We start from the raw sequence: 72,089 nt of genomic DNA, 5'->3' as shown, positions 1-72,089 counted from the left end.
TATACCAGTCCTGAAAAGAACTTTTGTGTACCAAATAGCTAGCGTTTTCTCTGTCCCTACTCCACACAGGATCCTTTCCCTACAGTGACAGAAGAAAGAATGTAAAATGGCCACCGGATCGGGTGTATTTATAGGTTAGGGGGAATGTCCAAGTGTCCATGAGCTGTCATGTCTCAATTGGTTGTCCTGTAACACATGATAAACGTGTCACGAAAGGTTAAAGTTCTTGTATACATTAAACACGTAAGTCCGCCGGGGCGAACGACGGAAAAAGGCGTTCGAACCCGCGGACGGCGAAAGTCGGAAATTCGCCGCGAAACGACCGCCGGGCGAACCGTTCGGCCATCACTAGTGGGAATTGCTCCTCTGCCAGCACACACAAAAGCAGAATGCAGCATTTCTCGAAGCAAGGCCTGGAAGTGCTGCATTCTGACAGCCCTCTGTGACGGCGGTAACATTTCCGCCATTTTGTGTTTGTACCGGGGGTCTAAGTACGTTGCCACCCAGTACTGGTCCTTGACCCTTATGCTTTTTATACGGGGTCCCTATTAAAACATCGGAGCATGAAGGCCCCCATTTGCACTAAAGTGGAAGCGGTGTGGTGGCCTGGCTCCTGCTCATCATCCAGGATAATGTCGTCCTCTTCATTCTCCTCTCCCCATCCACGCACAACAGGGATCCCAGAAAGGTTTAAAGCATGCTCTTTTTGCTCCTCCTCATCCGCCCCGGCACCATCCTCCTCTGACTCCTCTTCAGACTCCTGTTGTTGACCTGTCTCAGATAGAGTAGCCCCCCTGGGAATTCATCCAGCATTGCGACTTCCTCATCTTCCCGCTCCTGCTCCTCCACAGCTTGATCAATGACACGACGCAATGCACGCTCCATAAAGAAGGCATAATGTACCATGTCACTGATGGCACCATGGCTGCGACTGACCAGTTTGGTGATCTCCTCAAATGGGCGCAGAAGTCTGCATGCGTCGCGCATGAGCAGCCACTGGCGCGGTGAAAAAAACCCCAGCTCCCCAGAACCGGTCCTGCCGCAGAGTTCATACAGGTAGACGTTAACTGCACGTTTCTGCTGGAGCAGCCTAGCAAGCATATAGAAGGTTGAGTTCCATCACGTGGGGCAATCGCAAATAAGACGTCTGACCGGCAGATTGTGTCACCACTGAATGTCAGCAAGGCGAGCCATGGCCGTGTAAGATCTTCTGAAATGGGCTGAGATTTTCCTTGCCTGCCGCAAGATGTCCTGGACCCCAGGGTATTTGACAAGGAATCGCTGCAAGACCAAGTTTAAGACGTGTGCCATGCATGGCACGTGCGTGATTTTGCCCTGTTTCAATATGCTAAGCAGATTGGCACCGTTGTCACACACCATTTTACCAACTGTCAAATTGAGCAGTGTTAGCCACTGATCTGCCTGTGAATGCAAAGCTGAAAGGAGTGCCGGGCCAGTGTGGCTCTTGGCTTCCAGGCACAACAGGCGCAGCACGGCATGGCAACGTCTCACCTGGCATGTCGAATAGGTTCTGGGGAGCTTGGGCGGCGCAGCGGAAGAGACGCTAGCAGCGGAAAAGGAGGAGTCAGCTGAGGAGGGAGGAGGATGGAGAAGGAGGAGGAGGAGAAGAAGAGTCAGGCCTGCATGCAATCCGTGGCGGTAAAACCAAATCTACACGGGTGCCACAGGTTACATGCTTGACGGCCATCAGAAGGTTCACCCAGTGGGCAGTAAAAGTGATATACCTTCCCTGCCCGTGTTTGCTAGACCACGTGTCTATGGTCAGATGTATCTTGGCACCGACACTGTGTGCCAGAGATACATTCACTTGCTGCTGAACATGGCCATATAGCTCTGGGATGCCCTTCTCTGAGAAATAATTCCTTCCTGGGACCTTCCATTGTGGTGTTCCAATGGCCACAAATTAGCGAAAGGCCTCCGAGTCCACCAGTTTATATGGCAGTAGTTGGCGGGCTATGAGTTCTGACAAGCCAGCCGTCAACCGTTGGGCAAGAGGGTTATCCGGCGTCATCATTTTTTTACGCTCGAACATTAGGCCCACGGAAGACTGCCTTTTTGCAGAAAAACGTGAGCTTGGTGTGATGGAAGGTGGAGTGGAGGACAATTGTGAGAAGAGAGGAGAAGGAGAAGTAGAAGACGAGGCTGGATGGTGAGAGCCTGCAGTGTGGCTTTGTGTGTTCCGTTGCTCCCACTCGGCTCGGTGATGGCTGCTCATGTGACTTCTTAAGGCGGTCGTCCCTAGGTGAGTGTTGGGCTTACCACGACTAATGCGTTGACTGCAAAGATTGCAGATGGCAACGCTATTGTCAGCAGCGGACACGTTAAAAAAAGCCCACACTGCGGAGCCATGTGCCGGTGTCCTGGGAATGCCAGATGTGACCGTACATGGTCGATGACTCGCTCCTGATACATTTGCAGTCTGCTTTGTCCCTCCTGTGCAATGTAAGTTATTCCTGCTTCTCCTCCCTATCTGCTGGTCCATATCTCCCTCTGAACTCCCCTCCTCTTCCTCTCTTGTGGGCACCCACGTGACATCACTAGACACATCATCATCAACGTCACCTTTCCCACCGCTATAAGTAGAGATTTTGGAGTAGGCAGCAACACGGGGACCAACCTCCTCCTTGGGCTGATCTGGGTACTGTTGTCAGACTGCTGAGTGGCGGTTGTTGCTACCTCCTCTTCCTGATCCAATACCAAGAGTGGCTGCGCATCAGAAATGTCTTGATATGGATCGGAAAATAATTCCTGTGACTCAAGCGGAAGGTATGTGGTGGTGGTGGTGGTGGTGTTGTTGGTGGTAGTGTCTTTGGGGGTGCACATAACAGAGAGTGAAGAAGAGGGTGCAGATCGAGAGGATGAGGAGGGTGCAGAAGAGTAAGGCTGTGCGAGCCACTCAACCAAGTCTGGTGCGTCCTTAAAAGTAATTGAACGCACCTTCTGCAACTTCCCACTTTGGCTCAAGCCTGTTGCTCCTGCCCTACCCCTACCACCCCTGCGGAAGGGCCTGCCTCTTCCTCTGCCTGTCATTTTTTAAATGACCCTGTGACAAAACTCTCAGTCCCTATACCGATGAAGGACTGCTGCAGTATAGGGGAGCGGTCAGCAGTAGTGCACCTCAACCCTATGTATTGTGGACCGATACCAGTCCTTATAGAATAGCAGACTGTACCTCACTCAACCCTATGTACTGTAGCACCCTAGACAGACCAAGTTACCAGTCCTTATAAGGAGCTTTGTGGAACAAGTAGGTTGTGTGTGAGTGATTAGCAGACTGTACGTCAGTCCCTATACCGATGAAGGAATGCTGCAGTATAGGTCAGCGGTCAGCAGTAGTGCACCTCAACCCTATGTATTGTGGACCGATACCAGTCCTTATAGAATAGCAGACTTTACCTCACTCAACCCTATGTACTGTAGTACCCTATACCTTACCAGTCCTTATAAGGAGCTTTGTGGACCAAGTAGGTTGTGTGTGAGTGATTAGCAGACTGTACGTCAGTCCCTATGCCGATGAAGGACTGCTGCAGTATAGGGCAGCGGTCAGCGGTAGTGCACCTCAACCCTATGTATTGTGGACCCATACCAGTCCTTATAGAATAGCAGACTGTACCTCACTCAACCCTATGTACTGTAGCACCCTAGACAGACCAAGTTACCAGTCCTGATAAAGAGCTTTGTGGAACAAGTGAGTTGTGAATGATTAGCAGACTGCAGCAGAAGGGCAGCAGTCAAGTATAATATTCTTTCTATATTTGGAAGAAAGAATATTATACGTGTACAAGCCTATTACCATACCACTGATACCAGTCCTGAAAAGAACCTTTGTGGAACTAATAGTAACAGCTACTGATTAAACTGACCCTCACTGCCTCACACACTGCTTCTTGCCTGTCCCTATATAAACTGACAAAACAGAGGCTACTGGAACAATAATTGAAATAGCACTTTTGTGAACCTGATAGTAACAGCTAATGACTAATCTGGCTGTCCCTGCAGCACACAGCGTCCTGTCCCTTTCTCTAAACTGACAAAAGACACTCAGACTGCTGCAACAATCACTAGCACAGCACTGCCTATCCTGAACTACACCTAACACCTATACCAGTCCTAAAAAGAACTTTTGTGTACCAAATAGTTAGTGGTTTATCTCTCCCTGCTCCACACAGCAACCTCTCCCTGTAGTGACAGAAGAAAGAATGTAAAATGGGTGTATTTCATAAGTTAGGGGGAATGTCCAAGTGTCCATGTGCTGTAATGTCTCAATTGGCTGTCCTGTACCCCATGATGGATGTGTCATCATAGGTCAAAGTTCTTTTACACAGTAAACGCGGAAGTCCGCCGGGCGAACGGCGCCAATAGTTCGCCGAACGGGCGGACTGCGAACAGCCAAAATTCGCAGCGAAACGACCGCCGGGCGAACCGTTCAGCCATCACTAGTCAGAATGTCCGACCGTGTGTACAAGGGCTAAGACCGTTTACTGATGAGAAGTTTGAATACACCTGACCTATGCGTCTATTGTTATTGGATAGGTTACCCCACCCTGAATCCAAGGGGGCTGTGTCCCTGAGTTGTATATCTGTTGTTACATGTGTTTGAATAAAGAGTCTGATGTTTTTCACCCTACACTGAGTTACGGCTGGTGACTGGGTGGGCTAAAGGGTCTTGGATAGTGCTGGTTCTGGACAAAGGAATCATTTACGGCGGACATAGTCCTGTTGAGGACAGGGATTCGTCACACCACACATCTGAAGTATCGTCGTGATCGTTACAGTGAGAGCAATAATTCTAGCCCTAGACCTCCTCTCTAAGCCCCTGTACACACGGTCGGAGATTCCGACAACCAAATCCGTCGGATTTTGTCCGTCGGATTTTGTCCGAAACTGTTGCATACACACGGTCGGACAAAGTTTTCGGAAAATCCGATCTTTCAGAATGTGATGACGTAATTTCGTTAAGATGGGACTACGTTCAGGCTAGTAGCCAATAGCTTTGATGTAGGAATTTGATCTGAGCATGCGTGTCAAATTCCGATCGGAATTCTCTACTCATGATCGGAGTATGTCCGATCGGAGCATTTTGTCGGGAAATATTTCCGGCAAGTTGGAAAATTTGGTCCGACGGATATTCCGATGGAAACAGTCCGATGCAGACCACACACAGTCGGAATATCCGACAAAGCGCTCCGATCGGACACATTCCGTCGGAATCTCCGACCGTGTGTACAAGGGCTTAGTCAAAACTGGTAACCTGTAGAAAGTTTTAAACATCGCCTATGGAGATTTTTAAGTGTCAAAGTTTGTTGCCATTCCACAACCAGGCGTGGCATGTTGGGTATCTATTTACTCGGCGTAACATTAATTTTCACAATATAGAAAAAAATTTACCTAACTTTACTGTTTTCTTTTTTTTCCAAAACAATTGCATTTGTACGACCGCTGTGCAAATATGGTGTGACATAACATATTGTAAAGATCTGCATTTTATTCTCTAGGGCGTCTGAAAAAAAAATATATAATGTTTGGGGGTTCTAAGTAATTTTCTTGCAAGAAGAAAAAAAAGATTTTAACTGGTCAACAGCAAGTGCGAAAATTAGGCTTGGTCCTTAAGTGGTGGAAGTAAACCCTTCTATCGTTTTCGGTCAAGGAAGCTGCCATCTTGGCCTCTAATGATTCTTCAACTGCCATAATGCTGCACATGTGATCAGTTATTAAACCAGCCATTGGATGGTTTGAAAGTTTGGTTGAGAGCACAACCAATGTGAAAGTTAGCATTTCCGGCATGCCGGGAATGTAAGTGTTTTTTTAAACTGGGTTTACTCCCGCTTTAAGTTTTTCCTGAAGGTTGTCTAACAAAAAATTCTCTTTGTCTAGATCCCGAGATCGCAGTGTTCTGAAGACTGTTTACCAGGAAACAGAGAAGTGCCGAGCTCAGATAGACATGAATGCTGTCATGGTTGTGTCCCGTGCTCAGAAGGAGAGATGTCCAATGAAACAGGTGGATATTACTACTACTTTCTAATGCCTCGTACACACGATCGGACATTTCGACGAAAAAAAAAAACATGGATTTTTTTTCCAAAGGATGTTGGCTCAAACTTGTCTTGCATACACACGATCACACAAATATTGTCAGAAATTCTGATTGCCAAGAATCCGGTGAAGTACAACACGTACAACGAGCCGATAAAAATTAAGTTCAATAGCCATTTCGGCTCTTCTGCTTGATTCCGAGCATTCGTGGAGTTTTGTGCATCGGAATTGTCTACACACGCTCAGATTCTCCGACAACAAATTTTGTTGATGGAAAATTTGAGATCCACCTCTCGAAATTCCAACAGCAAATGTCCAATGGAGCATGCACACGGTTGGAATTTCCGACAACAAGCTCACATCGAACATCTGTTGTCGGAAATTCCGATTGTGTGTTCTGGCCAAGCATGTCTCCTGTCCTAAACCCTATTGAGCATCTGTGGGACATCCTCAAACGGAGGGTGGAGGAACGCAAGGTCTCCAACATCCACCAGCCCCATGATGTCGTCATGGAGGAGTGCAAGAGGACTCCAGTGGCAACCTGTGAAGCTCTGGTGACCTCCATGCCCGAGAAGGTTAAGGCAGTGCTGGAAAATAATGGTGGCCACACAAAAAATTGACACTTTGGCCAAGTTTTTAGAGGTAATTAAATACCACCAAAAGAAAACTCTATTTGTGGGAAACAAAGGACATACATTTTATTTGGATACAGCTTTGCATGACCGCACAACTGTCAGTTAAAATAAAACAGTGTTGTATCCAAAAAATGGCCTCGTCATGAAAGGAGTTTTATAGTTTTTGTCCAAAATACTTTTTATTCTGTGTAAATTAAAAACTAAAATCAAACATGTTCTAAATTCCACAATTGGTTTTATTTTTCAGGAAGTGAGAACTGCATGAAGTGTCTGGACCACGAATGGCCAAATGAGAACAAAACGGAATGTAATCCCAAGCAGACAGAGTTTTTGTCTTATACTGATAATCTATCTTTAATTTTCATGGTTATCTCTTTATTCCTTTGCATTTTAACTTTTTTGACAATGATTGTATTTATCTCATATGGAGATACCCCCATTGTCAGAGCCAATAACAAGAGCCTCAGCTTTGTCCTCCTGGTCTCCATCATGTTGGGTTTCCTCTGTGTGTTCTTGTTCCTGGGTCGTCCCATGGATACAACCTGTTGGCTGCGCCAAACATCTTTTGGATTTCTTTTTACCATAGCGGTCTCCTCTGTGTTGGGCAAGACTGTGATGGTTTGGCTTGCTTTCAAAGCCACCAAACCGGGCAGTGTGTGGAAGAAATGGGTTGGAGTAAAGCTGCCCAATTCTGTTGTCTTCATCTGCTCATCAATCCAAGTTTTAATCTGTATTGCATGGTTGTCGATCTCTCACCCATTCCAGGAGTTGGACAAACGATCATATCAAACAAAGATCATCGTTCAGTGTAATGAAGGGTCAGTTATCGGGTTCTACTCTGTCCTGGGATATATGGGGATCCTGGCTGCTTTCAGTTTCAGTACAGCGTTTTTAGCAAGGACATTACCGGACAGTTTTAATGAAGCCAAATACATCACCTTCAGCATGCTGGTGTTCTGCAGTGTCTGGATTGCCATGATCCCGGCCTATCTGAGCACCAAAGGGAAATACATGGTGGCTGTGGAGATTTTCGCCATCCTGACCTCAAATGCTGGACTTCTACTTTGTATATTTTTTCCAAAATGTTACATAATTCTCTGTCATCCCGATTTAAATTCAAGGAAGCTTTTGCTTGACAACAGATGTAATTAAATTTTTAGGCTGGGTTCACACTATTGTGAATTGGTTCCGGTCTTCCCTGCTTCCAATACGCATGTCAAGAGATTGTGACCGGCTCTCTAGGGAGCGGCTCCGGTGTGAATTGCACAGGAGTCCTGTGCATCTTCTGGTCAGTTTCTGGTCTGAATTCAGCCAAAAATCGGATCTGAAGCTGTGAACAGGGATGCATCAGACCCCTGCTGTCAGACGCTCCGAGTGGCAGTGTGAGCCCAGCCTTATAGTGATAATAAAGAGTTGTACCTTCATATTAAACTTAATGTGGGGCTTCCAGGAGAATCTGCTTTACCGATGGCTAGCTAAAACCACTTGGATTGGTAGCTGTTTTTTTTGGGGGGGGTTAGGCAGCAGACAACCACTGTCGTTCAGATCACCTGCACCCCCCCGGGCAGGGTCTTGTGGTCCAGCCCCACACTTACCCCATCTAGGTTTCGGGCAGGCTGCACGCCTATGGGTGATGGGCAACAGGGCAGTTAGGTGGCGGCTTCTATCGCATCCCCTCCTCCTCTGCATCATGGCAGCTTACGCCCCGCGTCTCCTCCCAACTCCTCCTAGGCATCCAACAGGATCACCTGTCCTTTCAGCCAATCAAGTGTTGGCTTTCAGGGCCCACTTCCTGATTGGCTGGGAGGAGGATCAGTTTGACAATAGTGAATATTCATTCCCTATCATCACACAACTGGGTGGACTCGGGGCTCAGAGCTTTGCGCCCTGAGCCCATTCTTTTTTGAAGACTATAAGAGGCTCTGGCTCTAATCACAAGCTTTAAACCCCCCCCCCCCCATTGGAATCCATGCATCTGGCACCCTGCATATAGATTAGGGGTCACGCGCATGAAAGGGAGGTGGCGCCTGTTCGCCACTAATGTGAGGGCCGTGACTGACCACTTGTCAAAATCAAATTGCATTTTTCTGGCAAATAAGTGTTTGGGGGTCTGTCAGTAAAGTTGACCTTTTATTTTCATGGAAGCTTAACATTAAGGCTTGAACACAATGAATGATGCGCCAAGTAGAATATTTTCCTTTTGCGATGTTGCGCCACAGGCATGCATACCATTTGTAGTGTTTGTTTAAACTTTTTATGTTAATGAACTTGTTCACAGTTAAAAGATGTAAAACAGATCTCTTCATTGATTTTCTTGTTCAATATTTGTATTGAAGGATTTGCATACAAAGATGGGAAATATGCAACATGGAGCAAAAATAATTCTTGCCACCACGCAGGGAGGACCAGTAGGCAAGAATTACAGCTTATAACAGATATCGGTATATCGACTATTAAAATAGAAAAAATATTTTAGAAAATATTTGAATCAAAACATTTTTCCCATATTCATCAGCAGAATCATGCGGGTGAAACAAGATGCCTTCCCTGGAAAGGCCCAGGGTTAGCAGTAGAACCATGAAAAATCGGGAGAGGGGAGCGAGGCAAGAAACACAAAGAAGAGTAAAGAAGTAGTAAGATAGATTCTGTCAAAAAAAAACAATGGTAGTTGGAGCGCTATGGCTGATGAGAGGACACCTCTATTGGGGGGGGGGGGGGGGCATGTATATCACAATAGAAATAGGTAACAAATTGCGCTATACAAATCAAATTTAATTAAAGTCCATATGTGTACCAAACAAATGATACATGTGAAAAATATTCCAGATTAACGTGACAAAGTGATTAGTTCCATATCCGTGTCCATCACCTATCACATTATCCTTTAGGATTATTAGGGATCTCACTCACGGTAACACACCATGAGCTGACATCTAAAAGCCTTAAGTCTAGTGTGTCGACCAGCACACATCTAAACAAACTCAATTGTTCGAGGACGAGAAGAGAGGAGACGCACTCGACCGTCAGAGCCGGGACACGGAGGAGACTGAGGGGGAAAGCCGCAACCTGTCAGCACAGGGTGAATGGGCTGGTGACTGGAGGGGCGTGGGTATGGTGTGCGGTGAGGGCTGGAGTGATGGGGGTCGGGTGCATCTGCCGGCATCCCTACCGATGGAGCACCAGCCGCCACTGACAGGGATCCTTGTGCACACATTGGAAAGGCAGCCCGCTGAAGGGCAGAGGAAACTCTGTAGGTAATGAGACACAAGGAGAAAGGAGCAGCACCAATCGGGGGTGTGGCAATATCAGAAAACAAGTTTATATAAAGGTAATGCACTTATTAGACAATAGTGATTCTAGGCACAATGTAACTGTCAGCCAAGTAATAGCAGAGATACGGGGCGGCAGCTGGAGGGTGCGGTGTCCTCGTACGGGGCGGCAGCTGGAGGGTGCAGTGTCCTCGTACGGGGCGGCAGCTGGAGGGTGCGGTGTCCTCGTACGGGGCGGCAGCTGGAGGGTGCGGTGTCCTCGTACGGGGCGGCAGCTGGAGGGTGCGGTGTCCTCGTACGGGGCGGCAGCTGGAGGGTGCGGTGTCCTCGTACAGGGCGGCAGCTGGAGGGTGCGGTGTCCTCGTACAGGGCGGCAGCTGGAGGGTGCAGTGTCCTCGTACGGGGCGGCAGCGGGAGGGTGCGGTGTCCTCGTACGGGGCGGCAGCTGGAGGGTGCGGTCTCCTCGTACGGGGCGGCAGCTGGAGGGTGCGGTGTCCTCGTACGGGGGCGGCAACTAGAGGGTGCGGTGTCCTCGTACGGGGAGGCAGCTGGAGGGTGCGGTGTCCTTGTACAGGGCGATAGCTGGAGGGTGCGGTGTCCTCGTACGGGGCGGCAGCTAGAGGGTGCAGTGTCCTCGTACGGGGCGGCAGCTAGAGGGTGCGGTGTCCTCGTACGGGGCGGCAGCTGGAGGGTGCGGTGTCCTCGTACGGGGCGGCAGCTGGAGGGTGCGGTGTCCTCGTACGGGGCGGCAGCTGGAGGGTGCGGTGTCCTCGTACAGGGCGGCAGCTGGAGGGTGCAGTGTCCTCGTACGGGGCAGCAGCTGGAGGGTGCAGTGTCCTCGTACGGGGCGGCAGCTGGAGGGTGCGGTGTCCTCGTACGGGGCGGCAGCTGGAGGGTGTGGTCTCCTCGTATGGGGCGGCAGCTGGAGGGTGCGGTGTCCTTGTACGGGGCGATAGCTGGAGGGTGCGGTGTCCTCGTAGGGGGCGGCAGCTAGAGGGTGCAGTGTCCTCGTACGGGGCGGCAGCTCGAGGGTGCGGTGTCCTCGTACGGGGGGGCAGCTGGAGGGTGCGGTGTCCTTGTACGGGGTGGCAGCTGGAGGGTGCGGTGTCCTCGTACGGGGCGGCACCGGTGGTTTCCGGTGTCCCAGGCTGGATGGAGGAGACGCAGGAGGGAAGCCGTCAGCTGGAAATCTCTATGCGAGGGAGGCCATGCACAAGTTCGGAGTATGCATGCTCCTTCGTCAGGCAGTAGCATCGGACATCTTTGATGTGGCTAAATAGAGCTGGGCAGGCAGGTGGGCCAATGGGGGCGGGCAGCCACCGCCCTTCTGCAGCCGCTGCCCTTCTCGGCACTAGACACATCGCTGGCAAGCGGGCGGACAGGATACAAATACGAGTGCTATATGGTATATAGGAAAATGTCATGGGTGAATCACAGTATATACAGATGTTAAAATTAATAATAATAATAATAATAATAATAATAATAATAAAACATGAATGAAACTAGTAAAATAAAGACAATTAAACAATTATGCAACTAAAATAAAGCTATGTGGGGAAAATGTATATATATGGAAAGCACTGAATGTGGAGATACTTACTGGGGACCAATTCTATATGAGGGATATTATTATTTCTTAAGACCATAAGGGTCCTGTGTAAAAATATAAAAAAAAGAGGGAGATGTTAGTTATTACAATTATTGGTCATGACTAATAGGGATGGGCCGAAACACCCCCCCCCCCCCCCCCCGGTTTGGTTCAAAGTACAACAGACAAAAGGTTCTAGCAAACATGGGAACCTCATTTTAAAGGCTTATAGGCAAGTTATTGGCATAATAAAGTATTTGGGGACCCGGGTCCTGCCATGAGGGACATGTATCAACGCAAAAAAAAAAGTGTTTTAAAATAATCTTTCTTTTTTTAAAGGAGCGGTGATTTTATTGATGCTTTAAATATCATGCATGACAGGGATACTCTTCTAGGGAGAAACCCTCCTAGCAAAAAACCTTGTCTCCATTTTGTTGAGCACACATGCCTCATGGGGGTCTGCAGGGTGTGACACTGATCAGAATTTGACAATGTTTTTGACAAGTCCTTAACCGCTTGCCGCCCGCCGACCATCATATGACAGCCAGCCGGCGCAGCTCTTGTTCTGGGGAGGGGGCGTCATATGACGTCCGTCCATTTAAACAAGGCATGCGCGCGATCGTGTGTGCGCACAGCCCTGTACTGTCGATGGCGGCGTGTCATGGAGACACCGCTCGTCACCGAGGCGGGTGAACAGCCATCGGGCATGGCTGTTTACCACGTGATCGGCCATGTTGTGCGTGCACGACGGTGGCAGCGTGTTCCCGGGAACACTGCTTGGCACCGACGCTGGTAAACAGCCATTGGCCGGTGGCTGTTTACCACGTGATCACTAAATGGAAACACAGAGGGTTCTCCACCTCTCACACCGGTCATGTATGAGAAGGAGATTGCGGTGTAATTTGTTGTATGCATATGATCTGTGAGAGAAATAACCTGTTATTATGACAATGTTGTACAAAAAAATAAAAAAAATCTACATTTTGCAAAGAATTGTGGGAAAAAATTACAACTTAAAAAACTCACCATGATACTTACTTAATAAGTTCTAAAAAGGGGTCATTTGGGGGGTATTTGTACTTTCCTGACTTGTTAGGGTCTCAAGAAATGAGGCATTCAGTGCATCAGGTGTGATCAGATGTGATCAGTTTTCAGTGATTGGCACCATAGTCTCTATAACTTTCACAAAGACTCAATAATATACACTAATTTGGGTTATTTTTTACCAAAGATATGAAGAAAAATTACTAATTGGCTAAATTTTATGACGGAAACAAAGAAAATGGCTTTTTTTAAAAAAAAATGTACGGTCTTTTATTATTTATAGCACAAAAAATAAAAAACCCACTAGTGATTAAATACCACTAAAAGAAAGTTCTATTTGTGTGGAAAAAAGGACGCAAGTTTCATATGGGTACAGTGTTGCATGACTGAGTAATTGTCATTCAAAGTGTGAGAGCACTGAAAGCGGAAAATTGGTCTATGCAGGAAGGGGGTGTAAATGTCCAGTATTGAGGTGGTTAATTAAAAAAAAAAATATCTCATGACGTATATATCAATTGAAAATCACGTCGCCCAGCGATGCCTATCAGTGCCCATCAGTAAAGCCTCATCAGTGCATATTAATGAAGGTGAAAAATTACCTGTTTGCAAAATTTTATAACAAACTCTGGAAACTGTTTCTTTTTTTTTTTTTTTTTTACATTTTCAGTCTTTTTTGTTTGTTTTGGGCATCCAGGCATTAATAATATTTGGGCAAGAAAGAATGCATTCTTTCTAATATGTAGTGATTAGGGATGAGCTCTGGGTTCAGTCCTAACCCTGATTCAGACTGAATTTTGGGAGCTCTGACGTTCAGGAAATGGATGAACTAAATAGGTGTTTAGCCGAGTCGAACCTCCAGCTGCTGTGTGAAGTTCTACATTTAGCAGCAGTATTATTATCTTTGCTAAATGTAATACCTTCCTGCTCAGGGCTTCCGGTTGGTGGGGAGATGAAATGGAAAGGTAGGAAAAATGGCTGAAGGTAGGGAAATGGCTGATGGCATACTGACGACCATTGAGTCATCCACTCCCGGCCCATTCACGGGAATCCTGGCTGACGGGTGAGTGCTGTGGGGTCATGCCCATATTTAGTGAATGACATCCCCCCGGGGAACCCACCCCTTTGTTTACATTCTGTAGCAGGGACCAGGAGCTGCACTTCACAGTGAGTGAGTGATAAGATCAGATAAGTCATTGAATGTGATTCATCATGAGGATCTGCATTGCAACGTGATTTTCAATTGATATACTACATCATGAGATCTTTGGGGACCAAAGACTTCAAGTAGGGGGAGTATGTAGCCCTGACATTTCTGCCTATTGATCCTATGTTAATGTTATTACAATGTAAGTCTATGGACATTATCATGGCTTAGTATTTGGCACCATCTAGCGGCCAATAACAAGAAATGGACTTGGATTCTTTTCTGTCTTGAATATTGAAAAGCATCACAGGAAGTGACAATGTTTATGTTCCTATTTTTTGACCTTTGTCTACCCAGAATGCCAGGTGACCTGCCCATGGTCACCTTGGACAGAACTGCATGCTGGGTAGATTATAAAAGAGCCCCGTGTGGCCATCTTAGCTCTCTTTGGAACACATGGCCTGCCTGTGAGGACTGCTGAGGAGGTCTCCGGAGAGCGAGGCCTACAGCCACTGCGGAACATCTACAGACGTTGCCATCCTTTTGAGTGCAGAAGCAAGACACAGTGACCGGATCGGATGAGGATCCAGAGACACCTCTTGAAGCCCCAGAAGGACCCGGTTCAGCTTGCGTAGCGGTACGGTGCGACACACTTATCAGTATCCAGTGGGTGAGAGGGCCATTGCCCATTGTCTATTATGCACTTGTATACATTTAGGCCAGTGTTGGCGAACCTTGGCACCCCAGATGTTTTGGAACTACATTTCCCATGATGCTCATGCACTCTGCAGTGTAACCTGAGCATCATGGGAAATGTAGTTCCAAAACATCTGGGGTGCCATGTTCGCCATCACTGACTTAGGCAGTCAACACAGCACTGCTGGGACCTGTAGTCTTACAGGGAAGGTTTTGCTAAAGTCTGAAGTTAAACAGGCCTCAAGCCTATTTTGCACAGTGTCCTTAACCCTGTGTTATTATCTAGCAACCTCAGGTGTTTCCACTACAGGAACAAGTACAACACTCATTTACAGTTATATTTGCCATCTCATTTTTGGATTACAAATTATTGCAAATATCAAAGCTAGCTGAAGAAAGAAGATTAAGGACTGTATTCTGCATTACAAGACCTGGTATTTTGACTAAAGTAGGGGGAGCTCCCTGGTGCTATATATACACTGAAATTGTCAATTGTTATATCACTTAAGCCCTTGGAGTGTGCCTGGAACTGGGAGAGTTGTCCAGAGTCAAGCCTATGTACTGTGGGCACTAGTTCCATTTTAGGACATACCTTCAAGGTATATACAACTACAAGTTTATTTACACTTATTATTGTGGTTAATCACTGCATTGCTGCACTATGTTGGTGAGGCATTGTAGTTTCTCTGATTATATTCACCATTATTACAGTAAACATATGTTTTTGGTTAAGTGAACTGGTGTGGAGTGTTGTTCCCTGTTTTCAACAGCAGGTGGAGACATAGGACATTTAGGTAATAACAAGGTATACTGTTATCATATTGTGTATTTTGAGGTTATCTCTCACTGTTAGCTTTACACCACATTGCACCACAGCTGTGTCGAGGGAACTGAGCCTAGTCAGTGGGGGTTCATTAGCAGAGTACAGGCCCAAACAAAATTCAGTAGCAGTTCTTCGGGGGTCAGTGCAACATATATATATATATTTTTTAAATGAAGGATTATGATAAGTGTCACACCCTGCAGACCCCCATGACCCTGGACCAGAGGCCCATGTCAGTAACAAAATGGAGACAATGTTTTTTGCTAGGAGGGTTTCCCCCTGGAAGAGTATTCCTGTCATACTGAGGGCATGTGGCCTGGTATGGTTCAGGAGAGAGGGGCATACACTGATTCTCCCCCTTTCCTGTCCTTCCAGGCTACATGATTTTGGTGGGGAACTTAAAGGAACTGTCAAATTCTGATAAGCATCCCATCCTCAGACCTTTACAACCATTGTGTCAAGGTTGTGGAGAAGACAAGGTATCCCTGTCATGTTTAGTATCAAGTATGAGTGGAAGACAGCTCTGGACTGTAGCCGCTCAAGACTAATGGCGGCAATATACTGTGTGAAGGGTAGAGAAGGAATTGCTTCCAGTGGGTTGTATCCCAATTATAGGTGGTAGGTGAGGGGGGGAGCACCCTTTTTAAAGACATAAAAAGAAAAGCCCCCCAATAAATGATGGATTAAGACATAGTGTGTCACATCAGTATCCTCTGCCCTGCTTCACATCACTCCTTCCCAGTAGTATCCTCTGCCCCCCTTCCCTTCCCATCACCTCCCACAGTAGTATCTTCTGCCTCCCTTCAGATCACCCCCACTGTAGTGTCCTCTGCCCCCCTGCCCTGCCCAATTGTAGGTGGTAGGTGATATACTCTGTTGGGGTCTAGGGCTGCTACCTTTCTGATAATGACAATGGAGGCATTAGCACGGTTTACACTTGGGTGATTGAAGAGGAGTGCCCGATGTCCAAAAAAAGTCTCACTTGATGAATTTAATAGTTGTTTATTGAAGGTAAAAGTAAGCAAGTAGAGTCCATGTGTTTTTGGGGGGAATTGCCTCCCTCTTCCTCAGGCAGGATGCCCTTCAGGGGCCAGCTTAAGGGCAGAACACCGACTGAATCACATCGCAGAGCTTCGCCTGTGCAGGGCGCTGCCTCTGCGCGTTATTCCAAAAGTTCTTTGGTGTGGGACTTTTTTGAGACGAGTGCATCAGATCGCACCGCTGCTATTTGCAAGATATGTCTCAAGCGTATGTCGCGTGGCCAAAACATCAGCCGCTTGGGCACCACATGCTTGACCACATGCTTGACCAGACATATGTTGACCTGTCATGCAGTTCGTTGGCAAGCGTACCTTAAAGACCCACACCAAAGAACAAAGCAGACCTCTCCTTGCTCCTCATCAGCTGGGATCTCCAACCCCACTATACCTTTAGTCCTCTCTGAAACCTGCATTGAGAGGAATGAAGGCGTAGAATTAGGTGTGTCATAGCCAAGTACTTCCGGGCACTCTGCTAGCTGTACACCAACGTTCTATTGTAGCAGGCAAATTTCCCTGCCCCAGCTGCTGGACCATTGAAAGAAATTCACTCCCAGCCATCCACATGCCCAGCGGTTGAATACTAGCTTGGCTAAATTTCTAGCACTTCAACTGCTGCCTTTTCAGTTGGTAGACTCGGCCCCCTTCCATGAGTTTGTGGAATGTGCGGTTCCTCAGTGGCAGGTCCCCAAACGCCACTTTTTCTAAAGGAAGGTGATTCTGGCTCTCTACCGGCATGTGGAAGGCAATGTCCTTGCCTCGCTGGACAGGGCGGTCAGCGGTAAGGTGCATATTACTGCTGACTCATGGTCCAGCAGGCATGGACAGGGACGTTACCTATCTTTCACGCCTCCAAAATGCTACTATTGGTTGTGACACAACTCTCTCCTACACCCCCTCTTCTTCTTCCATGGCCTCTTCCTGTGCTTTGTCTTCGGAACCAGCGGTGCTCCGTAGGCGTTCAAGAGGCTACGCTAGTACAAGGGTAAGGTTGCGGACTTTATCTTGCCATTGCAGAGGGAGCAGAGGATGAGACATCTCCAAGAGGCCTTGCAGAAAGGTCTGTGCAGCGCGTTCCCAGAGACTGGGAGGTTAAAAATTCCTGGTCCTGGTCCTAGACAACGTGTTGCTGAGGCTTCGGTCAGTCACAGAAGGAGCGGTGGAGAAGGTGGCCGTCTGACCGATGCGTTCAGACAATTTTTTATTCCGCAGCCCCAAGGTATGATCAGTTCCAGCAACCATTGTCAGCATCTGATTTACACAGTGCGGGAATACTTAGGGGCAAGGTTAGACTTGGACACCTTTCCCACCGAAAATCCTCTGGGTTACTGGGTCTTGAGGATGGATCACTGGCCAGAGCTTGCACAGTATGCAATTGAGCTACTGGCCTGTCCTGCATCCAGCGTTCTTTCGGAACGCACATTCAGTGCTGCCGGAGGCTTTGTAACCGATCACAGGGTGCGCCTGTCCACCGACTCAGTTGATCAACTGACCTTCATAAAGATGAATCAGTCTTGGATCACCACCAGCTACCAAGCACCTGAAGCTGATGTAACCAAATACATTTTTTTAAATGTCACATCCCTTCAAGTCTGCCTATGCTGATGCTGAGTGACTATCCTGTTATGTTGACTGACTGTCCTCTTCCTCCTCATTGATCCTCTGCTGATAGCTTGGAAGAACATTTTTGGTTCTGGGCGCCACCACCAGTGGCTAAGGCCCAATTTTTCATGCAAGATTTTGCAGCAGGGCTCATTCCTGCACTCCAATTAGAGTATCTGTGAGAGGTTGCAGTGTCGTAGCACCAGTGCCTAAGGCCCAATTTTTCAGCCCCTGTTTAACAGGGGCATGTAATTACACTTTTTGATGCAATACTTTTCAGCAGGGCTCATTCCTGCACTCCAACTAGAGTATCTGTGAGGGGTTGCAGTGTCGTGGCACCAGCAGCAGTGCCTAAAGCCCAATTGTTCATCCCCTGTTTAACAGGGGCGTGTAATTATAATTTTTGATGCAATACTTTGCAGCAGGGCTAATTCCTGCTCTCCAACTAGAGTTTCTGTGAGGTGTTGCAGTGTTGTGGCACCAGTGCCTAAGGCCCAATTTTTAAGCCCCTGTTTAACAGGTGTATGTAATTACAATTCTTGATATAATATTTCAAAGCAGGGCCCGTTCCAGCGCCCACCGAGAGTAACTGTGAGGACTTTCAGTGTTGTGGCACAAGCACCACTACCACCACCATAGGCCCAATTTTTCTACCACTGTTCAACAATGGCATGTAATTACAATTCTTGATATAATCGTTCACAGCAGGGCGCTCCAGCGCCCACCAAGAGTCACTTTGAGGGCTTACAGTGTTGTGGCAAAACCAAAACCTTAGGTCTAAATTTCTGCAGAGCATATAGGGCAGGCCCCTACTTTGAAACATCCAACTTACAAACGTCTCCTACTTGCAAACGGAAGGTGACAACAGGAAGTGAGATGAAAAAAGACGGACGGCAAAAAAAAGTATACAGGGATGATAACCCTTCCCTATGTTTTCCAAAAAGCTTAAAAATTTATTTTTTGACTGGAGCTACACTTTAAAAATTTACCAGTTTAAAATTACAAACAGATTCTACTTAACACAACAAACCTACACAGTCCATTTCTTGTTTGCACCGCCTGTATACTGCTGTTCGGAGTATATAGGGCCTGGGGGCCCCACGTCTTTCCTTTTTTTTAATATGGGTACAGGGTTCCCCTTAATATCTGTACAAGACCCAAAAGGGCTGGTAATGGTCAGGGGGGGCTACCCATGCCATTTTTCTCAATGATTTTCATCCGTATTACCGGAACCAGACATTACATTAAAACCGCAAGTATTTTTAAATGACTTTTTTTCCATTAGAAATGTAATTTTGTGCTGGGACTGTTCTAAACATGGGAAGCACGTGCCACTTCACAGGTATACTACAGACACCCCCAGGCACGATATTTAAAGGAATATTTCACTTTTTTTTTTAACTTTAAAGAGGAAATAAACCCTGATGAGTTTACTTCCTCTTTCATTCCCTGCAAAGGCAAAGCATAATGGACTACTATGCCTCGCATAGTAGCCCATTATGTGTCACTTACCTGACACAGGAGCCAGCGAAGTCGACGCTGTCCCCTGTAGTCCGGCGCATCCATCTTTTCGGTGAGGTCTCGCAGCTCCGCCGCTGTCATTCGGCGGAGCCGCGATGACGTCACTCCTGCGCATGCGCACGGGAGCCGACACGCGCGGCAGCTCCATTGTTGGAAATGCCGCGCTCAGTGCGCCTGCGCGCCGCTGTCTACGGCCGGTGCCTGTCTTCGGGGCAAATATCTCCTAAACCGTATAGGTTTAGGAGATATTTCTTGGACCTACAGGTAAGCCTTAATCTAGGCTTACCTGTAGGTCAAAGTGGTTTGTAAGGGTTTACAACCACTTTAAGCATCATTAAAATCAGTGCTCCCAAAAAAACGGCTATTTTTAAAAGTTTTTTCCCCAAACCCTTCTTAGGACAATAACTTGCATATTAGCCTTTAAAATTAGCACTTTTGTTTTCGAACGTTCGAGTCCCATAGACTTTAATAGGGTTCTAAAGTTTGTTCAAATTTTTGGTGCCGTTCGAAGGTTCTGGTGCGAACCGAACCGGGGGGTGTTCGGCTCATCCCTAATCACTAGTAGTGAGGAGGGGTTCCATTAATTAGAATGTCCCCCAGGGCAATGCCCAGACTCCCCCATGGCAATTGTTTGACCATCCATTGCCTATTAGCCGAAAATTGGCCATTTATTGTTTTTATTAACATTTGTTTCCTATTGAGTTCGGATAACACTGGTTTAGGAACAACTCATTTTAATGTCTGCTGATAATATTTTAAAAAATAGACTCACCTACAAATGTTTGTCTTTTATTTTCTTCTCTTTATTTTATTCAAAAATAAAGTCTGATATTAACAGAAAATAAAATTATTATATGTAACCGTATTGCAGTTGCACAGCACTCTATATAAGAGGACACCATTTTATTCCATAGACAGGATCTGTAGCCTTGTGTATTCCCAGATAATGTTATACCGGGTTATAGTGACCTCCATTCATCTCCTTGTTGTTGTGTTGTGTAGATTTATACTGACATTTCATACACAGATTGCAAAATTGTGTATGATCCTTCTGTATGTGACACCTTGTACCGCTGACACCGAAGACCCAAGACCGGCATCAACCTACGTGCCGGAGGCAGCCGCCGTGTATGAAGACTATGAGTATTATCAGGATGGAGACGTTATAATCGGAGGGGTCTTCACTGTCAATAGTCTTTTAAGAGGAGTATACTACGACTCTCCAACTATACCCAGAATTTTTTTTATAATGTGGTGTATGAAGTGAGTATCCTGCCTCATATGTAATAGAGAACCTATCTCCAAAAAGTTAAAATGTGTGACAATGCAGGAGAAGAATTAGGAGACATCTGACAGATCTTTCCACCCCATGAGTAAGGACCTCCATGGCAGGATCACCAGGCTTTATTTTAATAAAAGCTGCAGATCTACAAAGACTGAAAATGACTTTTGACATTAACATGTCATTGGGTGCACTGTTTGACAGAAAGGCTCACGATCTAAATTAAATTCCGACCTTCTGCCACCCAAAACCCCTACTATGAAGTCTATCACTGCATTGCTCGAGTTTCAGCTCTTACATTGTATCCTCAGCATTGATCCCGGCTTTGTCTGCTTTGTCTCTGATCTCTAGGTGTGCCGGGATCCCCGGGTACGGTGAAGACCGCGCCCCGGCAGCAGACCGGTGTCGTCCCAAACATACGCAGACGCCTTTGCTTCCTAAGTAGGGGTTTTGTGTTGCAGATGGTTGGAATTTCATTTAGATCGTAAGCCTTTTTCGTTCAAACAAGTGCACCCAATAACAAAGTTGGGAGACAGGAATCCCGCACACTGTGACAAAGCAGACAAAGCCGGGATCAACGCTGAGGATACAATGTAGGAGCTGAAACTCGAGCAACGCTGTGTTAGACTTCACACACAGGAAAGCAATCAGACGTAACCTGATATTAGAATAGACGTGATCCCAATCACTACAATCTCATAGAAGCTTTAACATGTTAATGTCAAAAGTTATTTTCAGTCTTTGTAGATCTGCAGCTTTCATTAACCACTTAAGGACCGCCCCCGTGTACATTTACTGCAGCAGGGCAGCTCTTAAGTGCAAAATAACGTGATTTCTGTATATAAAGTGACTGGCGCTGCGCTGCTACTAATAGAATAAATACATAAACATTAAAATCTTACTGCAACAAATAACGATGATCAGTGAAATTAAAAAAAAAGTAACCAATTGCCGACCTGCCGCTATCATTTTACTGCGGCAGGTCGGCACGATCCCACGAACCGTCGTAGCAATAAGTCGGCTCGCCGGATCAGGATAGCAGGCGCGCGCACGAGCCCATGCCTGCTGCACAGCGGGGGGGGGGGGGGGGGGGTGCCGATGCTCATGGCCAACGGTCCCGATGACCGCGCCAGCCACGAGCGAACGCAGACACGAGAGGCAGAACAGGGACGTGTGTGTGTAAACAGACAAATCTCTGTTCTGTTCTGAGAGGAGTGACAGATCGTGAATGAATGAATGAATGAATGAAATACTTGTATAGCGCACAATGCGAACTGAATCGCCTCTAGGCGCTGTGGTGAGCTTTGATCATCTGCTAAAAGAGAAAGATCTTGAGTTTTTTCCTAAAAGCCAGGTGATTTTCTTCCAGGCGGATGTTTATTGGTAGAGCATTCCATAGCCGAGGCCCTTGGACAGCGAATCTCCGTTCACCCTTGGATTTATCGTGTGCTCCTATTAGCTAAGAGCCACGATCCGTCACTTCCTCTAGTCAGTCCCCTCCCCCTTCAGTTAGAAACACGTAGCAGGGAACGCATTTAAGCCCTTGATCGCCCCCTAGTGTTAACCCGTTCCCTGCCAGTGACAGTTCTACAGTAATCAGTGCATTTTTATCGCACTGATCGCTGTATAAGTGATAATGGTCCCAAAAATGTGTCAAAAGTGTCTGACGTGTCCGCCATAATGTCGCAGTCCTGATAAAAATCACAGATCCACGCTATTACTAAGTTAAAAATAATAAAAATAATAAAAAAAATGCTATAAATCTATCCCCCATTTTGTAGACGCTATAACTTTTGCGCAAACCAATTAATATACGTTTATCTGTCTGTCCCAATGCGTAGCGTGACGCCCACGTGACTTCATCAGGGTATAAAGTGATCCCTGTTGTGATTGGACACAGCGGGAGCCAATTAGCAGGTCCAATGTCCGCGATGCCGACCCGCGATCATTCATAAGAGAGGCAGAACGGCGCTATGCCTATGTAAAAAAGGCAGATCATCGTTCTGTCAGACAGGAAGAGAGAGATCTTGCCTTCCTGCTAATCAGGAACGCAGATGTCTTGCTTCCACCAGTCAGTCCATCCCCCACACAGTTAGAAAGCACCCTCTAGGAGCATACTTAACCCTTTGATCGCCCCTGATATTAATCCCTTCCCTGCCAGTGTCATTTATACATTCACAGTGCTTTTTTTTTTATTTAGCACTGATCACTATATTAGTGTCACTGGTCCCCAAAAAGTGTCACTTAGTGTTAGAGCTGCACGATTAATCATTAAACAATTGTGATCTCGATTCAACAACCCTCACGATCTCTATGGAGAAATTCCGGATTCTTTCATGTAACAAGTGTAGAGAGTTCTCTGATCACTCGGCTGTCAAAAGAAAAAAAAAAACCCGAGCAGCCTGCCAAGTTTTCACAACATTGTCCAGGCTAGTAGATTAACTATAAACATTGTAGCTTTTTGATATTAGATCAAAGGGATAAACTTCTGTGTGCAGATGAGGTCAGTTTAACCCACTTAAAGACTAAACCTTTTTCTGACACTTGTTTCTAACAAAGTTAAAATCAGTATTTTTTTGCTAGAAAATTACCGTATTTATCGGCGTAGGACCTGCGCCGGCGTATGACACACACCCCAAGTTTAGGAGGGAATTTTAAGGAAAAAAAAATTACATTTAAATGCCCATCAATGCAGCCTTATCAGTGTCCATCTGCAGCTTTGCCCAGTCTGATTGCAGCCTTGCCCAGTCTGATTGCAGCATTGCCTGGTGTCTTTGCAGCCTTGCCCAGTCTCATTGCAGCCTTGCCCAGTCTCATTGCAGCCTTGCCCAGTGTCTTTGCAGCATTGCCCAGTCTGATTGCAGCCTTTCCCAGTCTCATTGCAGCCTTGCCCAGTCTCATTGCAGCCTTTGCCAGTCTCATTGCAGCCTTGCCCAGTCTCATTGCAGCCTTGCCCAACCTTTCCCGGTCTCACTGCAGCCTTGCCCAGTGTCTTTGCAGCATTGCCCAGTCTTATTGCAGCCTTGCTCAGTCTGATTGCAGTGTTGCCCAGTCTCATTACAGCCTTGCCTAGTCTCATTGCAGCCTTGCCCAACCTTTCCCAGTCTCATTGCAGCCTTGCCCAACCTTTCCCAGTCTCATTGCAGCCTTGCCCAGTGTCTTTGCAGCCTTGCCCAGTCTGATTGCAGCATTGCCCGGTGTCTTTGCAGCCTTGCCCAGTCTGATTGCAGCCTTGCCCAGTGTCTTTGCAGCCTTGCCCAGTCTCATTGCAGCCTTGCCCAGTCTCATTGCAGCCTTGCCCAGTGTCTTTGCAGCATTGCCCAGTCTGATTGCAGCCTACTGAGTGTAGCCATTCAGATCCGGCCATCCCTGCTGCTGATTCCTGACAGAGACACTGGTACTGGTGTGTAGGGCAGCCATCAGAAATTTTTGGGCACCTTACACAGCTTTAGACCTGCCCCCCCCCCCCCCCCCGGGCCTGACCACCAATATTCCCCAGGGATTGCCTATGGGCCATCCTACCAAATCCGCACACCGGCCACCCCCCCTGTATGCACTCAGCCCCCCACCAATCCTGTATATATGTCTTCCCCCTCACACCGGTATATTTGTCAGCCCCCCCAAACCTGTATATTTGTCAGCCCCCCAAATCTGTATATATGACAGCCCCTCCACACACCTATATATATATGTCCCCCACACACCTGTATATATATGTCCCCCACACACCTGTATATTTGTCCTCCCCAAACCTGTATATATGTCAGCCCCCCTCACACCTGTATATATGTCAGCCCCCCTCACACCTGTATATATGTCAGCCCCCCCGTCACACCTGTATATATGTCAGCCCCGACACACACACACACCTGTATATATGTCAGCCCCCCCACACACACACCTGTATATATGGCAGCCCCTCCACACACCTGTATATATGTCACCCCCACACACACCTGTATATTTGTCCTCCCCCAAACCTGTATATATGTCAGCCACCCTCACACCTGTATATATGTCAGCCTCCCATACACACACACACCTGTATACATGTCATCCCCCCACACCTGTATATATGTCAGCCCCCCTCACACCTGTATATATGTCAGCCTCCCATACACACACACACACCTGTATATATGTCAGCCCCCCATACACACACACACACCTGTATATATGTCAGCCCCCCTCACACCTGTATATATGTCAGCCCCAAATACACACACACACCTGTATATATGTCAGCCCCCCATACACACACACACACCTGTATATATGTCAGCCCCCCTCACACCTGTATATATGTCAGCCCCAAATACACACACACACCTGTATATATGGCAGCCCAATTTACACACACTTGTATATATGGCATCCCCCCCCCACGAACCTGTATATATGTCAGCCCCCTCACACAACTGTATATATTTCAGCCACTCCCACACACAACTGTATATATGTCAGCCACCCCCCCACAGACACCTGTATATATCAGCGCCCCCCACACACACCTGTATAAATGTCAGCGCCCCCTCCCACACACACTGTATATGTGTCAGCCACCCCTCCACACACCTGTATATATATCTGCCCCCCACACATACTTGCATATATGTCAGGGCCCCCCCACACACCTGTATATATGTCACCCCCCCCCCCCCCCCACACACACACACACCTTTATATATGGCAGCCCCACATACACAAATCTCTACACACAAAAGGCTCTGGCCCCTCCCTGTAGACAAACAGCCCCCCTCCCTTTCCTTCACTGCCCCTACTTCCTACCTGGTCCCGGCTCGTTTTTACACAGCTGACATGTTGCTGAGAAGCACAGTACAGGCAGATCACTGTCACACGAGGGGTGCACATGCACATAGTAGCCAGAGGTGGCAGTAAAGAGCTTGAAATCAATGACACAAGAACTGCAGAAACTGTGAGATTGTTTCTATACTGCAGAGCACGGATCCCCTTCACCCACCCTGCATTCTTCTGGCCCGGGCGGGCCCCTTATAGTTGATAAATATAATATAGCTGATGGCGGCCCTGCTGGTGTGCAAAAGGATCAAGGGAAAATAACTCATGGGGTACCCCCAGGGACCACAGCTTGCAATCTAAGTTGCCCCTAATACAGTTGGTAAGGAAAGAAGGCCAAAAACCAAGATAAAGATACAAAAAAAATGGAATAAGAATAAACTGTGAACTGTGACAATGTAAACAAAATTAAAGAGGTTGTAATCTCAGGAAAAAAAAAATCCTGTAAGACAAAGGCATAATAGCTCAATATAAAATACTTTCCTTAGATCAACGCTGTGACAGCGGTCCACCGTCACTCCTGTGCAATGCTCAAGGCACGGCTGCTGAAGAAATGGCACGGGCGAGCCATTTCTTCAGTGCACATGCGCTGATGACGTTGTTGCAAGCGTATATGGTAAATATCTCCGAAAACCGAGCAGGTTTAGGAGATATTTACAGTACCTACAGGTAAGCCTTATTATATGCTTACCTGTAGGTACAATTGGTGTAACAGGGTTTACAACCACTTTAACAATTTACACAAAGATGAAGGTGGGCAGCTCAAAACTAAATGGCAGCCTACTACTCTAGCTATGTAAGTGATGGTGCTGGGTATACTGGAGCAGGTGCATGCAAACAAGGAGAGAAAATCACAGTGCAAATACACCATAGTGTAATAAGTAATAACAAAATATACATTTATTAAACAATAAAACTGCACTCACAAAGATGACAAAGTACAGGTGGGTATTGTGAGTTATGGTGGAACATAAAAGTTTCACAAGGAAAGTTTCTCCAGCTTTGGCCACAGCCATGGGACAGCCTGGAAGGTGGGCCCCCGATCCCAATGTGGAATCTCCGCACAGGACCTGAAAGAGCCACCACAGACACAAGGAACTCCCTCATCTGACGTCACATTCTGGGAATGCGCAGTAGAAAAGTGTTTTGAGGCATGCTCACCTCTTCCTCAGCCTACTATCACTTTTAATGTGCAAAGCAAGGATGAAATGTACTAAAGTCAAGAAGCACAGGTTGGGGTTTTACTACAAGGATTAATATACTGTAGAGAATACCGCAGAGTAAAATTGGGCAGTAGAAGAACAGTTTGAGTTAGGGATAATAGGCCTAACTGGTATATGCCTAACTTTTATTTTCTCTATTGGGACAGGGGGTGCAATAAATGTGAGTGATAAAGTGTGAGATGGTAAAAGTGTACACTACTTTTACATAGTTTTTACATTTACATATTTACAGTACCTACAGGTAAGCCTTATTATAGGCTTACCTGTAGGTACAATTGGTGTAACAGGGTTTACAACCACTTTAACAATTTACACAAAGATGAAGATGGGCAGCTCAAAACTAAATGGCAGCCTACTACTCTAGCTATGTAAGTGATGATGCTGGGTATACTGGAGCAGGTGCATGCAAACAAGGAGAGAAAATCACAGTGCAAATACTCCATAGTGTAATAAGTAATAACAAAATATACATTTATTAAACAATAAAACTGCACTCACAAAGATGACAAAGTCCAGGTGGGTATTGTGAGTTATGGTGGAACATAAAAGTTTCACAAGGAAAGTTTTTCCAGCTTTGGCCACAGGCATGGGACAGCCTGGAAGGTGGGCCCCCGATCCCAATGTGGAATCTCCGCACAGGACCTGAAAGAGCCACCACAGACACAAGGAACTCCCTCATCTGACATCACATTCTGGGAATGCGCAGTAGAAATGTGTTTTGAGGCATGCTCACCTCTTCCTCAGCCTACTATCACTTTTAATGTGCAAAGCAAGGATGAAATGTACTAAAGTCAAGAAGCACAGGTTGGGGTTTTACTACAAGGATTAATATACTGTAGAGAATACCGCAGAGTAAAATTGGGCAGTAGAAGAACAGTTTGAGTTAGGGATAATAGGGCTAACTGGTATATGCCTAACTTTTATTTTCTCTATTGGGACAGGGGGTGCATTGAATGTGAGTGATATAGTGTGAGATGGTAAAAGTGTACACTACGTTTTTCTTTCAAATGATGTAGCGGTATGCTGCGAACAAAAGGCATCTTCAAGAAAAGATGATAAGTAACATGTGAATGCTTTGCTTTGACCACCCAAAGTTAAATAAAGGCTCCATCAACATAAAATGTAAAAAAAAAAGAAAAAAAATGTACTCTGAAATGAAGGTCCTTTCTCAACATAATATAAAAAACAATATATCCCCAAAATAACTGAAAACCCCAAAATCATACTTTTTTTTTCGTTTTGCAGTCCTCAGCCGCACTTTTATAAGGATCTGTTGACTTTCTTTTTTGCCATTGATGAAATTAACAAGAACCCTACAATGTTACCAAATATTACTCTTGGATATCACGTATATGACTCCTGTCGGGAGAGCAGAAAGGCGATAAAGAACACATTGCAGATTTTATCCGGGCCGGGAAAGATGGTCCCAAATTACTCTTGTAGAGAACGTAAAAAAATACTGGGCTTCATTGGAGACCAGAGCTCTGCAACCACCACATCTATAGCACAGATATTGGCTTTATATTGTTATGTACAGGTCAGTAAGGCCTTTTTTTTCTTTTAGAATTTAAGTTGACTCCATTAAAACAGGTTAATGTGAGAAGGTCTAAATTTCATTTTCAAATGTTCAGATCTGGTCATATAGCAATGGCCTTACCAGCCAGGACCATTGATGGTCTTCAATACCATCTGTCACCTACATGTAATTATAATTTTAACAATTCTACACTGGCAATTTGATAATGATTAACACTTATAGTTATATGACTCGAGTAATTATTACCTGTTCCAGATGCCATGGCACCATGGGGTTTGGATTTAGGTCATTAGAACACAAACACGTCCCATCGTGTTCTGGGACAATCAGCATCTGTATTGACACCCTCCATGGTGTTTGATTCTGAGTGATTAAGTGATTAAGTTAAGTCCCATGTGGAAATAAATGATGGAGCTTCATTCTATCACTTATTAGAACAGAGGAAGCTACTTGGATAAGTGTCAAAACATCTTTAGTGTTATAGAACAAGTCCAGCTCAATGTGATCAGTTAATACTATTTAGGTGTAGCAAGAGTCCAGGCCTCCTACGATCTAAAGAGAACCTCCAGGTCCAGAGATAGCGGACATCCTTCTGTATATGGTGGGTTGCATGGCATAGTGGGTGTAACGCAAGGTAGATTGATTGGGTGCCAGACACTTCTTGAATGCAAAAGAGATTTTATTTCTCTTAACAGAACTTTGGGAGAGAGGGTTAGGACCAGGACTCCCTTGCAAGAATAATTGTCAGACTCCGAGACTTCCCTAAATAGCCATTTAGGGAAAGGCATCCAACAAGACACCAAATCTGCATGTATAGGAATGCTGTCTCCCATGGCAACATTCTTTAACAGTTCCTAACACAAAGTGTAACAGTTTCTTTGCTTCCACTACAATCACTTCTTGTAGTTCTCACTAGACTAGATAATTCACTTTCACTGAATCCCTTGAGCTCCTCCAATCTTCACAGTGGTATCTTCCTCAAGCGTCACCCCCGCCTCGCTGCTGGATCCCTAGCTTGGCACTCAAGATACTTCTCAAGCTTCACCCCACTGGCCTGCTTGGTCCCTAGCTTGACACACAAGGCTGCTCTGCAAGCGTCACCTCTGCTGGCTGGGTCCCCGGCTTGATACTCACGGAAGTTTCCTTATTCTTGGTGAGAATACTGCTCTGGTACTTGCCTCAGCTACTCATTACCAGCTACTGTGGTCCCTGGTAATAAGGTGGTTGGACCCTTAGTGGTGTCAGCAGTGGCGTAACTAGAACCTTCAGGGCCCTGATGCAAGAAACCATGAAGGGCCCCCCTGAACCCCAGCCAGGGCCCTTCCCTCCGAGTCCGGCGGTGGAACTCCAGGGCGTGGTTACAGGTATGACCTTTGTGAGCCCTGTAGTTCCACCACTGGTATCAGTAGTTTTTATTTATTTATTTTTTTACATTTTTGGGGGACTGTCCCTAGGCAGGATTGGGTCCCCGTCCCCAGAAGAGATGAGGTCCTTTTCTCCAGGGCAGATGAAGTTACTGCCCCCAGGTGAGAAGGGGTCCCTGTCCCCAGGGGAGGTGGGGGTCCCTGTCCCCACGTGAGAAGGGGTCCCTGTCCCCAGGGGGATATGGAGGGGGTATGTAATAATGTGTGCTAGCTGCCTATGCTGCTGCCGGCCATATGTAGAGGGGGCTGCATGGACCCCCTGCATCACAGGACCCAGTTGCGGTCGCGAATGCTGCACCCCCTATAGTTACGCCCCTGGGTGTCAGCTTTCCCCTCTACCTCCGACCAGGACAGGTTCTCCGGCCGTCACTTCTGGTTGGACTGCAAGCCACAATCCCAATCCTGCACTGCTCTCTTGCTTCTGGATAGGCCCCCAGATAGCCTAGCAGCCAGATGTGCCTGGGATAGGCCCAAACTCTGGCCCAGCAGCCTGGGCAATACAACACGCATCCACCCAGACAGCCGTCCAGGTGACACAGAACATTTTTCCACCCAAATATATAGGTTCTCCAAGCAGGTCAAGAAAACCCCTGCCCATTGGATGGGATACCCCATACACCCATAATCTGACCTTGCATTGCCCTTCCCATATCTAGTACCACCAAGTCCCCGGCCACCTAGCAGCAAAAGAAAGAGGTGCATCATTTACAGACTTAAAGTGAAATCAATTGATCCTTAACAATTAGCCAAGCAATTTGAGGTCATCACAGAGGACCAGGGGGCGTTCTTTACGTCTTGAGGAAAAGAGATTTAGGCCTCTTTCACACTGACGTCCCGTTCAGGCCCGCCTGTCAGTTTTTCAGGCGGACCTGAACGGGTGCTCCATAGAGCTCTATGGAGCGTCGGATGTCAGCGGTGACATGTCCGCTGACATCCGACCCGCTCCGATCCGAAAAAGTGTGACGGAGGAAAAAGCTATTTTTCCATCCGTCTGCGGATCGGATCGGGTGACGACGGGCACTGCGGTCCGTCGTCATCCGATCTCCCATAGGGGAGAGCGGCGCTGTGACAGGTCCGTCCCTGCGCAGTGTGCAGAGACGGAGCTGTCATCTCCCTGCTCAGCGGGGATCGGCGGAGTGATCCCCGCTGAGCAAACGGACATCCACGGGGCGGATCAGAAATGATCCGCCCCGTGTGAAAGGACCCTTAATCTCCAAATATAGAAAGGCTTCTTCACAGTAAGAGCTGTGAAAATGTGGAATAGACTCCCTCAAGAGCCGGTTCTGGCCAATTCAGTAGATTGCTTTAAAAAAAAAAAGCCTTGATTATTTCCTAAATGTATATAATTTAACTGAATACTAATATTTATAGGTAAAGTTGATCCAGGGAGTATGCAATTGCTTCTTGGGTGATCAGGAAGGATTTTTTTTTACCTCACTGGAGCAACTTGTATCATGCTTTATTGAGTTTTTTTTTGCCTTCCTCAACTGCGGGTACAGAATAGTTTATATGGAGGTTTTATATTTTTGTGTGTATTTTTTTATTTTATTTTTTGGTTGGTTGACCTGGACTTGTGTCTTTTTTTAACCAGATTAACTATGTAACTGTGTACTACCTACAACAAATAATGAATTTTTGGAAGTTTTTGGAATTTTATTTTTGCCTTTTTTATTTATTGTTAAAAAAAAAATACAAAATATATAAATTAGCTTACTTTTTGGGTTATTTATTTTTTATGGTTTTATCACATCATCTGTAATCATGATCAGCAGAAAAAGTGAAATTGGAAAATAGACTTTAAGGGCTGCCACTATAATCCCAATAGGGAATAAAGGGGGTACTCAAAAGTATAGATAAAATATCAAAATTTATTAAATATCATAAAAAAAACATATCACAAGACAAGTGCATAGATATGTCACTATACATATACATGATCCCTTCTATTACAGATATGGCTAAACAAGGAAACCTGTACAGGTGGCCTCAAAAATATTTAGTATATTCCTTTACATAATAGTCTTCTATCTGAAGGCCAGTTGACAGTATCACAATGTCAGCACCAATAGATCACTACATGTTTCACCCAAAGCGTCCTCAGGAGATTCTATTGGTACATGACCAAAATATGGGAAGCGCGAGGCATCCAAGCCCCCATGAAGGAGAAGAGGGGAAGGGAGAGAGAAAAATCTTGCTTGACCGGCTCCAAGGGGAGTATAGAGGGGCATTAAACAGCCAAATGAAGGGCCTCTTTCATGAAAAGCAGCTTCTAAATGCACTTTTGAGTAGTGATATGGGATAGGTTACAGATGGTGAGCCCAAAGGCTTCTGTCCCTTTAACAAGCCGGACAGAGTGTGTGGTATAATAAGTCCAATTTAGGTATTTGAGATGATTAAAGTAGTGTAGATGCCCTTCCTGACAGAGCCTGTGGTTCCCTGGGTGCCGGTCCTTGTTGCCAAACAATACCCCCCACCATTGGGGTAAATTTGACTTATTATACCACATACCCTGTCTGGCTTGTTAAAGGGACAGAAGCCTTTCGGCTCACCATCTGTAACCTATCCCATATCATTACTCAAAAGTGCATTTACAAGCTGCTATTCATGAAAGAGGCCCTTCATTTGGCTGTTTGATTCCCCTCTATACTCCCCTTGGAACTGGTCAAGCAAGATTTCCTCTCTCCCTTCCCCTCTTCTCCTTCACGGGGGCTCGGATGCCTTGTACCTCCCATATTTTGATCATGTACCAATAGGATCTCCTGAGGAAGCTTTGGGCGAAACGCGCAGTGATCTATTGGTGCTGGCATTGTGATCCCATTGGCTGGCCTTCAGATAGAAGACTATTGTAAAGGAATACACTCAATATGTTTGAGGCCACCTGTACAGGTTTCTTTGTTCAGCCATATCTGTAATAGAAGGGAGAATGTATATGTGTAGTTACATATCTATGCATTTGTCTTTGTGATATGTTTTTATGATGATATTTAATACATTTTGATATTTTATTTATTCTTTTGAGTACCCCCTTTTTTCCCCATTGGGATTATAGTGGCAGCCTTTAAAGTCCGTTTTCCAATTTCACTTTTTATATTTATACATTTTGGATGTGGTGCCACGCATTGCGGATATCTATCTCCAATTTTTCCTTTGTAATATCATATGCAAGAGTTAAAAAAAAAACACAAATAAGCAATTGTATCCTTTCCTTTATGTTTTTCCTGCTTTATAATGTATTTTATTGCCCGAGGTATTTCAGACAAAGTGAGAAAAAAGGCTGCATATTCATTCGCTGTTGTCACACACCTGGGTGGGCTTGGGGTGTCCTGAACCCACCCTTTTTTGAAGCCTATTAGAGCCTTTGGCTCTAATCATGTGCTTCAAAATAAAAATAAAAGGAATCCCATTGGAATCAATGCGTCCAGCGGCCAGCATGTAGATTAGTGGGGCAGACGCATGGATATGGGGAGCGGTGCCTCTGCACCCCTAATGGATGGGCCACCACTAGCCCGGATCCACTTCTTCTCTGGTCCCAGCTCCTCCCTCCTGCCCCATACAAGCAGCTATTTATGGGGGGGAGGGGGCACCTGCGCCGAGCCGCTGCTCTGTGTGTCCATTCAGACACAGAGCCATGACTGTCTCTTCTGATTGGCTCACTGACTTTGATGGACAGCAGCGGGAGCCAATGGCGGTTGATGTGTGTCTCAGCCAATCAGGAGGGAGAGTCCCGGACAGCTGAGTCTCTCATTCAACATCGCTGAATGGAGATGGGGCTCAGGTAAGTATGGGGGGGGGGGGGGGGCTGCACACAGAAACTTGTTTATCTTAATGCATAGAATGCACCTTCTGCCTTTACAACCACATTAAAGGGGTTGTAAAGGTAATTTTTTTATTTTCGACATAGTTACCTTTAAGCTAGTGCATTGTTGGTTCACTTATCTTTTCCTTTGATTTCCCTTCTAAATGTTTTTTTGCTTTGTCTGAATATCTCACTTCCTGTTTCTCCTCAGTAAACTTCTCACCATCATCCGAGCGGTGTTTAGTCAGCCAGAACAGCTTACTGAACAGCTTACTGAGGAGGAACAGGAAGTGAGAAATTCAGACAAAGAAAACAAAGAAAAAAAAACATTTAGAAGGGAAATCAAAGGAAAAGATAAGTGAACCAACAATGCACTAGCTTAAAGGAACCTATGTAGAAAATAAAAAATTTACCTTTACAACCCCTTTAAGTTGTTATTTTTGCACCTTTTTAGGCTGACAAACTCAAATAACAAAATCTAGCCAAAATATACTTTTTTTTGCTTTGTGTTTTTCTTTTTTGATTCTTCTATATTTATTTTTTATATTTGATACAAAAAACGATGATTATCACCCTGTCCCTTCTTGACTTGGTAATCATAATGGTGGTTAATGTGGGTTGTGACATGCCATGGTCTACATAGCAACGCACCCAACACAAAGGCAAAGGCGTTTCATACAGCAATCGGGGCTTTTAGGTTCTAGGAGTGTGAAGTACTCAGCTTTGTCAACATAGAGGTAAAAAATGGAAGTGGGCACAATGATTTATGTCAAATACCGTATATATATATATTCTGTAATAGTATTTTAAAAATAATAATGAGCCAAGCTGTTTTTTTTTTTTCTTTGTAAATGTACTTTTTGAATTAGGAAATCCTACAGCAGGAATAACAGAAAAAAAAAAACATATGTGTAGATATCCTACTCCCCAAATTCATAACAGACCTTTTGAGTCTGATTAGAATCTTAACACCTTCCGAGCCTGGCCTATAGCGTAATGACAGCCGGTAGACATGTGCAATTTGTTTCCAGTCTTTTTTAAAATTTATTTAGCAAAAAAAAAAAAAGCCAGTGATGATTAAATACCACCAAAAGAAAGCTGGAGTTATGTGAACAAAATGATAAAAATTGTAGTTTGGGTACAGTGTTGCATGACCGCGCAATGGCCGTTCAAAGGGCGACAGCGCTGAAAGCGGAAAATTGTCCTGGGCAGGAAGGGGGTAAAAATGAAAAATACAATTTTAAAAATGGCGTGAGGTCCCTCAGGAATTTCTCGGTTTTGAAGTGAAGTCCATGCAAAAAAGAAAATGTGTGAGGTCCCTCTAAAAATCCACTTCAGACCCTTAACCTGAGCATTCAGCCTGACTGGCCAAGAATGGTGGGGGACAAAGTCACATGCCCTCTACATGTGGATTGAGCTTTGCCAGGGAGGACCCACTCAGCAAAGCACTTTGTCTTTCTATTGATAAGGACCCATCCCCACATTCCCTGTCCAGGTTAATGTAATTCCCCAAATTTAACCATGTGGCCATATAAAGGTAATGATGTAACCGGCTCCATTACCCGCCCATTTGCTTACATGGCCGTGGATTGTAAATTAATGGGTTACGTCAGTGGTTGGAAACAGCGGGTGCAAGCAGCTTCTGGTTCCTTATCAACCACTGAACACCCATCCACGCTGAACACCCTAAATGTTTGGCTGCGTGAATGTCTGAATTAACGCTCAGACCAAACACTAAGCTCCTCCCTAATTAGAACTCATCTCAACTCAACTCATCTCAACTCAACTCAACTCAACTCATCTCAACTCAACTCAACTCATCTCAACTCAACTCAACTCAACTCACCGATTACAAAACACTTCTGCTGAAAACCAGAATGTAATGTTTGACCAGCCAGGTGGTCCACCATGTTTTTATATATCATGCAGCTTTGTAGCATTGTCAATCCATGTTTTATAGATCAGTTATGGTGCAACCAGTCCATCACTGAAAGACAGGAGGGTTTTCCCAACCTTGTTCCGGATGCTTCGAAATGATTTTGTCATTTATTCTAAATTGGCTCAAATGCTGAAGTACTTTGGCTGGACCTGGATAGGAATTATTAGATCTGAAGGTGACAGCGGGAGCGAAGAGTATATGGTTTTGAGGGAAGTCATGAATCTCTATAAAATTTGCATTTCTTTTAAATTAAGATTTGATGGGAGGGCATCCATGCCTGGAGAGTTACATAAACATGCACATTCTATTAATAAAGCATCTGTCCATGTCATTGTAATCTGTGGGACGTTGTTTGATTTTGAGACTGACTTTGTACATTTTATAAGAAGTTATGTAGAAGACAGAACGATCGTCCTTAGTCCTGTCTGGGCGGCAAACGTTGTCCTCATTGGTAAACACCCAGAAATGTTTAATTGTAGTTTGTCCCTTGGGGCCAAGTCCACAAGTATTGCAGAATTCCAGAATTTTGTTGATGAATTCCAACCTCATAAAAAGCCAGACGACAAATTACTTGAAGATCTGTGGATGATGGAATTTGGTTGTTCTTCTGTAGATGAACGCAAAAATCGTCTCTTTCAATATGTATATAAAAGGTCACTTCATGAGTGCAATGGCACAGAACGTGTTAGTGATATCCAACACTTCTTCCATGGCGGTAATGCCCACCAAGTTTATCTCGCGGTTTACTCTATGGCCACCGCCTTACATGATATGCTTGGATTCATGAAGACATCTGGAAGCCATTTATCTGACTTTAATCACAAGGTGAGTGCAGCCCACATAGAGTAAATCATATCTGAATCAGTTTTTCCCTTTTATTTTATCTTTGTAACCCAGCAAATAACTCTCACTACTTGTCCCTGGGTGGCTTCACTCAGTTCTCCACCGTATCTATGGAGGAGTTCATACTTCCCAGCCGTCTGCCCATTATTTGTGAGTAATAAGATTAGCAGTTCACATGAGAAAGATAACATTGTTTCACTTCCAGCTCAGTTCATGGGAAATTTCTGGCAAGATCAACAGGGTTTTATTTTTTTTGTTCTTGCTGAAAATGAAAACGAATGCAGCCACCACATCCAAGGACTGGTAAACTGCAATACATTTCATTTATTGATATATTTTAATATCCTTATTGCATGTTACGTAATGTGCAAGTGTAACTGGACATGTGCAGAGTGAAAAAAAAATGGTTGCTTTTCGATTCATTATTTAAATAATTTAGTTAGTTAATTTCAGTAAATTAATATAATTTGTTTTCATCTCATTTATTTGTTTTCTAACTTGATTCAAACTTTCCAAATTCCGTTGAATTGAATTCAATTTGTCCGAATTCGAAAAATTCAAATAGGCATTCAAATTTATTCTATTCAAAATTTATATTTTGGAAGATGATTATATTCTTTCTATTTTATTTTATTCTCTTGTTTTTTTTTTTGTTCTATTTTATTCTATTATTTTATTTAATATTCTATTCTTATCTATTCTAATCTATTCTATTCAAATTTAAATTTATTCTATTCAAAATTAGAATTTTGCCAGGTGGTTATATTCTTTCTATTTTTATTCAATTCTATTCTAGTTCATTGTTTTTTCTAATCTCTTTTTCTATTCTATTATTTTCGATTTTATTCTTTTCTATTCTAAACTATTTCTTTTTAGAATTGAATTCCATTCAAAACGTGTATTTTGGAGGGGGGGGGGGCGGAGCTAGCCGCAGAAAGGAGATGGACGCCTGAGAGAGGAGCTACGAAGCAGGCGGACACACAACGGCACATAGCGGGCAGCAGAGTGGTAGCCGTGACTCCCGGTGAGCGCCGGAATACACCAGCGATATTGGGGCATGCCGCGACTATGTCAAAAAAAAAAGGAGACACGGAGGCCACAGAAATTGACTTCCTACTACCCCCTGGAGCACAGGCAAGATGGAGGAGGTCCGCGGGCACACACAATGGTGAGTACTAAACAACGCGGATCATCCAACAGCAATCCAGCAAAAAGAAACAGCTCATCTAAGAGCCCACAGTCTCCACTGAACACTCCCACCTCTGGAAGCCCTGAAAAAACCATGATGAGACTGGATGCCACGGATGCAAGCCATGAGGTGATCAGGGGATTAGAATCAGGGGAAGACACCAGAGACCTCCCAGACTCCATAGACCTGTTCCCCACAAGTAATCAGCCTGTGCTAGACACCACAATAAAGCACATGTTGGTCTCCCTAAGAAGTTCACTCCATGCAGATATTATGTCTTGTATACATAGATTCGGGGTGGAACTACAGGCAACAGCATCCCGGGTGGACCATATAGAAACTAAAATGGAAGAATTTTCCACCACCATCAATGATTTGATGGACGCCCATGAGGATGATATGAAGGCAGTTAAATCTAAACTCGCTGACATTGAAGACCGCTCAAGGTGGAACAATTTAAGAATCAGGGGGGTCCCCGAGTCGGTCAGGCAATCTGATCTTCGTGAGTGAATGAAATGAATGAATGAAATACTTGTATAGCGCACAATGCGTGAGTATGTGGTGCAACTGTTCAAGTCCATCTTACCCAAATTAACTGAGCTGGACATTGTAGTGGATAGAATTCACAGACTCCCAAAGCCAACATACCTATCGGACAACATACCTAGGGACGTCATATTACGCCTACACTTTTTCCACGTGAAAGAGCGTCTAATGGCGGCAGTATGCAACAGAGATCAGCTTCCTTCACAGTACCAAAATCTGCAAGGATTTATCCCAATTTACCCTTCAGAAAAGAAGGAACCTCAACACCATCTCGAAAGCACTGAGAAACCATAAAATTACCTACAAATGGGGGTTCCCTACAAAGCTGACCATAACCAGGGGGAGGAAAGACCACGTGGTGGACTCTCTGGCTAGAGGCATGCAACTGCTCAAAACGTGGCAGATAGTACCAGAAGACTCTCCTCACTCCAACCCTTCTAAAAGCCCTGAAGGTATAACTGGGGACTGGAACCTTGTTACAGCGAAAAATGCCCACAAACTCACTTGACCACTCTGCGGCTGGACAAAACCAATCCCGCCTCCATGCATAGGAGACTTTTGATAGCAGCATTACTTACTCCTCTGCTGTCCTTCTCCTTTCGGCGGACGCTTGGAGCTCATTTGTTTTTTTTTTTGTATGTTACCCCTTGAGTGGCAGTTGCCACACCCGGATCACAACGATCCTTTCTAACTACTTGTTTGCAGTTCTACATCTGTTTTGTTCCTTCGTAAGTTTTACAGTCAACCATCGCCTATGCCTACAGTCAACGATGAGGATAGCTTCCTGTACCAGAAGGTGCACCGCATCCGGAAGCCAAGAGCCTGGACGGAGCAACTCCCGCCATTGGACACCTTGCCATGGAACAACCACAATAAGTGCTGTTTATGCCCCTCGGACACAACTGCATACTTTACCGCGCAGGAATGGCTATAACCTTTATGACAATCAATGCCAAAGGCCTTAATCATCCGGCTAAATGCAAATCTATGTGGGAGGAGGCGGCACAACAAAAGTGCGACGTCCTCTGTGTCCAAGAAACGCACTTCCACAGCCAAGCTCAGCCCAAATATTCAAATCCTAAGTTCCCGCACTTCTACTTTGCCAATACAGCCGTGAAAAAGAGGGGTGTACTTACAGCTATAAAGGATACAGTTGTCTTCACGTTGCACAGCGAGTTATCTGACCCACAAGGAAGGTACCATATATTGGTTTGTGACATTAATCACACCAAGTATACGATAGTAAACGTGTACGCACCAAATGTGCATCAAACCCGATTCTTCCATAGAGTCATAAGGAAGACTAACCGTATCAGGCAGGGATACTTGTTGCTGTACGGGGACTTAAATCTCCCTCCAGACCCTGCAGTAGACTCTACTACAACCTTTAACAGGCATCAGAGTTCCCTGCAACCTGCAATCACTAGTCATGACCTGTACGATGCGTGGAGGTGCTTAAACGCCTCAGAAAGGGACTATTCCTTTTTTTCCACAAGGCATAGAGTCTATACGAGATTGGACCTTTTCCTGGTGGACAAGTGGTTGCTGACCAGAATTGGGTCATCTAACATTAACACCATAACCTGGTCGGATCATGTCTCGGTGACGCTGCGGGTGGAAGACGGGCTAAAAACCTCTCCCACATTTATATGGCGATCAAACCCCCGGCTGATCCAGGCAGATCCCACCAGGTCTGAACTTATGAAGGTGTTAACTGAATTTTTTTAACTTAATGTAGAATCGGTAACTGATCCCTTTGTAACTTGGAATGCTCCTAAAGCATTTATACGAGGTCTATTTATCAAACTGAGAGTGAGGGCCAGGAGACAAGGGGGACGGCAAATACAGGAACTCACCTCTAAGCCCCTGTACACACGGTCTGAGATTTCGACAACCAAATCCGTTGGATTTTGTCCGTCGGATCTTGTCCGAAACTGTTGCATACACACGGTCGGACTAAGTTGTCGAAAAATCCGATCTTTCAGAACGTGATGACGTAATTTTGTTACTATGGGACTACGTTCAGGCTAGTAGCCAATAGCTTTGATGTAGGAATTTGATCTGAGCATGCGTGGCACTTGGTCCGATCAAAATTCTCTACACATGATCGGAGTATGTCCGATCGAACCAGTTGGTCGGGAAATATTTCCAACAAGTTGGAAAATTGGGTCAGTTGCATACCGCACACAGTTGGATTATCCGACAACACGGTCCGATAGGACACATTCCGACAGATTCTCCGACCGTGTGTAAAAGGGCTTGGATTCAACATCTTGAGCTCCAAAACAAAACTAAAGCTATACAGCTGCAACATCTCAGCAATTAACCATCTAAGACATGACCTGCGGCTACACCTACTGGAGGATTTTGATAAGTCCACTAGGAGACTAAAGATGTCATACTATGCTGGTGGCAATAAGGTTGGGAAGCTGCCATTTATAATAATGCCGTCTCCTCGTCCTCCTTCCTCTCTGAAATGCTCCAAGCCATGATTGTTGCTCTGCCGAAGCCAGGGAAGGAACCCAACACTCCCCTAAAATTTTCGCCCCATCTCATTGTTAAATAATGATTTGAAGATTTATGCGAAACTGATAATAGGCAAGTTGGTGAATTTATTGTCGTCCTTTATTACCCAGATCAATCTGGATTCACTAAGGGTTACCCAACGGCCAACGCCACTAGACTCTTGATCAATATCATACAGCTGGCCAACAGAACTGGAACACCTTCTCTGCTTCTAGCTCTGGATGCAGAGAAGGTGCTTGACCAAATCCATTGGGAATACCTCGCACAGACCCTGAGGAGCTTCGGCTTCGGAGGGCAAATATATCAAGCCATCATGGCACTTTACACCCAACCATCAGCCCAAGTATATATTTCAGGATCCAGTGGCGTAACTAGAACCTTCAGGGCCCCGATGCAAGAAACCATGAAGGGCCCCCCTGAACCCCAGCCAGGGCCCTTCCCTCCAAGTCCGGCGCTGGAACTCCAGGGCGTGGTCACAGGTATGACCTTTGTGAGCCCTGTAGTTCCACCACTGGTATCAGTAGTTTTTTTTATTTATTTTTTTTACATTTTTAGGTGCCCCATTGGGGGACTATCCCTAGGCAGGGTGGGGTCCCTGTCCCCAGAAGAGATGAGGTCCTTTTCTCCAGGGCAGATGAAGTTACTGCCCCCACGTGAGAAGGGGTCCCTGGCTGGGGAGAACAGACATCGGACTGAGCGGCAATGCATGGAGCAGGAGAGGGGCACTCTGAGGAGCTAGCCGAGGACACAGGTCATGCGGGGAATGAACAACTAAAGAGCAGCCAGTGCGATAGTCGAGCATGGAGCTCTGCTAGTCACCATCCACCTCCAGCCACCCGTGTGCATGGTGCACTGGTACCCCTAGCTGCCTATGCTGCTGCCGGCCATATGTAGAGGGGGCTACATGGGCCCCCTGCAGCACAGGGCCCAGTTGCGGTCGCGACTGCTGCACCCCCCTATAGTTACGCCCCTGTCAGGATCACTCTCAACCCCATTATTTTGTATTAATTTAAATTTGTTACTATTGTAATTCGGAAATTCAGATACATCTGAATTTCCAAATAGCAAAAACATTTTCATAATTTCAATTCGGAACAAAATGAATTGCACATGCCTAGATATAACACTTCCAGGTATTGATCACAATATCCCCCCTGACAATCTCATACCAGACCAAATTTAGCATGCTGACTGAGTGGCCAGGGAAGGGAGGGGCAGTGAGTTTGCAGCCTCCACTCCCTCTTGAGCCATACCGAATCGCATGCAATCAACATTGAGTGGGTACCTTGCTTAGCTCCCCTAGAATTGCACCCAGTCCCCATGTTATTGGGAGAAAAGACAAGGTAGATGTGAGGGTCTACGGAGGAGACTTATCGAAAACTGGAAGCCCCTTTGATATAGGGGAAATTGAAAATTTTGGGACCCCATATGTGACTGAGGAGTGCATAGTACCCCTTGTTTATCCTTCACGAAAACAAAGTTAAATGGTAAATCTGAAAAATCACGAATTAAAAAAATACAAAAATAAAAAGCATCATGCCTCAATGCAAATTCAATGCCATTTCTACCAGCCAGCTATGTAGACCCAACATTGATAACAATAAATGATGCCCTGATGACCCACCAATAATCCTTTCGCTTCTCTTGTTGCATATGACAGCTCCCTGGCCAACCGCTGAATGTCAACCAATTGGAAGGATATGCCGAGTGATGTCATTGACCAAATATGGTCATGACCATGCTTGGACACTTGGCCCGTTGATTGACATTCAGCAGCTGGCCAGGGAGCTGTCATTTGTGAATGGAGTATCAACAGGAGAGGAGCTCCATCAGACAGCGAGGTACGTCATACCCTCCCACCCGTTTTGGATCGATGACACATATATCCCAGTAGCCATCGGTCAACTGGCATCCTCTGCACCTTGCCGAGTGCGCCTCGCTTTCTTCACACTGTGAAGGCGCGTGATCAGGAGGTGCATGCTGGGTAGCCAGCTGCACTGTATCCCGGGAGAAAGTCCGACCGGGCTTCAGATACACACACTGATGATGGATGCCTAGAGAATCGAGAGGAGACAGTGAGCCACATTGCATTTACAAGGAACGCAAACAATTGCATGTGCAGCTTATGCCAATTTGAATGACATAAGCTGCGACTATCATGGGGGTGCTTTATAAAAAAAATGACCGGAGCTGGGCTTTAAGTGGGGAATAAGTATACATTGTCCAGTGGAAGAATATCATGAGGAACTCTACCAAACCTAATGCTGTTCACAAAAAATTGGAATGTTAGATTCTAGAGTAGCTGGGCAACCTTCGTACATACTGTAAGGTGGCACTCGAGGTATGAAAAGCATAGTTAGTGCCCTCATGGAATAAGTCCAGCCCTCCAGAAACACGAGGTCCATGGCTCAACAAGGGTCCATTAAAACTGCATTATGGTTTCAATCAAATTTTGTCCTCCTGCAGAAGTTGCACCGATATATACAAGCTTCATACTACTTTTCCGAAAACACTTCAGATCAATACTTTAATGAAGACGGAGAATTTGTTACACAATATGTTATCCAAAATCATTTATTAGTCAACAAAACTATTCTCACTAATGATGTTGGATTATTTGAGCAATCTAATTCCAGAGAGCAGAGCATTTTTATCAATGCAAGTTTAATAAAATGGAAGAACCACCAAAAAGAGGTAAGATTGACAAGGACCTGTATTGGGTAAGATGGCTGTGGTCTCCTTGAAGTTGATCTTTTCCCTATCACTGGCCTATCCCGCTTTGTCAGGTCTCTGTAAAGATGGACATTCTGGTAGAGGAGCAGCGTTTTGCTTCATAATGTTAGAGTTACCCCCTTGATGATTGTTGGGAATTATTTAGAAAGAAGTAGTAGATGTGGAGGAAGCAAAAATCCACAGAATAGACAAAGAAGAAGCAGGGGGATCCCTGCACTGCAGGTCCTCAGGTACAGCTTTCTTTCCAGCAAGGAGAACAGTGATCAGCACAGTAGTGACATCACCAAATCTCACTCCAAATCATCTAGTGAGACCATCAGTCAGAGGCAGATATACAGTTCTGGAGATAGAAAAACAGGGAACACAAGGCTCCTTTTCAGGGTGCTATGAAGGTGCAATTAAACTTTCTAGATACTTTTTAACCACTTCAGCCCCGGAAGGATTTACCCCCTTCCTGACCGGCCATTTTTTGCGATACGGCACTGATTTGTTTTAACTGACAATTGCGCGGTCGTGCGACGCTGTACCCAAACAAAATTTACATCCTTTTTTCTTCTCAAATAGAGATTTTTTTTGGTGGTATTTGATCACCTCTGCGGTTTTTATTTTTTGCGCTATAAACAAAAATAAGAGGGACAATTTTGAAAAAAACACAATATTTTTTACTTTTTGCTATAAAAAATATCCCCAATTTAAAAAAAAAATTTCCTCGGTTTAGGCCGATATGTAATCTTCTAAGTATTTTTGGTAAATTGCAATAAGCGTATATTGATTGGTTTGCGCAAAAGTTATAGCGTCTACAAAATAGTAATGGCGGCGATCTGCATTTTTTATCAGGCCTGCGACATTGTGGCTGACAGATCAGATACTTTTGACACTTTTTTTGGAACCAGTGACATTTATACAGCGATCAGAGCTATAAATAGCCACTGATTATTGTATAAATGTCACTGGCAGGGAAGGGAGTTTACACTAGGGGGGGGTGACCAAGGGGTTGTGTTCCCTCAGTGTGGTCTAACCGTGGTGGGGGAGGCATGGGACTGCCTGGGGGAAGAGACTGATCAGTGTTCCTATATACTAGGAACACACGATCTGTCTCCTCTCCCCAGTCAGAATGTGGATTTGTGTGTTTGCACACACAGAACCTCGTTCTGGTTCTGTCAGGAGCGATCGCGTGTGCCAGCGGACATTGTGGCTGCTGGGCACGTGCATCGACTCCTCGGTATCGCGGTGGGTGCGCCCCCTATACCCCTTAAAGTGGCGGGTGGTCGGCAAGCGGTTAAAGATACAAAATCTTCACTTTCTGAGTTCAGGTCCACTTTAACCATGTTAATGCTGGGCACTTTTACCCCCTTCCCGCCCAGACCAGTTTTCAGCTTTCGGTGCTCTCACACTTTGAATGACAATTACTCAGTCGTGTTACATTGTACCCAAATTAAACTGATATATTTTTTTTTTTTTGCTCAAACAGACATTTCTTTTGATGGTATTTATTCACCACTGGATTATTATTTTTTTTTATATATAAGCGAAAAAATAAAAACAAAAAAATATATATTTTCTACTTTATGTTTTTTTTTTAATATAAGCGAAAAAAAAATAAAAACAAAAAAAATATATATTTTCTACTTTATGTTTTTTTTTTATATAAGCAAAAAAATTAATAAAAACAAAAAAATATATATTTTCTACTTTATGTTTTTTTTTTTTTTTTTTTAATCCATCAAAATCACATTTCATCATAAATTTAGACCAGAATGTATTCTGCTACATGTCTTTGGTAAAAAAAAAAAATCCTGAAAAGTGCATGATGATTGGTTTGTGTGAAAGCTATAGTGCCTAGAAGCTAGTCCACGTATCATTAAAAATGGATCAATCCTGATGTACCGACAGCCGATCTCATTTCTTGGGGCCCAAAAATGTCAGGACAGGACAAATACCCCCCCCAAGTGACAATTAATTTGGGCACAGTGTGGCACGGCTATGGCAATTTTTAGTCAAGCTATCCTGAAAAGATGAACTGGTAATAAAGGGGTATATACAGGCTTGTACTAAAGTTGTTAAATAAAGGGATTACATTGTTATTTAACCACTTAAGGACCAAACCTCGTTTTGAGATTTGGTGTTTACAAGTTAAAATCCGTTTTTGTTTTTTGTTTTTTGCCCATTACTTACATTATATATTTTTTTCTAACACCCTAGATAAAATGGCGGTTGTTGCAAACATTCTGTCACACCGTATTTTCACATTCTCCGTTTTTTAATTTTATATCGTGAAAGATAAATTAATACCCAACATGTCACGCTTTAAAATTGCGGTCTTATAAGCGCACTTTTTTTTTGGAAAAAAAAATACACTTTTGTGAATTAAAAAATAACAATAAAAAATAAAGTTAGCCCAATTTTTTTTTCATATTGTGTAAGATAATGTTACGCCGAGTAAATTGATACCCAACATGTCACAGTTCAAAATTATAAATTTATAAACGTCGCCTTTGGAGATATTTCAGTGCCAACGTTTTTCGCCATTCCAGGGGCAATATTGAAACGTGACATGTTGGGTATCAATTTACTCGGCGTAACATTATCTTTCAAAATATAGAAAAAAAATTGGGCTAACTTTACTGTTTTATTTTTTTCAAAAATGTGTATTTTGTCCAAAACAATTGCGTTTGTAAGACCACTGGGCGAATACGGTGTGTCATAAAGTATTGCAACGACCTTCATTTTATTCTCTAGGGTGTCTAGAAAAATATATATATTTATATAATGTTTGGGGGTTCTAAGTAATTTTCTAGCAAAAAAAAAAAGATTTTAACTTCAAGTGTCCTTAAGTGGTTAAAAGTATTTCCTAAAGGGAAATATATTTCCTATAAGGGTAAACATCTCACAGATTTATAAGATGCTAGGAGGAGTGGATGAGATGGAGGTACCTACCCTGTTTCCCCTAAAGTAAGACATCCTCCGAAAGTAAGACCTCCCACCAGGTTTCCCTCTCGCAGAAATATAAGGCATCCCCCCGATAAAAAGGCAAACCCCGATAATAAGACATCCCCCAATAAAAAGGCCCCTAAAGCTACCATAAGGCGTCTGACTCTTCTGGACCATAGCGGTGGGCGCTGCCACGCAGCTCACTGATTGGCGGCAGCTCAGCCGGAGCTGTTCAGGCAGGTAGATGCGAGGTCTCTTTAAATCAGTGAGCTGCGGCTGGCTCTCTGAATGACGAGTGACGTCACCCGTCATCAGAGAGCCCGTCCTGCCGCCAGCACAAGCTGTCACCTTCTGCCGCCTGCTACTTGCTCTGCCCTGACGGAGTCTGGCTGACTCACAATTAGACAGTGAGTCGCGCTGGGCAGGAGTTGGGCACATTGTGTGGAGTCTGGCCTCCACAGACACACAGGGGTGACTGAGGTGGGGGGGGATGTCTGGTAAAGGGTGGGGGATGTCTAGTGAAGATGGCAGGGGGAGACTAAATAATCCACTGGCACATAGGTGGGTGGAGGGGGACTCACTTAAAATGACACAGGGTGGATTTGAGGGGGGGGGATCAAAATGGCACAGGAGGATCAGAAGGGGGCAAAATCAATAAATGTGTACCCTATTCATCTTCATGGAAAAATAAGACATCCCCTGAAAATAAGACCTAGCACATCTTTGGGAGCAAAAATTAATATAAGACACTGTCTTATTTTCGGGGGAAACAGGGTACCTATATAAAAAAATGGGAAGAAGAAATAGGACCACGAGGGGAGAAACAGAATATAGAAAACATTTTGCACTTAACACAAGGGACATCTAAAAATCTCAATACAATAGAAATGAATTACAAAAAGTCTTGTTAGGTGGTATAGGACACCATATATGATGACGAGATATCAAGAAGATCAACCCGGGACGTGTTGGAGAGGGTGTGGACAACAAGGGAACACGGCACACATTTGGTGGGAATGCCCAAAAATTAGAAAGTTCTGGAGGGAAATATTAGCTCTGATAAAAACAATAACAGGAACTCAGGTACTAGAAAACCCTTGGACATGCCTCTTCCACGGTACAGACACCCCAACCCAAAAGTATAAAGAAGCCCTCATAGGACAAGTGGAAGCCCCAAAACTGAGGGAATGGATAGAGAAAGTAGAGGATATGTATAGAATGGAGGGATGGGAAGAGGATGAGGAGGGTGGTAAAAAGAAATTCCGAAAGAAATGGGAACAATGGAAATTGTTCAAATTAACGAAGGAATATAACGAGGTAGTAGGGCTATGGGGGGTGGGGGGGGGGGGTAGGATGCTTTTCTTTGTATATTATGTTTTATATTTTTTGTATGGAAAAAATACTAAATACAGAATTAAAAAAAAAAAAAAAGTATTTCCTAAAAGTTGTTTAACAAAAAAATTCTCTTTGTCTAGATCCCGAGATCGCAGTGTTCTGAGGACTGCTTACCGGGAAACAGAGAAGTGCCGAGCTCAGATGTACATGAATGCTGTCATGGTTGTGTCCCGTGCTCAGAAGGAGAGATGTCCAATGAAACAGGTGGGTTTTATTATTACTTTCTAAGCCCTTGTACACACGGTCGGACATTCCGATGGAAAATGTCCAATCGGACCGTGTTGTTGGATAATCCAACCGTGTGTGTGGGCTCCATCGGACTGTTTCCGTCAGAATATCCGACAGACAAAGTTTTAGCCCTTGTACACACAGTCGGAGAATCCATCGGAATGTGTCCTATCGGACTGTGTTGACCGGAATATCCCAATTTTCCAACTTGTTGGAAATATATTCCGACCAACTGGGCCGATCGGACATACTCCGATCATGTGTAGAGAATTTTGATCGGACAAAGTGCCACGCATGCTCAGATCAAATTCCTAAATCAAAGCTATTGGCTACTAGCCTGAACGTCGTCCCATCGTAACGAAATTACGTCATCACGTTCTGAATGATCAGATTTTTCGACAACTTTGTCCGACCGTGTGTATGCAACAGTTTCGGACAAGATCCGACGGGCAAAATCTGATGGACAAAATCCGACGGATTTGGTTGTCGAAATCTCCGACCGTGTGTACAGGGGCTTAGAGCTGGGCTATAAAACTTTCCGACAACATGATCCGATTGGACTTTGTCCGATCATGTGTAGAGAATTCCGATCGGACAAAGTGCCACACATGCTCAGATCAAATTCCTAGACCAAAGCTATTGGCTACTAGCCTGAATGCAGTCTTGTCGTAACGAAATAACGTCGTCACATTACGTACGATCGGATTTTCCGACAACTCTATCCGACCGTGTGTATGCAACACCAGCTTTGGACAAAATCTGTCGCACAAAATCTACCGGATTTTGTTGTCGGAATGTCCGACCGTGTGTACAGGGGCTAAGACTTCTGTTGGTGGTAAAAGCAAATGCAAGGAAACCCATAGCACCCCTCACAATTTGTATTCATGTTCTTCTCTCTTTTCATGTGACAACACTGAAGAAATGACACTTGTCTACAATGTAAAGTAGTGAGTGTACAGCTTGTATAACAGTGTAAATTTCCTGTCCCCTCAAAATAACTCAACACACAGCCATTAATGTCTAAACCGCTGGCAACAAAAGTCAGTACACCCCTAAGTGAAAATCTCCAAATTGGGCCCAATTAGCCGTTTTCCCTCCCCGTTGTCACGTGACTCGTTAGTGTTACAAGGTCTCAGGTGTGAATGGGGAGCAGGTGTGTTAAATTAGGTGTTATCGCTCTCACGCTCTCATATTGGTCACTGGACATGGCACCTCATGGCAAAGAACTCTCTGAGGATATGAAAAAAAGAATTGTCGCTCTACATAAAGATGGCCTAGGCTATAAGAAGATTGCCAGGACCCGGAAACTGAGCTGCAGTATGGTGGCCAAGACCATACAGCAGTTCCACTCAGAACAGGCTTCGCCATGGTGGAGCAAAGAAGTTGAGGTCACGTGCTCAGCGTCATATCCAGAGGTTGTCTTTGGGAAATAGACGTATGAGTGCTGCCAGCATTGCTGCAGAGGTTGAAGGGGTGGGGGGGGGGGGGTCAGCCTGTCAGTGCTCAGACCATAAACCGCACACTGCATCAAAATTGGTCTGCATGGCTGTCATCCCAGAAGGAAGCCTCTTCTAAAGATGCTGCACAAGAAAAGACCACAAGCAGTTTGCTGAAGACAAGCAGACTAAGGAGATGGATTACTGGAACCATGTCCTGTGGTCTGATGAGACCAAGATAAACTTATTTGGTTCAGATGGTGTCAAGCGTGTGTGGGGGCAACCAGAGATGCAGAGGTGATCAAATACCACCAAAAGAAAGCTCTATTTGTGGGAAACAAAGGACATAAATTTCATTTGGATACAGCGTTGCATGACCGCATAATAAAACAGTGCCGTATCGCAAAAAATGGCCTGGTCATGAAGGGAGGTAAATCTTCCAGAGGTCAAATGGTTAATATATATTAAGTTGGCTTTTTCCATATGAAAACATTGTGTGAACTTCTATAGTTTTTGTTCAAAATACTTTTTTTTTTTATTTCACAAAAGTTTTATTAAGGAAATGCAGAGAATTACAGGCAACAATATATCGCAAAGTAAAGGTAGCAAAAAAAACATTGACACAGGTAGTTACAGAGATGTATAAACAGCAGTTTGAACTGTCTAGATATAAGTGACAATCGTCAGTAAACCATCAATGACTATTCTGTGATTAATTTAACAATATGAATAGGATAGAAAACTTAAACACATACAATGGTATATCTGGATCACTCGTATATATATAGGGAAAGGGAAGAAAGAGAAAAAGAAAAAAAAGAAAAAAAAAAAAAAAAAGGGAGGGGGTAAGAAATTAGTTTGATATAGTTACAGAAGAAAGGAGTAGGCAAGGAGAGTTCCCAAGCAACGAGCCAGCGCTGTTGGGTCCTCGAGAAAGTAACCAATGTGGTGAAGGTTCAACAGCAGTCATTACTAAATGAAAGACTTATATTCCTGTGTATCTTTGAATGCAAGCCATTTCGACCAGGTTGAAGCAAAGTTTAACATTCTTTCTTGTGAAATACTTATAAGTTCCTCAATGTTTTCAATAAAATTAATCCTTCTGAACCATTCTTTTTTCGTAGGGAGTGAGGGTGACCTCCAATGGCAAGGGATACAATGTCTCGCTGCATTTGTCATGATCATGGTTAGGGATTTCAAATATTTTTTGGGGGGGATTTTGTTGTGATGCAGTAGGAAGTGGGCAGGGTTGAAATCTAATGTTTCTGATGTTATTGATGAGATGGTTTCGTGCACCATTTTCCAGAAAGGTTGAATAAGTGGACATGACCACCAGATATGAAATAGCGAGCCCGCCTCCCCACTGCACCTCCAACATTTGTTGGAAATCTGGGGGTAGAATTTATGAAGTGTACTGGGTGTTCTATACCATCTTGCTAAAATCTTAAATCCACACTCCTGTGTGGCAACGTTTAGTGAACCTTTATGAGCGTAAGTGAAGATATTTTCCCATTCTTCATTGGAGAAGGAAAGATTGAGGTAATTTTCCCATGCTAGACAAGAAGGATAGGAGAACCCTAAATCCTCTTTAAATAGTGAATTGTAAAGACATGAGATAATATGTCTCTGTGGGGATGTGTCTGAACATAAGATCTCGAGGGTTGTGAGAGATCTACATCTAAGGGCTGCCAGTGCTGCTTTGGAGATATAATGTCTAATTTGGAGATATGTCCAGGGGGATATCAGTCTAGGAACGTTGTCCTTGTTGATTTCCTCGAGGGATAAAAATATCCCCTTGTGGATAAAGTGTTTAATTAGCACCGTATTGTGGGGCCAATTGGCCAGGAAAGAGTTTGAGGTGTTTCCTGGGGGGAAATCAGGGTTATTCCGAAGAGGCGTTAAGGGACTAATCCACGGGGTGGGGTCTCCAATCTTGTAAGTGTCATGAAAGATTGCTATCGTGGGTCCAATAAGGGGGTGTGATTTAATTTCTTTTTGAAGGTATTTAGGGTTTATCCATGGTAGATGGGTGATTGAATATGGAAATTGGGCCTGTTCTAATGATACCCAGTCTTTGACAGATTGATGTAAGTTCCAATCTACAATTCGCGTGAGTATAGTTGCTTGGTGGTATTTTTTTAGATCAGGAAGCGCAATTCCTCCTTTGTTTTTTGGGAGGATCAGTCTGGCATATTTGATTCTGGGGGGTTTACCCCTCCAAATAAAGGTGGAACAAGCTTTACGGAAGGAGGCAAAGAAGGAGGACGGCAATCTAATGGGGATCGTTTGCATGGCATAAAGGAATCTGGGGAGAATGGTCATTTTTAATAGAGAGGCCCTCCCAAACCATGAGATGTTTAGAGAATTCCAACGTTTAAGGTCTTCTTGTGAGTTCCTTAGTAGGGGGAGAAAATTAAGTTTGAATAGGTCTTTAAGGGAGGAGGGTATCTCTATTCCAAGATATGTAATTTGGTTGGGGGACCAAGTGAATGGGAAATTTTGTTTGCACAATTCTACATCTTTGAGGGGCAATGAAATATTTAGTGCTACCGATTTGGAGTGATTAATTTTTAAATTAGATAATAGTTGATATGTTTCAAGTTCTTTAACTAGATTGGGTATGGAGACCAAGGGTTGTGATAGAAAGAGCAACATATCGTCCGCAAAGGCGGCTACTTTGTAGGAGCGGTCTTTAATCTCGATGCCTTTAATATTTGGGTTGGATCTAATTTTGTTTAAGAGCGGCTCTAAGGTGAGGACAAAAAGCCACAGGGACAGGGGGCAACCTTGTCTCGTCCCATTTTTGAGGTTAAAGGCGTTCGACAGGTGGCCATTAGTGCGTACGCGTGCAGTTGGATTAGAGTACAATGCAGCGATATATGCTCTCATCCGGGGCATTATGCCAATATTTTTAAGAACTGCATCAATGAAGTCCCAGGCCACTCTATCGAACGCCTTTTCTGCATCAAGTGATAGAAAGAAGCCCTGTTTTTTTTTAGAAGTTAGCCAATTATGTATGTTCAAGGCCTTGATGGTATTGTCTCGGCCTTCTCTGCCGGGGATGAATCCCACCTGGTCAAGGGAAATTAAGGAGGTCAGTAGGGGTAGCAGTCTATTGGCCAGAATTTTTGCGTATATTTTGATATCTACATTTATTAAGGAGATTGGGCGATAGTTTGTTACAAGTGATGGGTCTTTTCCTTCCTTGGGTATTACCGTTATATGCGCTTCCAAGAGCTGTTTGGGGGGATTTTTTTCTGAGTGTAATGATTGGAAGGTTTGTATGAATTTGGGTTTGAGAATGTCGAAAAAAGTTTTGTAATATTGTAAAGGGAGACCGTCAGGACCGGGGGCTTTGCCTACTTTCATGTCTTTCAAGGCCTTATCGAATTCATCGCCATTAATGGGGGATTCGAGTTCCTGGGCAATGTTTCTTGCGATTTTGGGTGGACTATGTTCCTCCAGATAACTTTGAATCAATTTTAACCTGGTTTCCGCGTTAAGGGGGGATTTAGGATTGGGAGGGATATTATACAGAGTTTGGTAATATTTTTCAAATTGGGTGGCTATCTCCTCGTTCGAAGAGTGCGACTTTCCTCGGTTGTCAGTTATGTGATGTATGGTGGATGAGGCTTTCTTACTCTGAACTGCTCTCGCAAGCATTTTCCCACTTTTATTACCCTGCTCGTAATAAATTTTGTGTCGTAATATATATTGTCTTTTAGCCTTAAGATTCAATTCTTCCGTAAGAAGCTCTCTAGCTCTAGTCAACTCCTCGAAGGCGGAGACAGCCACGGTCTTCTTGTGTTGTAATTCAAGCACATGGATGCGATCTATTAAGGATTTGATTTTATTTTGTTTTTCCTTTTTAAGTTGGGTCAATTTTTTTATGAACTCACCCCTAATGACACTTTTGTGGGCTTCCCATTGGATGATCTTAGTAGTGTCAGCAGTATCATTACGGGCAAAATAGTCTCTAAGTGTATCTCGAAAGCGATCAATGTCTATTGGGTCCTTCAGTACGGTGGTGTTTAGTCTCCACGTTTTAGTTATAGTGTTTTTTTCTGGGAAAGTCAAGGATAGTGTGATTGGGTGATGATCCGATAGAATCATGGGCTCTATTGTCGTGTTCGTGATGAGTGAGAGGTCAGCTTGTGTAATATAGAAATAATCAATTCTCGAATACTTTTGATGGATTGCTGAGAAATAGGTATAGTCTCTAGCTTGAGGATTGAGGGTTCTCCAGGTGTCATGTAGAGTTAGTGATTGCAATTGGAGTTTGATTTGTTTTAAAGCCCTGAAAGGAAGACTCGAGGAGCCATTTGAGGTGTCAGCCAAAGGATTGAGGGGGACATTAAAGTCTCCGCCAAGTATTAGGATGCCTGAAGCAAAATTTGTTAGTAGATCCTTAATTTTGCAGAAGAAGGTAACCTGTTTTGAGTTAGGGGCGTAGATATTGGCGATCGTGATTGGATGAGATGACACTACGCCTTTGAGAAAGATAAATCTTCCCTCAGGATCAATCATTGTATCTTTTATCTGGAAAGGAGTATGTTTTGATATAAGGATAGAAACTCCTTTTGTCTTCCCCTCAGGGTTGGTGGAGTGAAAAAACGTGGGAAATCGACTATCTGAGAATTTAGGTATATTATTGGATTTAAAGTGTGTCTCTTGAATACATACTATATTGGCTTTGCATTTATGAAATTCATATAGGAATTTGGTTCTTTTGGGTGCGGTGTTAAGTCCTTTAGCATTAATGGACAGTAGTTTAAGGGAAAGAGGTGAGATTTGTGGTCTTTGAGAAGGCATGTTGAGAGATAAAAAAAGAAAAAAAAAAAAAAAAAAAAAAAGGGGGGGGGGGGGGGGTTGTTAGAGGGTAGGTGTAGTACCTATAACAGGTACAGAGAGTACAAACCGGAGGGAGGGTTAGACCTGCTAAGCCTACCTATATATATATGCCGGTAAGGTCAAGGAGGGGTGAAGGGAACCACTCCTTGTGTGGGTTCTATGACCGAATGAGGTACAGTCTGGTGATTAAAAATGAAATCACAAAGTGATAAGTTTCTTATCTGTCGGGAGGGCCCGGCGCCCAGGGAGTTCCTAAGGGCATAATAAATTTATAGATGACAGGGTTAAGGTGTAGAGATATGGGGAAAGGGATGATGTAACTGTATCTTAGTTTTTGCGAATAGACGGCTATAGCTATCACTATAGAAATGAGATGTAGGAGAGAATGATCTCTTGTAGAGTGACTAGAAAGGAATTAATACAGTGCAGGCCTCTGCTCTAGAGACATGAATCCACTACGAAAGTTTTTAACAGCAAATGAGCTGACAGACGTAACCCTTTTACCCATGGATGGGAAAGCCTAAATAGGAATAATATTTAACCAAAATGTGCGATATAATAGGTCAGTAAGAAACCATTCCAGAAATATTCATTCACATCTTAAATGGAGAAGAGAGATGACGTATCGAGAGTCCCCCCAGGGCGCGGTAGGATCAGCTCTAAGGTGAGCGACCTATAGTTTGTCCCCCATTATAGAGTATTATGAGCTGGACTGAGATAAAAGGGTGTAGCTGTATCTCTAGCATACAGATATGTGTTGGTTTTTCTGTATCCAAAAAAGATGCGGACCGGAAGGACTCTCAACACGCCAGATCATCTTAAGTACCAATAAGGAATTAGTAACAGTAACTCCAGGTGTTAACCATTCACCAACATCCACCTGGTTAAGAGTAGTGATAATTAAGACAGAAATTTTGTTAACAGTGAAAAACCTGAAACATGAAAAGCATAAAAACCTTCAAAAAATGAACATTTGGAGGAACATTAATCAGATTAAAAGAGCTCCCTCAGCAATGCTATTACATATGTATTTCAAAGAGCGGGATCCATGGGATAAAAATCGTTTTAGTAAGCAAAGAGAGTCTTAACCCATTAAGGCACTGAAATAGAGAGTATTGAGGCAAAGAACCAAAAAAAAAAAAAAAAAAAAAAAAGAAAAAAGAAAAGGGGGGTTAGAGGCCTATACATTACTCAAAAGAACCAGGCCTGACAACCAAACCCAATACAGGTTTAAACCTTGCCTCTATAAAGGACTATCATGTCCATAAATGTGTAGAGAGTACCGGGGTTGGAGCCTTGTATTGGTAATCCACTTGTGAAAGAAAAAGTGGTAAGAGTTACTCAGGTCAGACTTGCCCTGGATCAGCGTATACGATGAGGGTAGCGAAGTGGCTTCACATTTGTAAGCTTGTAAGTTGGCCGGAAGTGTTTGCAGCGGATTGTCATCAGTTCGGCCCATAAAGATACAAAATATATGCAGAGATGGGATTCCAAAGCGCCCCAAAGGGGCCTTACCTTTCTGTGTAAAACTGGGTCCTTCAATTCCAGAAAGGAGGGTTGAGGGGTGACTAAGTAGATTTACTCACTGTATACAGAGTATATGGTGGCGGTGGTAGACCAGGAATAGATAGGTAGCAGATGAGCTGGAGTTGTTTAAGAGAGGCATGGAGCAGCCATCTAGGTGTCCATTGAATCTTGCCTGTCGGTACGGTCTCTCCTTCTGGGTGGGGAGATGACTGGACTTCCTTGGTCTGCTCTTCTTCCATGGTGTTGTGCTGACGGAGATCTACGACGTCGATCTCTGTTTCTTTGTGTTCTAGGAGTCATGTTGGTTGCCACATCAACCCATGTGTCATGGATCTGGAATGAGTTGTACCAGTCGGGTACATCTGTTACGGGGATGTTGAGCGATTCGCAAAATGATTGCAGGTCCTCGGGAGTGCGTAGGAATGCTGTGTGGCCTCTCCAAGTTGCAGATAGGCAGAAAGGAAATTTCCACCTATAGGGGATGCCTCTGGTCCGGAGTTGGTCAAGTAATGGACGCAGGGCCCTGCGTTGCTGTAGAGTAATGTTGGAGAGGTCCTGGAATAATTTGATTTCATGACCGTTGAAGAGGACTCTATTTCTTTCTCTGGCTTTTTTTAGAATGGCTTCCTTTAGCGGAAAGTTTACCAGGCAGCAGACTATGTCTCTCGGCGGGTCAGTGTCCCTTCCCCTTGGACGGAGAGCGCGGTGAGCCCGTTCAAAATCAATTGGGGAGTCTGGGGGCCTCTCCAGCAGCTCATTGAAGATGGCGGTTGCCGTCTGTATTACAGGGATTTGATCTGTGGTCTCGGGAACTCCGCGGATTCTGATGTTATGACGCCTGCCCCTGTTGTCGAGGTCTTCAATGTGGCGGTGCATCTCTATTAAGTGACTCAAGTGGTTGTCTGAAGCTCTTTGTATTTGTTTCAGGGCTTCAGAGTGGCGGGATGTAGTGTGTTCCACAGAACCCATTCTGGCTGCCACGTGCTGTATATCAGCTCTCAGGTCTGTGATGGCAGCAGACAGGGTGGCTTTTATGTCCAGTGCCACTGCCTGTAAATCAGCCAAACTGAGGGCTTGAGGGGCTGGGGAGGCTTGGGGGGATAAAGCCTGAGGCAGTGGGGGAAAATTATCTTTTTCTAAGGCCTGCGGGCCGTTCGCGCCGCCCGCCGCGCCTCCGGAGGCGCCGAGCGGGGTGGCCTGTTTAGGCGAGGCCGAGGCTTTTGGGCCTTCACCGTGCGGCGGACGAAACATCGCTGGGATATTGGCCAGCGGTGACAGACCTGTCTCGGCGGCATCCCGGGATCCTGGAGTGGTTCTATCTCCTTTCCCCATGTTTGGATGGACGGAATGAAGCCCTGTGTGCGGCGAAAACTTCCCCTGAGCGCCGGAGGAGTTAGATCAAGCGTCCATCGCTGTCCCCGGTCCGGCCACGCCCCCCAAAATACTTTTTATTCTGTGTAAATTAAAAACTAAAATCAAACATGTTGTAAAATTCCACAATTGGTTTTATTTTTCAGGAAGTGAGAACTGCATGAAGTGTCTGGACCACGAATGGCCAAATGAGAACAAAACTCAATGTAATCCCAAGCTGATGGAGTTTTTGTCTTATACTGATAATCTATCTTTATTTTTCATGGTGATCTCTTTATTTCTTTGCATTTTAACTTTTTCGATAATGATTGTATTTATCTCATATGGAGACACCCCCATTGTCAGAGCCAATAACAAGAGCCTCAGCTTTGTCCTCCTGGTCTCCATCATGTTGGGTTTGCTCTGTGTGTTCTTGTTCCTGGGTCGTCCCTTGGATACAACCTGCTGGCTGCGCCAAACGTCTTTTGGATTCCTTTTTACCATAGCGGTCTCCTCTGTGTTGGGCAAGACTGTGATGGTTTGGCTTGCTTTCAAAGCCACCAAACCGGGCAGTGTGTGGAAGAAATGGGTTGGAGTAAAGCTGCCCAATTCTGTTGTCTTCATCTGCTCATCATTGCAACTTTTAATCTGCATTGCATGGTTGTCGATCTCTCCCCCCTTCCAGGAGTTGGACGAACGATCATATCAAACAAAGATCATCGTTCAGTGTAATGAAGGGTCAGTTATCGGGTTCTACTCTGTCCTGGGATATATGGGGATCCTGGCTGCTTTCAGTTTTATTACAGCGTTTTTAGCAAGGACATTACCGGACAGTTTTAATGAAGCCAAATACATCACCTTCAGCATGCTGGTGTTCTGCAGTGTCTGGATTGCCATGATCCCGGCCTATCTGAGCACCAAAGGGAAATACATGGTGGCAGTGGAGATTTTCGCCATCCTGACCTCAAATGCTGGACTTCTAGTTTGTATATTTTTTCCAAAATGTTACAAAATTCTTTGTCATCCCGATTTAAATTCAAGAAAGCATTTGCTTGACAACAGATGTAATTAAATTTTTAGGCTGGGTTCACACTATTGTGAATTGGTTCCGGTCTTCCCTGCTTCCAATTCGCATGTCAAGAGATTGTGACCGGCTCTCTAGGGAGCGGCTCTGGTGGGAATTGCACAGGAGTCCTGTGTATCTTCTGGTCAGTTTCTGGTCCGAATTCAGCCAAAAATCGGATCTGAAGCGGTGAACAGGGATGCATCGGACCCCTGCTGTCAGTCGCTCCGAGTGGCAGTGTGAGCCCAGCCTTATAGTGATAATAAAGAGTTGTACCTTCATATTAAACTTAATGTGGGGCTTCCAGGAGAATCGAATGTCTGCTTTACCGAACGCTAGCTAAAAACACTTTCATTGGCAGCTGTTTTTTTTTGGGGGGGGGGGGGTAGGCAGCAGACAACCACTGTCGTTCGGAACACCTGCACTCCCCGGGGGGGGGGGGTCTTGTGGTCAGACGGTCATCCAGCCCCACACTTACCCCATCTAGGTTTCGGGCTGGCTGCACGCCTATGGGCGATGGGCAGCTGGCAGTAGGTGGCAGCTTCTATCGCATCCCCTCCTCCTCTGCATCATGGCAGCTTACGCCCTGCGTCTCCTCCCTACTCCTCCTAGGCATCCAATAGGATCACCTGTCCTTTCAGCCAATCAAGTGTCGGCTCTCAGGGCCCACTTCCTGATTGGCTGGGGGGAGGATCAGTTTGACAATAGTGAATATTCATTTACTATCATTACGCAACTGGGTGGGTTTGGGGCTCCGAGCTTTGCGCCCTGAGGCCACCCTTTTTTGAAGACTATAAGAGGCTCTGGCTCTAATCACAAGCTTTAAACCCCCCCTATTGGAATCCATGCATCTGGCACCCTGCATATAGATTAGGGGCCGGGCGCATGAAAGGGAGGTGGCGCCCGTTCGCCACTAATGTGAAGGCCGCCACTGACCACTTGTCAAAATCAAATTGCATTTTTCTGGCAAATAAGTGTTTGGGGGTAAAAGTAAAAGGTAAAGGTAAAGTTGACCTTTTATTTTCATGGAAGCTTAACATTAAGGCTTGAACACAATGAATGATGCGCCAAGTAGAATATTTTCCTTTTGCGATGTTGCACCACAGGCATGCATACCATTTGTAGTGTTTGTTTAAATTTTTTTAAGTTAATAAACTTATTCACAGTTAAAAAATGTAAAACAGATCTCTTCACTGATTTTCTTGTTCAATATTTGTATTGAAGGATTTGCATACAAAGATGGGAAATATGCAACATGGAGGAAAAATAATTCTTGCCACCACGCAGGGAGGACCAGTAGGCAGGAATTACAGCTTATAACAGATATCGGTACATCGACTATTAAAATAGAAAAAATATTTTAGAAAATATTTGAATCAAAACATTATTCCCATATTCATCAGCAGAATCATGCGGGTGGAACAAGATGCCTTCCCTGGAAAGGCCCAGGGTTAGCAGTAGAACCATGAAAAGGAGATGGGAGGGAGGCAAGAAACACAAACAAGAGTAAAGAAGTAGTAGACATTATGGCTGATGAGAGGACACCTCTATGGGGGGGGGAGGCATGTATATCACAATAGAAATAGGTAACAAATTGCACTATACAAATCAAATTAAAGTCCATATGTGTACCAAACGAATGATACATGTGAAAAATATTCCAGATTAACGTGACAAAGTGATTATCCATATCCGTGTCCATCACCTATCACATTATCCTTTAGGATTATTAGGGATCTCACTCACGGTAACACACCATGAGCTGACATCTAAAAGCCTTAAGTCTAGTGTGTTGACCAGCACACATCTAAACAAACTCAATTGTTCGAGGACGAGAAGAGAGGAGACGCACTCGACCGTCAGAGCCGGGACACGGAGGAGACTGAGGGGGAAAGCCGCAACCTGTCAGCACAGGGTGAATGGGCTGGTGACTGGAGGGGCGTGGGTATGGTGTGCGGTGAGGGCTGGAGTGATGGGGGTCGGGTGCATCTGCGGGCATCCCTACCGATGGAGCACCAGCCGCCACTGACAGGGATCCTTGTGCACACATTGGAAAGGCAGCCCGCTGAAGGGCAGAGGAAACTCTGTAGGTAATGAGACACAAGGAGAAAGGAGCAGCACCAATCGGGGGTGTGGCAATATCAGAAAACAAGTTTATATAAAGGTAATGCACTTATTAGACAATGGTGATTCTAGGCACACTGTAACTGTCAGCCAAGTAATAGCAGAGATTCGGGGCGGCAGCTGGAGGGTGCGGTGTCCTCGTACGGGGCGGCAGCTTGAGGGTGCGGTGTCCTCATACAGGGCGGCAGCTGGAGGGTGCGGTGTCCTCATACGGGGTGGCAGCTGGAGGGTGCGGTGTCCTCGTACGGGGCGACAGCTTGAGGGTGCGGTGTCCTCATACGGGGCGGCAGCTGGAGGGTGCGGTGTCCTCGTACGGGGCGGCAGCTGGAGGGTGCGGTGTCCTCGTACGGGGCGGCAGCTGGAGGGTGCGTCGTCCTTGTATGGGGCGGCAGCTGGAGGGTGCAGTGTCCTCGTACGGGGCGGGAGCTGGAGGGTGCGGTGTCCTCGTACGGGGCGGCAGCTGGAGGGTGCGGTGTCCTCGTACGGGGCGACAGCTGGAGGGTGTGGTGTCCTCGTACGGGGCGGCACCTGGAGGGTCTGGTGTCCTCGTACGGGGCGGCAGCTGGAGGGTGCGGTGTCCTCGTACGGGGTGGCAGCTAGAGGGTGCGGTGTCCTCGTACGGGGCGGCAGCTGGAGGGTGCGGTGTCCTCGTACGGGGCGGCAGCTGGAGGGTGCGGTGTCCTCGTACGGGGTGGCAGCTAGAGGGTGCGGTGTCCTCGTACGGGGCGGCAGCTGGAGGGTGCGGTGTCCTCGTATGGGGCGGCACCGGTGTCCCAGGCTGGATGGAGGAGACGCAGGAGGGAAGCCGTCAGCAGGAAGTTTCTATGCGAGGGAGGCTTAGTCCATGCACAAGTTCGGAGTATGCATGCTCCTTCGTCAGGCAGTAGCATCGAAACATCTTTGATGTGACTAAATAGAGCTGGGCAGGCAGGTGGGCCAATGGGGGAGGGCAGCCACCGCCCTTCTGCAGCCAGCAACCTTCTCGGCACTAGACACACCGCTGGCAAGCGGGCGGACAGGATACAAATACGAGTGCTATATGGTATATAGGAAAATGTCATGGGTGAATCACAGTATATACAGATGTTAAAATTAATAATAATAATAATAATAATAATAATAATAATAAAACATGAATGAAACTAGTAAAATAAAGACAATTAAACAATTATGCAACTAAAATAAAGCTATGTGGGGAAAATATATATATATATGGAAAGCACTGAATGTGGAGATACTTACTGGGGAACAATTCTATATGAGGGATATTATTATTTCTTAAGACCATAAGGGTCCTGTGTAAAAATATAAAAAAAAGGGGGAGATGTTAGTTATTACAATTATTGGTCATGCCTAATAGGGATTGGCCGAAACACACCCCCCCCCCCCCCCCCGGTTCGGTTCAAAGTAGAACAGACAAAAAGTTCTAGCAAACATGGGAACCTCATTTTAGAGGCTTATAGGCAAGTTATTGGCATAATAAAGTATTTGGGGACCCGGGTCCTGCCCTGAGGGACATGTATCAACGCAAAAAAATAAAAAAATAAAAGTGTTTTAAAACAATCTTTCTTTTTTTAAAGGAGCGGTGATTTTATTGATGCTTTAAATATCATGCATGACAGGGATACTCTTCTAGGGAGAAACCCTCCTAGCAAAAAACCTTGTCTCCATTTTGTTGAGCACACATGCCTCATGGGGGGTCTGCAGGGTGTGACACTGATCAGAATTTGACAATGTTTTTGACAAGTCCTTAACCGCTTGCCGCCCGCCGACCATCATATGACAGCCAGCCGGCGCAGCTCTTGTTCTGGGGAGGGGGCGTCATATGACGTCCGTCCATTTAAACAAGGCATGCGCGCGATCGTGTGTGCGCACAGCCCTGTACTGTCGATGGCGGCGTGTCATGGAGACACCGCTCGTCACCGAGGCGGGTGAACAGCCATCGGGCATGGCTGTTTACCACGTGATCGGCCATGTTGTGCGTGCACGACGGTGGCAGCGTGTTCCCGGGAACACTGCTTGGCACCGACGCTGGTAAACAGCCATTGGCCGGTGGCTGTTTACCACGTGATCACTAAATGGAAACACAGAGGGTTCTCCACCTCTCACACCGGTCATGTATGAGAAGGAGATTGCGGTGTAATTTGTTGTATGCATATGATCTGTGAGAGAAATAACCTGTTATTATGACAATGTTGTACAAAAAAATAAAAAAAATCTACATTTTGCAAAGAATTGTGGGAAAAAATTACAACTTAAAAAACTCACCATGATACTTACTTAATAAGTTCTAAAAAGGGGTCATTTGGGGGGTATTTGTACTTTCCTGACTTGTTAGGGTCTCAAGAAATGAGGCCTTCAGTGCATCAGGTGTGATCAGATGTGATCAGTTTTCAGTGATTGGCACCATAGTCTCTATAACTTTCACAAAGACTCAATAATATACACTAATTTGGGTTATTTTTTACCAAAGATATGAAGAAAAATTACTAATTGGCTAAATTTTATGACGGAAACAAAGAAAATGGCTTTTTTTTAAAAAAAATGTACGGTCTTTTATTATTTATAGCACAAAAAATAAAAAACCCACTAGTGATTAAATACCACTAAAAGAAAGTTCTATTTGTGTGGAAAAAAGGACGCAAGTTTCATATGGGTACAGTGTTGCATGACTGAGTAATTGTCATTCAAAGTGTGAGAGCACTGAAAGCGGAAAATTGGTCTATGCAGGAAGGGGGTGTAAATGTCCAGTATTGAGGTGGTTAATTAAAAAAAAAAATATCTCATGACGTATATATCAATTGAAAATCACGTCGCCCAGCGATGCCTATCAGTGCCCATCAGTAAAGCCTCATCAGTGCATATTAATGAAGGTGAAAAATTACCTGTTTGCAAAATTTTATAACAAACTCTGGAAACTGTTTCTTTTTTTTTTTTTTTTTTACATTTTCAGTCTTTTTTGTTTGTTTTGGGCATCCAGGCATTAATAATATTTGGGCAAGAAAGAATGCATTCTTTCTAATATGTAGTGATTAGGGATGAGCTCTGGGTTCAGTCCTAACCCTGATTCAGACTGAATTTTGGGAGCTCTGAGGTTCAGGAAATGGATGAACTAAATAGGTGTTTAGCCGAGTCGAACCTCCAGCTGCTGTGTGAAGTTCTACATTTAGCAGCAGTATTATTATCTTTGCTAAATGTAATACCTTCCTGCTCAGGGCTTCCGGTTGGTGGGGAGATGAAATGGAAAGGTAGGAAAAATGGCTGAAGGTAGGGAAATGGCTGATGGCATACTGACGACCATTGAGTCATCCACTCCCGGCCCATTCACGGGAATCCTGGCTGACGGGTGAGTGCTGTGGGGTCATGCCCATATTTAGTGAATGACATCCCCCCGGGGAACCCACCCCTTTGTTTACATTCTGTAGCAGGGACCAGGAGCTGCACTTCACAGTGAGTGAGTGATAAGATCAGATAAGTAATTGAATGTGATTCATCATGAGGATCTGCATTGCAACGTGATTTTCAATTGATATACTACATCATGAGATCTTTGGGGACCAAAGACTTCAAGTAGGGGGAGTATGTAGCCCTGACATTTCTGCCTATTGATCCTATGTTAATGTTATTACAATGTAAGTCTATGGACATTATCATGGCTTAGTATTTGGCACCATCTAGCGGCCAATAACAAGAAATGGACTTGGATTCTTTTCTGTCTTTAATATTGAAAAGCATCACAGGAAGTGACAATGTTTATGTTCCTATTTTTTGACCTTTGTCTACCCAGAATGCCAGGTGACCTGCCCATGGTCACCTTGGACAGAACTGCATGCTGGGTAGATTATAAAAGAGCCCCGTGTGGCCATCTTAGCTCTCTTTGGAACACATGGCCTGCCTGTGAGGACTGCTGAGGAGGTCTCCGGAGAGCGAGGCCTACAGCCACTGCGGAACATCTACAGACGTTGCCATCCTTTTGAGTGCAGAAGCAAGACACAGTGACCGGATCGGATGAGGATCCAGAGACACCTCTTGAAGCCCCAGAAGGACCCGGTTCAGCTTGCGTAGCGGTACGGTGCGACACACTTATCAGTATCCAGTGGGTGAGAGGGCCATTGCCCATTGTCTATTATGCACTTGTATACATTTAGGCCAGTGTTGGCGAACCTTGGCACCCCAGATGTTTTGGAACTACATTTCCCATGATGCTCATGCACTCTGCAGTGTAACCTGAGCATCATGGGAAATGTAGTTCCAAAACATCTGGGGTGCCATGTTCGCCATCACTGACTTAGGCAGTCAACACAGCACTGCTGGGACCTGTAGTCTTACAGGGAAGGTTTTGCTAAAGTCTGAAGTTAAACAGGCCTCAAGCCTATTTTGCACAGTGTCCTTAACCCTGTGTTATTATCTAGCAACCTCAGGTGTTTCCACTACAGGAACAAGTACAACACTCATTTACAGTTATATTTGCCATCTCATTTTTGGATTACAAATTATTGCAAATATCAAAGCTAGCTGAAGAAAGAAGATTAAGGACTGTATTCTGCATTACAAGACCTGGTATTTTGACTAAAGTAGGGGGAGCTCCCTGGTGCTATATATACACTGAAATTGTCAATTGTTATATCACTTAAGCCCTTGGAGTGTGCCTGGAACTGGGAGAGTTGTCCAGAGTCAAGCCTATGTACTGTGGGCACTAGTTCCATTTTAGGACATACCTTCAAGGTATATACAACTACAAGTTTATTTACACTTATTATTGTGGTTAATCACTGCATTGCTGCACTATGTTGGTGAGGCATTGTAGTTTCTCTGATTATATTCACCATTATTACAGTAAACATATGTTTTTGGTTAAGTGAACTGGTGTGGAGTGTTGTTCCCTGTTTTCAACAGCAGGTGGAGACATAGGACATTTAGGTAATAACAAGGTATACTGTTATCATATTGTGTATTTTGAGGTTATCTCTCACTGTTAGCTTTACACCACATTGCACCACAGCTGTGTCGAGGGAACTGAGCCTAGTCAGTGGGGGTTCATTAGCAGAGTACAGGCCCAAACAAAATTCAGCAGCAGTTCTTCGGGGGTCAGTGCAACATATATATATATATTTTTTAAATGAAGGATTATGATAAGTGTCACACCCTGCAGACCCCCATGACCCTGGACCAGAGGCCCATGTCAGTAACAAAATGGAGACAATGTTTTTTGCTAGGAGGGTTTCCCCCTGGAAGAGTATTCCTGTCATACTGAGGGCATGTGGCCTGGTATGGTTCAGGAGAGAGGGGCATACACTGATTCTCCCCCTTTCCTGTCCTTCCAGGCTTCATGATTTTGGTGGGGAACTTAAAGGAACTGTCAAATTCTGATAAGCATCCCATCCTCAGACCCTTACAACCATTGTGTCAAGGTTGTGGAGAAGACAAGGTATCCCTGTCATGTTTAGTATCAAGTATGAGTGGAAGACAGCTCTGGACTGTAGCCGCTCAAGACTAATGGCGGCAATATACTGTGTGAAGGGTAGAGAAGGAATTGCTTCCAGTGGGTTGTATCCCAATTATAGGTGGTAGGTGAGGGGGGGAGCACCCTTTTTAAAGACATAAAAAGAAAAGCCCCCCAATAAATGATGGATTAAGACATAGTGTGTCACATCAGTATCCTCTGCCCTGCTTCACATCACTCCTTCCCAGTAGTATCCTCTGCCCCCCTTCCCTTCCCATCACCTCCCACAGTAGTATCTTCTGCCTCCCTTCAGATCACCCCCACTGTAGTGTCCTCTGCCCCCCTGCCCTGCCCAATTGTAGGTGGTAGGTGATATACTCTGTTGGGGTCTAGGGCTGCTACCTTTCTGATAATGACAATGGAGGCATTAGCACGGTTTACACTTGGGTGATTGAAGAGGAGTGCCCGATGTCCAAAAAAAGTCTCACTTGATGAATTTAATAGTTGTTTATTGAAGGTAAAAGTAAGCAAGTAGAGTCCATGTGTTTTTGGGGGGAATTGCCTCCCTCTTCCTCAGGCAGGATGCCCTTCAGGGGCCAGCTTAAGGGCAGAACACCGACTGAATCACATCGCAGAGCTTCGCCTGTGCAGGGCGCTGCCTCTGCGCGTTATTCCAAAAGTTCTTTGGTGTGGGACTTTTTTGAGACGAGTGCATCAGATCGCACCGCTGCTATTTGCAAGATATGTCTCAAGCGTATGTCGCGTGGCCAAAACATCAGCCGCTTGGGCACCACATGCTTGACCACATGCTTGACCAGACATATGTTGACCTGTCATGCAGTTCGTTGGCAAGCGTACCTTAAAGACCCACACCAAAGAACAAAGCAGACCTCTCCTTGCTCCTCATCAGCTGGGATCTCCAACCCCACTATACCTTTAGTCCTCTCTGAAACCTGCATTGAGAGGAATGAAGGCGTAGAATTAGGTGTGTCATAGCCAAGTACTTCCGGGCACTCTGCTAGCTGTACACCAACGTTCTATTGTAGCAGGCAAATTTCCCTGCCCCAGCTGCTGGACCATTGAAAGAAATTCACTCCCAGCCATCCACATGCCCAGCGGTTGAATACTAGCTTGGCTAAATTTCTAGCACTTCAACTGCTGCCTTTTCAGTTGGTAGACTCGGCCCCCTTCCATGAGTTTGTGGAATGTGCGGTTCCTCAGTGGCAGGTCCCCAAACGCCACTTTTTCTAAAGGAAGGTGATTCTGGCTCTCTACCGGCATGTGGAAGGCAATGTCCTTGCCTCGCTGGACAGGGCGGTCAGCGGTAAGGTGCATATTACTGCTGACTCATGGTCCAGCAGGCATGGACAGGGACGTTACCTATCTTTCACGCCTCCAAAATGCTACTATTGGTTGTGACACAACTCTCTCCTACACCCCCTCTTCTTCTTCCATGGCCTCTTCCTGTGCTTTGTCTTCGGAACCAGCGGTGCTCCGTAGGCGTTCAAGAGGCTACGCTAGTACAAGGGTAAGGTTGCGGACTTTATCTTGCCATTGCAGAGGGAGCAGAGGATGAGACATCTCCAAGAGGCCTTGCAGAAAGGTCTGTGCAGCGCGTTCCCAGAGACTGGGAGGTTAAAAATTCCTGGTCCTGGTCCTAGACAACGTGTTGCTGAGGCTTCGGTCAGTCACAGAAGGAGCGGTGGAGAAGGTGGCCGTCTGACCGATGCGTTCAGACAATTTTTTATTCCGCAGCCCCAAGGTATGATCAGTTCCAGCAACCATTGTCAGCATCTGATTTACACGGTGCGGGAATACTTAGGGGCAAGGTTAGACTTGGACACCTTTCCCACCGAAAATCCTCTGGGTTACTGGGTCTTGAGGATGGATCACTGGCCAGAGCTTGCACAGTATGCAATTGAGCTACTGGCCTGTCCTGCATCCAGCGTTCTTTCGGAACGCACATTCAGTGCTGCCGGAGGCTTTGTAACCGATCACAGGGTGCGCCTGTCCACCGACTCAGTTGATCAACTGACCTTCATAAAGATGAATCAGTCTTGGATCACCACCAGCTACCAAGCACCTGAAGCTGATGTAACCAAATACATTTTTTTAAATGTCACATCCCTTCAAGTCTGCCTATGCTGATGCTGAGTGACTATCCTGTTATGTTGACTGACTGTCCTCTTCCTCCTCATTGATCCTCTGCTGATAGCTTGGAAGAACATTTTTGGTTCTGGGCGCCACCACCAGTGGCTAAGGCCCAATTTTTCATGCAAGATTTTGCAGCAGGGCTCATTCCTGCACTCCAATTAGAGTATCTGTGAGAGGTTGCAGTGTCGTAGCACCAGTGCCTAAGGCCCAATTTTTCAGCCCCTGTTTAACAGGGGCATGTAATTACACTTTTTGATGCAATACTTTTCAGCAGGGCTCATTCCTGCACTCCAACTAGAGTATCTGTGAGGGGTTGCAGTGTCGTGGCACCAGCAGCAGTGCCTAAAGCCCAATTGTTCATCCCCTGTTTAACAGGGGCGTGTAATTATAATTTTTGATGCAATACTTTGCAGCAGGGCTAATTCCTGCTCTCCAACTAGAGTTTCTGTGAGGTGTTGCAGTGTTGTGGCACCAGTGCCTAAGGCCCAATTTTTAAGCCCCTGTTTAACAGGTGTATGTAATTACAATTCTTGATATAATATTTCAAAGCAGGGCCCGTTCCAGCGCCCACCGAGAGTAACTGTGAGGACTTTCAGTGTTGTGGCACAAGCACCACTACCACCACCATAGGCCCAATTTTTCTACCACTGTTCAACAATGGCATGTAATTACAATTCTTGATATAATCGTTCACAGCAGGGCGCTCCAGCGCCCACCAAGAGTCACTTTGAGGGCTTACAGTGTTGTGGCAAAACCAAAACCTTAGGTCTAAATTTCTGCAGAGCATATAGGGCAGGCCCCTACTTTGAAACATCCAACTTACAAACGTCTCCTACTTGCAAACGGAAGGTGACAACAGGAAGTGAGATGAAAAAAGACGGACGGCAAAAAAAAGTATACAGGGATGATAACCCTTCCCTATGTTTTCCAAAAAGCTTAAAAATTTATTTTTTGACTGGAGCTACACTTTAAAAATTTACCAGTTTAAAATTACAAACAGATTCTACTTAACACAACAAACCTACACAGTCCATTTCTTGTTTGCACCGCCTGTATACTGCTGTTCGGAGTATATAGGGCCTGGGGGCCCCACGTCTTTCCTTTTTTTTAATATGGGTACAGGGTTCCCCTTAATATCTGTACAAGACCCAAAAGGGCTGGTAATGGTCAGGGGGGGCTACCCATGCCATTTTTCTCAATGATTTTCATCCGTATTACCGGAACCAGACATTACATTAAAACCGCAAGTATTTTTAAATGACTTTTTTTCCATTAGAAATGTAATTTTGTGCTGGGACTGTTCTAAACATGGGAAGCACGTGCCACTTCACAGGTATACTACAGACACCCCCAGGCACGATATTTAAAGGAATATTTCACTTTTTTTTTTAACTTTAAAGAGGAAATAAACCCTGATGAGTTTACTTCCTCTTTCATTCCCTGCAAAGGCAAAGCATAATGGACTACTATGCCTCGCATAGTAGCCCATTATGTGTCACTTACCTGACACAGGAGCCAGCGAAGTCGACGCTGTCCCCTGTAGTCCGGCGCATCCATCTTTTCGGTGAGGTCTCGCAGCTCCGCCGCTGTCATTCGGCGGAGCCGCGATGACGTCACTCCTGCGCATGCGCACGGGAGCCGACACGCGCGGCAGCTCCATTGTTGGAAATGCCGCGCTCAGTGCGCCTGCGCGCCGCTGTCTACGGCCGGTGCCTGTCTTCGGGGCAAATATCTCCTAAACCGTATAGGTTTAGGAGATATTTCTTGGACCTACAGGTAAGCCTTAATCTAGGCTTACCTGTAGGTCAAAGTGGTTTGTAAGGGTTTACAACCACTTTAAGCATCATTAAAATCAGTGCTCCCAAAAAAACGGCTATTTTTAAAAGTTTTTTCCCCAAACCCTTCTTAGGACAATAACTTGCATATTAGCCTTTAAAATTAGCACTTTTGTTTTCGAACGTTCGAGTCCCATAGACTTTAATAGGGTTCTAAAGTTTGTTCAAATTTTTGGTGCCGTTCGAAGGTTCTGGTGCGAACCGAACCGGGGGGTGTTCGGCTCATCCCTAATCACTAGTAGTGAGGAGGGGTTCCATTAATTAGAATGTCCCCCAGGGCAATGCCCAGACTCCCCCATGGCAATTGTTTGACCATCCATTGCCTATTAGCCGAAAATTGGCCATTTATTGTTTTTATTAACATTTGTTTCCTATTGAGTTCGGATAACACTGGTTTAGGAACAACTAATTTTAATGTCTGCTGATAATATTTTAAAAAATAGACTCACCTACAAATGTTTGTCTTTTATTTTCTTCTCTTTATTTTATTCAAAAATAAAGTCTGATATTAACAGAAAATAAAATTATTATATGTAACCGTATTGCAGTTGCACAGCACTCTATATAAGAGGACACCATTTTATTCCATAGACGTGATCTGTAGCCTTGTGTATTCCCAGATAATGTTATACCGGGTTATAGTGACCTCCATTCATCTCCTTGTTGTTGTGTTGTGTAGATTTATACTGACATTTCATACACAGATTGCAAAATTGTGTATGATCCTTCTGTATGTGACACCTTGTACCGCTGACACCGAAGACCCAAGACCGGCATCAACCTACGTGCCGGAGGCAGCCGCCGTGTATGAAGACTATGAGTATTATCAGGATGGAGACGTTATAATCGGAGGGGTCTTCACTGTCAATAGTCTTTTAAGAGGAGTATACTACGACTCTCCAACTATACCCAGAATTTTTTTTATAATGTGGTGTATGAAGTGAGTATCCTGCCTCATATGTAATAGAGAACCTATCTCCAAAAAGTTAAAATGTGTGACAATGCAGGAGAAGAATTAGGAGACATCTGACAGATCTTTCCACCCCATGAGTAAGGACCTCCATGGCAGGATCACCAGGCTTTATTTTAATAAAAGCTGCAGATCTACAAAGACTGAAAATGACTTTTGACATTAACATGTCATTGGGTGCACTGTTTGACAGAAAGGCTCACGATCTAAATTAAATTCCGACCTTCTGCCACCCAAAACCCCTACTATGAAGTCTATCACTGCATTGCTCGAGTTTCAGCTCTTACATTGTATCCTCAGCATTGATCCCGGCTTTGTCTGCTTTGTCTCTGATCTCTAGGTGTGCCGGGATCCCCGGGTACGGTGAAGACCGCGCCCCGGCAGCAGACCGGTGTCATCCCAAACCTACGCAGACGCCTTTGCTTCCTAAGTAGGGGTTTTGTGTTGCAGATGGTTGGAATTTCATTTAGATCGTAAGCCTTTTTCGTTCAAACAAGTGCACCCAATAACAAAGTTGGGAGACAGGAATCCCGCACACTGTGACAAAGCAGACAAAGCCGGGATCAACGCTGAGGATACAATGTAGGAGCTGAAACTCGAGCAACGCTGTGTTAGACTTCACACACAGGAAAGCAATCAGACGTAACCTGATATTAGAATAGACGTGATCCCAATCACTACAATCTCATAGAAGCTTTAACATGTTAATGTCAAAAGTTATTTTCAGTCTTTGTAGATCTGCAGCTTTCATTAACCACTTAAGGACCGCCCCGTGTACATTTACTGCAGCAGGGCAGCTCTTAAGTGCAAAATAACGTGATTTCTGTATATAAAGTGACTGGCGCTGCGCTGCTACTAATAGAATAAATACATAAACATTAAAATCTTACTGCAACAAATAGCGATGATCAGTGAAATTAAAAAAAAAGTAACCAATTGCCGTCCTGCCGCTATCATTTTACTGCGGCAGGTCGGCACGATCCCACGAACCGTCGTAGCAATAAGTCGGCTCGCCGGATCAGGATAGCAGGCGCGCGCACGAGCCCATGCCTGCTGCACAGCGGGGGGGGGGGGGGGTGCCGATGCTCATGGCCAACGGTCCCGATGACCGCGCCAGCCACGAGCGAACGCAGACACGAGAGGCAGAACAGGGACGTGTGTGTGTGTAAGCAGACAAATCTCTGTTCTGTTCTGAGAGGAGTGACAGATCGTGAATGAATGAATGAATGAATGAAATACTTGTATAGCGCACAATGCGAACTGAATCGCCTCTAGGCGCTGTGGTGAGCTTTGATCATCTGCTAAAAGAGAAAGATCTTGAGTTTTTTCCTAAAAGCCAGGTGATTTTCTTCCAGGCGGATGTTTATTGGTAGAGCATTCCATAGCCGAGGCCCTTGGACAGCGAATCTCCGTTCACCCTTGGATTTATCGTGTGCTCCTATTAGCTAAGAGCCACGATCCGTCACTTCCTCTAGTCAGTCCCCTCCCCCTTCAGTTAGAAACACGTAGCAGG

The 72,089-nt window shown here is 45.0% G+C and overlaps 2 protein-coding genes across 2 annotated transcripts; both read left to right on the top strand.

The window, feature by feature from the left end:
* The first annotated feature begins 5,846 nt into the window (after positions 1 to 5,846).
* Positions 5,847 to 10,220, top strand: LOC143929690 (vomeronasal type-2 receptor 26-like). The gene is made up of 2 exons (XM_077453636.1): positions 5,847 to 6,019; positions 6,937 to 10,220. The coding sequence occupies exons 1-2, from the start codon at positions 6,004 to 6,006 to the stop codon at positions 7,839 to 7,841; spliced, it is 921 nt and encodes a 306-aa protein (XP_077309762.1). The 5' UTR covers positions 5,847 to 6,003; the 3' UTR covers positions 7,842 to 10,220.
* Positions 10,221 to 38,934: 28,714 nt separating this feature from the next.
* LOC143929585 (vomeronasal type-2 receptor 26-like) lies at positions 38,935 to 58,389 on the top strand. Its single transcript, XM_077453464.1, has 4 exons — positions 38,935 to 39,206; positions 47,676 to 47,799; positions 50,384 to 50,405; positions 57,155 to 58,389. The coding sequence occupies exons 1-4, from the start codon at positions 38,935 to 38,937 to the stop codon at positions 58,057 to 58,059; spliced, it is 1,323 nt and encodes a 440-aa protein (XP_077309590.1). The 3' UTR covers positions 58,060 to 58,389.
* The last annotated feature ends 13,700 nt before the right edge of the window (positions 58,390 to 72,089 follow it).

Source organism: Lithobates pipiens, unplaced genomic scaffold (assembly GCF_037356315.1).
Source record: "Lithobates pipiens isolate NorthernLeopardFrog02 unplaced genomic scaffold, aLitPip1_a1.2 Scaffold_24, whole genome shotgun sequence".
NCBI classification, from domain to species: Eukaryota; Metazoa; Chordata; class Amphibia; order Anura; family Ranidae; genus Lithobates; species Lithobates pipiens.
The sequence above is the reverse complement of the archived record's forward strand: the minus strand, read 5'-3'. Positions and strand labels throughout refer to the sequence as shown.

What these genes read in the sequence shown, in the direction of transcription:
- LOC143929585 (XM_077453464.1), top strand. Translation starts at nt 38,935, where the DNA reads ATGGCTATAACCTTTATGACAATCAATGCCAAAGGCCTTAATCATCCG. An exon ending in AGAGATGTCCAATGAAACAG is followed by an intron (nt 47,800 to 50,383) that starts GTGGGTTTTATT and finishes CTTTTTTCGTAG; the next exon opens with GGAGTGAGGGTGACCTCCAA. An exon ending in AGTGAGGGTGACCTCCAATG is followed by an intron (nt 50,406 to 57,154) that starts GCAAGGGATACA and finishes TTTATTTTTCAG; the next exon opens with GAAGTGAGAACTGCATGAAG.